The sequence below is a fragment of the Artemia sp. Qi Xiang Cuo genome, chromosome 10 (assembly GCF_049724085.1).
Source record: "Artemia sp. Qi Xiang Cuo chromosome 10, ASM4972408v1, whole genome shotgun sequence".
Lineage (NCBI taxonomy): Eukaryota > Metazoa > Arthropoda > Branchiopoda > Anostraca > Artemiidae > Artemia > Artemia sp. Qi Xiang Cuo.
In genome coordinates this window covers 60766854-60838942 of record NC_142803.1, presented here as the reverse complement: position 1 = coordinate 60838942, position 72089 = coordinate 60766854, and the positions used below count along the sequence as shown (strand labels likewise).

The window sequence follows — 72089 nt, the reverse complement described above, 5'->3', positions numbered from 1 at the left end:
GACAGCAGAGGTTTACAGAGTGGTGATAGCAAAGGTTTATAGAGTGGTGGCAAGTGATTAAAACTAGTGGAGCATATATCACTAATGGAAAACCTCCAAGTGATATTTGAGTGACCGTTATAAGTACTTACGACATCTTACGCTAAATACTGACAGCATATTGAAGAGCTATTTCGCCTGCTACCAAAATTGCTTGTGATATTGAGCCGCGAATACTGCAAAAGACTGATTAATAAGACATCGAAACGTTACGAGCTATTGAACTTTCTCCCATTCAAAGCGCCTTCTTGAAAAACACTTTCGTTTAAATGAACATTTTGAAATAAGCTGTTATACAATGCCTAGTATGGATTTCCTTGCGATAGCTTCTACCTACTAATTCAAATTTCTACAAATGAGAGTCTCCGGTTGATTTCTACCTCCACTTAGCCATTCTACGCTTGGTGGGTTTTTTTTACCTGATTTTATACAGTCGACGTGTGATCTACATCTGACGGTTTCCAACCAAAATTTAACATTTTGAATTCGATAATCGAAAATTAATTTTCGATTGTGACTACATTTGACGCTAGTGATTTAATTGAGACCAACTGCAATTGGATTTGGAACAGACTATCTTTCGTAAGTGATTTACCACGGTTAAACAGCCCAGTAGATTTTATTAGACCCTTGTTGTTAGTAGTGAAGTTTATGGCCCAAAATCTAGCGTCCGTAAAAAAAAAAAAAAAAAAAAAAAAAAAAAAAAAAAAGGCGTTTAAAACCAATATTTAAATTTTTAGAGTAATTGCTTTTTCAAATTTTGATATCAATATGTCAGTTACTATTTCTATATTTGATCCGGCGGAATCTGGATATAACAAAAAGGTTGCTTTTGATTTTGTAAAATAGTGGATGGCATATTTCCATTTCTTTTATTTGACTCCCCTCAATTATAAATTTGTCAAGTTTAAAACGTGGATTACTTGTAGCATATGCCCCTGGCAAAATAGTAGGCAAAATGGTTGCAGACTATGTAGGCGTGGCTCAACTTAAGGATGAAAGAGCATATCTATTCTATAGAAGGATGCAAAAATTAGGAAGGTCATGTAGGGTGTCCTTATAAGCAAGGGAAGATGGTGTAGTCCTTGGAAGATTTGCTCTTAATTTATTCAAGGAGGGGATCAGACCGTCCTACAAACGGTGTTTGTTAGAGAATAGTGCAGAATTTTTTTTGTTTAGGTGGTGCGTACAAGGTTGCAAAGCAATATGAACAGATAGAACAGATAGTGGGGTAAGGAGACACGTCTTCTTTTTCCGATGAATTTATTTCTGCGCTGACGAGGGTGAAATTTGGACTCAATGGTAATGAAAAGGCACTGTGAGATGGCACTGATGCCTCGCAGGGTGGTTTGGCTACCCAGGAAAAGGGATCTAGTGTTGAGGTCCCGTGGGATGGTACTGATGCCTCGCAGGGCGGTTTAGCTACCCATGGAAAGGGAGCTGGTTTTGAGGTCCCGTGGGATGGTACTGATGCCTCACGGGATGGGTTTTTTTTTGCACTGCGAGATGGTGCTGATACCCAGGAAAAGAGAGCTGGTTTTAAGGTCCCGTGGGATGAGAAAAAGATGGTGGATAAGGGAGCTGGTTTTGAGGTTCCATGGGATGAGAAAAAAAAGGTGGAAAGGGGGCTGATTTTGAGGTCCAGTGGGATGAGGTTGATGCCTCCCGGATGGTTTTAATGCGTAGCGCTAATAGTTATGTAGAGATATCAACAGTAGTACTGCCATTTGTCGAACCACAAGTTAGTAGAGCAAAACCGAATAGGTCAAAACCGAGGCGTTCCATAGCCATAAAACCCCGAGGATTTTATTGGTAATAATATCTTTACGTCGTTGCAGCATGGTAGGCCAATCAAACTGCAATGGTTGACACATCTATTCCATTATTTATAAGTTTATGCAATTTCATTTATTTGTCGCCGGTATTTTCAGGATTAATTAGCCTTTCTCGGTCAATCCTTTTGCCCTAATCCGAAGTTTATACATAATCCCAACTTTCCTTGTCCTCATCAAATTCAGGGGTATGGGGAACAAGTCTATTTTAAAGTGAAGAGAGAAAAATGAAGTGTTAAAATATCCAGGTTCCGACTACTGTTATTAGTGTGGTTCGTTTATACTATGTAAGTTTTTACTTATGCAAGTATTGTGTGGTGTTTATATTATGTAATTCTTTACTAGTTTATGCTGAAGAATGTTAGTAGGTGAGAAGTGAATAATTTGGGAAGGGTATTGAATGTTTTGAATTCAATTAAAGTTTGATGGTTTAATGAGAAGGGGATAAGCCAAATTTGGGAAATTTAACTTAAAACAGAGGGGAGAATCTGTAAAGTATTTGGAACATAAATTCGAGAAGGCTTTTTATGGTGTCTCGTTTCTTGGAGATTTGGCCATGTATATGTCAACGAGAACAGTCCAGGGGGGGGCTTTTGGGACTAAGACTAGTCGTGGGAAAGGGTCCGTTCCCAGGCATGGTTGAACAACCAATAGCTGGAACTTCCGTTCCAGGAAATTTATATTCTTGGCTCATTTCTAAAGGCAGTCCATCGTTCGCCTCCGTCGCAGCTAGTTGTTCTTGTGTTACCTTATTTTCTCTATGTGTATTCTCACGTTATTTAATAAAGACCATATACCAAAGTTTATCGTCTATCCTTGGAATTTACGTAAACCATTACATCTGCCAATATAAAAAGAGCATATAGAAAGAACTAAACAGAGGTTTACACCGTGATGTAAATAAGACCATAAGTGAAGGAGAGAAAATACTACAACAAATATCAGGAATTATTGCAACATAAAGAGGAGGAACTAATAAAATGCCTATTATATTTAGAAGTTATCCTTTTCGGGATAGGCGCAAAGCTTTGTACTTAAAAAATTACAAAAGTCACGTTTTCAACAGGTCTTACAAATAATACTTCATTAGGGATAAATCGCTTTAATAGGCAGTGAAAAACAATGACAAAAACAAATCCGGATATTTCGGTCACACATTAAACAACACCGTCATCAGCAAATACCCGGCATTTTGTTAGTCATCGTTATTCACTTTCCATTAAAAGGATTTATTCCTATTTCAACCGTCATTTTTAAGACCTGAAGAAAATGTGAATTCGTTGTTTTTTTGTCTTTTTTTTAATCAAATGGGACTCTCTGTGTACTTCTAGCTATATGTTTAAAACAACTAGTCCCAAAAACAAACAAAAAAACTTTTGACTTAATCTTCACAAAATGAATTCTGTATTCTTGTTTGAATCTAGTTTCCAGTAAATTCATCTTCTACACTTAAAAAGTTCTGGTAGGCAGTTGAGATAAAAAAAACAATCCTTATTTCAAATTCAACTTGAAATCAAATTAATAGACAGATTTATCTCTTAATTTTATAAGAGAAGTATAAGTAATAATAAAATTGTGCTGGTATGATCGCTTGTATCAACGTTACCATGGTATGACCGATTCTATCAACATAGGATTGTGGATAACAGAAAAAAATAATAATAATAAATAAATAAATAAAAGAAAATTCAAAAAAGAAAACAAAAAAAAATTAAAAAAAGCAAATCCATTATTCAAAATATTAAATATGTTCATAAAAATGTTTTGATAATTGAAACAGAATGAGGAAATGTGTGGTGGTGTTGCTAAAAATGTATCGTTCCTTGAAACAAGACTGAAATAAGCGTATGCATTATTCAAAATATCAATTGTTTTCTTCAAAATATTTTGTTTCTTGAAATAATCGGAAAAATGTGTGATAATGTTGCATAAAATCTACTGCTTCTTGAAATAAGATGTCAAATGAGTCATTGCATTATAAAAAGATATCAAATATTTTCTTCCAAATGCTTTTTTTTCTGCTCAAAACAAGATAGAGAAACATGAGATGGTATTCTTTAAAATGTATTGTTCCTTGAAATAAGATGGAAATAAGCAAATACATAAATCAAAATACGAAACATTTTCTACAAAATGTTTTGCTGCTTGATTTAAGATAAGAAAAACATGTGATGGTGTTGTACAAAATGTGTTATTACTTGAAATTAAGATGGAAATATGCAAATGCATAATTCAAAATACGAAATATTTCTGTAAAATATTTTACTGCTTGATGTAAGATGAGGAAAATATGTGATAATATTGCTCAAAATGTTTTCTTCCTTGAAATAATATTAGAAATAAGCAAAGCTCGTAAGCGCTTTAATTCAGAGCTTGAAGTTGGTATGAAGAATTTAGTTGACTCAAAAGATATAATTTAAGATCAAAATTAAACATTGCTAAGAACCTCCTGTTGGGGATCACTTTATTGTTCACCATATATATAAAAATGGAATACCTTAGCAAATGATATAAATTATCTGTTTTCAGTAAAGTTTCGGGTAGGCAGACATAATTGTCAAATTTGAAGGAAAAGCAATTTGGTGTTTTAGATCAGGGCTTGAAGCTGGTAATCAGAATCTAGTTGTCTCAAAAGATATCAAAATTAAACATTGCTAAGAAACTCCTGTTTGGGATTAGTTTACTTTTTATTTGGAACTCTGCCAGCTAATATTAAGAACTGAATGATTATCCATCGTTCGAAAGAAAAGCAATTTGGTTCTTTCAGATCAGTACCTCAAGCTGTTTTGCAAAATCTAGTTGACTTAAAAAATATTACATAAGATCAATATTAAACGTTGCTAAAAAAAAACATCCTGTTTCGAATCAGTTTACTGTTCACGGCCTATGTAAAATTGAGATAGAAATGCTAGAATTTTCTTTGTCCGGTGCAATTTTGGGTCGTCCCCTATTGCTGCCATCGATTCATTTATAGTCACAGATGGTAAAACGTTTTGACTACCGTAAGTGCTGCCATCTATACTACTACAGTTATAGATGACAGCATAACTGATTTTGAGCTGGGTTCAGTTAGCATGAATGATTCCTACGGTAACTGAACCCAAGCAAACCTAACTTTAAAGTAGTAACCCTAATTTAACCTAGCTTAAAATCAGTTATGCTGCCATCTATACCTATAGCAGAATAGATGGCAGTACTTTATCTAGTCAAGACGTTGCCATCTAAGAATTAAAATAAATCGATAACAGTAGTAGGGGACGAACCAAAAATGCACTAGAAAGAAAGACATTACTATCACATATCAAATTGCTATCATTATTTGGTGGAGTTACAATTAAGGAGTAAACTGATCCCAAACAGAAGTTTCTAAGTAATGTTTAATTTTGATCGATACTTAATATCTTTTGTGTTAACTAAATTCTGTATATCATCTTCAAGCCCTAATCTAAGGCACCAAATTACGTTTCTTTCAAACATGAAAAGTACGTGTGCCAACCCGAAATTGTATTAGAAACAATAAACTGAACTAAAGCCCCAAATTGCTTTTTAAACAAGACTACTACGTGTGCCTACCTGAAATTGTAATGGAAACATTAAATTGCTATAATTTGCTATAGTTCTCCATTTTTAAATAGATAGTGAACAATAAACTGATCACCAACAGGATGTTTTTTGCAATGTTTAATTTTAATCTTACCTAATATCTTTTAAGTCAACTAAATTCTGCATACCATCTTCAAGCCCTGATCTAAAGCACCAAACTACTTTTATTTCAACCATGAAAAGTACTTGTAACTACCCGAAATTGTATTGGAAACACTAAACTAAACTAAAGCCCCAAATTGCTTTTCTTTCAAACATGATTATTACGTGTGCCTACCCGAAATTATATTGGAAACAATAAATGACAATCATTTGCTATAGTTCTAAATTTTCACATTGACGGTGAACAATAAACTGATCCCCAACGGAATGTTTTAGCATTGTTTAATTTTGATCTTACCTAATATCTTTTGGGTCAACTAGATTCTGTACACTAACTTCAAGGCCTGAATTAAGGCGCATCATAGCTTTGGTTATTTCCAATCGTATTTCAAGGAAGAATACATTTTGAGCAATACCATTACATACTTTCCTCATCTTATTTCAAGCAGCAAAACACTAGAAAATATTTCGTATTTTGAATAATACATTTACTTATTTCCATCTAATTACAAGAAACAATGCATTTTGAACAATACTATCGCATTTTTCCCTATGTTATTTTAAGCAGCAAAAAAAACATTTTTGTAGAAATATATTTGATATTTTTAAATAATGCAATTGCTTATTTTCACTCTTATTTCAAGAAACCTTACATTTTCAGCAACACCATCAATTATTTCCTCATTTTATTTCAAACATCAAAACATTTTGATGAAAATATTTCACATTCTGAAATTTTTTTTTTTATTACTTTTTTTCTGTCATCACCAATCCTACGTTGATAGAATCAGTCACGCCATGGCTACATTGATACAAGCGATCTTTCTCAAGATTAAATAAAAAAAAACAAGTTTTTTAAACTGAAAGTAAGGAGCGACATTAAAACTTAAAACGAACAGAAATTATTCTGTATATGAAAGGGGCTGTCCCCTCCTCAACGCCTCGCTCTTTACGCTAAAGTTTGACTCTGTCTCACAACTTTATTTTTTAAAACAATAAAAAACTTTAGCGTAAAGAGCGAGGCGTTGAGGAGGGGACATCCCCTTTCATATACAGAATAATTTCTGTTCGTTTTAAGTTTTAATGTCGCTCCTTACTTTCAGTTTAAAAAACTTGTTTTTTTTATTTAATTTCTGATCGTTTTTTGGTTAATGCAGCTTTTATTTTGGCTCACCGTCATTGAATAAGTAAACAAATATGCATAAAATTTTACTTTTATTTTCCTAAATGGCTGTCACTAAATTTGCTTCTGACGTAATTTACAAATTAACTTACGTAACGAACTTCTATATTCGTATATTTTTCTTCTGGCAAAAAATGCAAGTTGCAGATTTTTGCAGATATGAGCTTGAAACCTATGTAATAGGGTTTTCTTATACGCTGAATCAGACGGTGTGATTTTCATTAAAATTCTTTCACTTGTAGGGGATGTTTCCCCCCTCTTTAAAAAATCGAGTAAATTTTCTCAGGCTCGTAACCTTTGATGAGTGAAAAAAACTTAATAAAATTTATATATATAGAATCAGCATTACAAGTCCATTTTTTTGATACATTTATTGACATCAAAATTCCGTTTTTAAAAGTTTCGATTACTATTGAACCGTATCGCTTGTTTTTTTTATTGTTTTTTTTTTATTGCGTATATGTTATTACGTATATGAGGGGGTTCTCCCCTTAGTCCCTTTATTCCGTATATGAAAGGGGCTGTCCCCTGCTCAACGCCTCGTTCTTTACGCTTAAGTTTGACTTTCTCACAACTCTATTTTTTTTAAAAAATAAAAAACTTTAGCGTAGAGCCAGGCGTTGAGGAGGGGACAGCCCCTTTCATATACGGAATAATTTCTGTTCGTTTTAAGTTTGTACGTCGTTCCTTACTTTCAGTTAAAAACACTTTTTTTTATTTAAATGAAAGGGGCTGTCCCCTCCTCAACGCCTCGCTCTTTACGCTAAAGTTTTTCATTGTTTAAAAAAAAATTGAGTTGTGAGAAAGTCAAACTTTAGCGTAAAGAGCGAGGCGTTGAGGAGGGGACAGCCCCTTTCATATAAGGAATAATTTCTGTTCGTTGTAAGTTTTAATGTCGCTCCTTACTTTCAGTTAAAAAAACTTGTTTTTTTATTTAATTTTTGAACGTTTTTGAATTAATGCATGTTTTGATTCTGGCTCACCGTACATGAATAATTAAAACAAAATTTGAATATTAATTTTACTTTTATTTGGTTAAATGGCTTTCTCGAAACATGTTTAATTTTATTTACGAACGTTTTTATTAGTAATAAATATACGTAACTTACGAATTAACTTACGTAACGACTTTCTATATTCATATATTTTTAATACGTATATTAAGGGGTTCGCCCCCTCGTCAATACCTTGCTCTTGAAGCTAAAGTTCGAATTTTTTTTCCAATTTTTTAAAAATGACCCCTTAATCACAAATGTCGTTAATAGAATAAATAGCTCTTATGAAGTACTAAATAATCTTTGGCTTAAGGAGCGAGGTATTGACTAGGGGGTGTACCCAATCATATACGTAATGTTTTCTATCGTTTTAAGTTTTGATGTTGCTCCTTACTTTCAGTTGAAAAGCTTGTTTTTTTTATATTTAATTTCTGATGTTTTTCTTAAATAATGCTGGGAAATCCTGCGCCCCCTTCATAGCAATATCCCTTCCCCCATGAAAACTTCTTTCATGGAAAGATCCTCCCACATAACCCCCGACCCACCCAACCCCCCCCCCCCATACCCCACTACCAGAAAAAATCCCCCCTGAGAACGTCTGTATACTTCCCAATAACCAATACTATATGTTTATAATGGGTAAAGTTCATAAATTTTAACGCTCCCCCCGGGGACTTCGCGGGATTAAGTCATCCTAAAAAACATAGTTATCATATTTCTGACCAAGCGTAAGAAAGTGGCTGTCTCAAAATTTTGATCGGGTGACTTGGGATAAAAATGGGCGTGAGAGGGGGCCTAGTTGCCCTCCTTTTCTTTCACTGAAATCGAGTACTAGAATTGTTCAAATAAGCCCTCTCGCGATATTCTAGAACAACTGGATCGACACGATCAGCCCTGGAAAAAAAAACAACAAAAAACAATTAAACACGCATCCGTGATCTTTCTTCTGGCAAAAAATACAAAATTCCACATTTTTGCATATAGGTGCTTGAAACCACTATACTAGTGTTCTCTAATACGATGAATCTGCTGCTGGGAATTTAATTAAAGTTCTACAATTTTTAGGGGGTCTTTCCCCCTTTATTCTAAAATCAGTCAAATTTTCTCAGGCGCGTAACTTTTGATGGGTAAGATTAAACTTGATAAAACTAATATATTTGAAATCAGAATTAAAATTTGATTCTTTTGATGTATCTATTGGTATCAAATTTCCATTTTTTAGAGTTTCGGGTACCTTTGAGCCGGGTCGCTCCTTACTTACAGTTCATTACCACGAACTGTTTGATAATGTAGATACAAGCGATTACATAATGCCTAAGTGGTCAAGTAAAGATACAAGATATAAGTGGTCAAGTAAAGTTCAACAGTATATCATAAATTCTAATGGCCCATTTGAATTCAAATAAACCGGTTGATCAAAAATGAGCTTCGGAGAAGCTTTGAAACCTTACATTTTCAGAAACACCATCACATTTCCTCATCTTATTTCAAACATCAAAACATTTTGATGAAAATATTTCATATTCTGAACAATTTCCTTCTTATTTTTTACTTTTTTTTATTACTATTTTTTTCTTTCATCACGAATCCTACGTTGATAGAATCAGTCACCCCATGGCAACATTGATACAAGCGATCTTTCCAAAAATTAATTTTTAAAAAAAATCCAAAAAATAAGTTTTTCAAAGAAAAGTAAAGTACTCCATTAAACCAAAAATGAGGAAAAAAAAAAAATCAAATAAACTACCAAGCTTGAAACTACCAAAAATCAGCATCGATAAGTAAATGAAACCCAAAACAAACAGAAATTACAATCAATAACCGAGTCAAACTCAAAACAAGCAGAAATTAACATGAGTAGGGCTCAAAACCCCTATGCCTTCCCAAGGCCAGAAAATAATTTGCCCTTTACTGAAAAAATATAAATTATTTTACTTTTATAACTTTAATAAATTAAATAATATTATTATTTTGATTACTAAATATCAGTATATTTATATTAAACTGACAATGCACATTCATTTGTATTTTTGCAAATTATGTTCTGGCCTTGGGAAGGCATAGGGGTTTTGAGCCCTACTCATGTTAATTTCTGCTCGTTTTGAGTTTGACTCGGCTATTTATTCGTTTTATACTGACATGGTCATTTCAGGGAAAAAGAAAATAATTCTTTAAATATTTTCGTTTTCTTTAAGACTTTACAGTTTAGCCTGCTATTTGTATGCTGGAGAAAAATTTTCGGCAGTTTTTAACAAAATATACCCTTTAAAAAATCTGGACACAAATAGTAGTGATTAATTTAGTTTCATAACTCCTCTAGTTAACCTGAAACTTTACACCATTTGCAAAAAAAAAATCTGTTTACTCTCTTTGATAGCTTGTATACACTTACGCTATTTTGATTTGAGTAAATTGTAAGAGCCGAAGTAGCCCAGAAAGTTTGAAGATAATACCCTCAGTCGTTCTTGGGATACTGCTGAGATGCCTTTTTGGGAATTAGCATTAACACAGTGCATTGTGATTTAATCTTAAGGCAACATTTAGTTTTTAAACATACCGGGCAAATGAGAGGGTGGGCGTGAGAGGGGGCCTAGTTAACCTCCAATCACTTTCGACTATTAAAAAGGGCATTAGCCCTTTCTATTTTCAATCGAATGAGTCCTTTTCGAAGTTCCTAAGACAACTCCTTCGATACGAAGTGCCCTGGTCTAAGCAAAAAAAAAAGAAAAAAATAATAATACATTGTGCCCACATTGATCTCAACTATAAAAAGGTCAAGCCTTCCGATCACTTTCGGCTATTAAAAAGGGCACTAGCCCTTTCAATTTCCAATCGAATGAGCCCTTTTTGAGTTTCTATGACAACGCCTTCTATAAACACCTTATAAGTCCCCAGGGCATGAATTAAAATCCTTGCCCTGAGGGCTGTGGGGGGTTGTCATCCTCAAAGACCTAATTTCCAGAACTTTGAACTACGTTAAACAAAATGGCTATCTCAAAATTCTGATTGCTTGTGTTTGGGGAAATGGTGGACGGGAGAGGGGTGTTAGCTGCTCTCCAATCACTTTCAACTATTAAAAAAAGGCACTAGCCTTTTCAATTTCCAATTAAATGAGCCCTTTTGAAGTTTCTACAACAACGCTTTCAATAAAAACCTTATATGCCCCCAGGGCATAACTTACAACCCTTTGCCTGAGGGCTTTATGGAGAGGGGTTGTCATCCTCAAAGACCTAATTTCTAGAATTTTCAACTACGTTGTAGGAAATTGATATCTCAAAAGTTTTATTAGATGTGTTTGGGGAAATTGTGGGTGTGAGAGGGGGTTAGTTACCCTCCAATCACTTCCGACTATTAAAAAGGGCACTAGCCCTTTCAATTTCCAATCGAATGATACCTTTTTTAACTTTCTACGACAACACTTTCTATTAAAACCTAATATGCTCAAAGGTATATCTTACAACCATGGCCCTGAGGGCTGTGAGGGGGCTCTCATCCTCATAAATCTCACTTTTGAATCTTTGAACTACGATCAACAAAATAGTTACCTCAAAAGTTGAATGGATGTGGTTGAGAGAAGTATGGGTGTGAGAGGGGGGTTACTTGCCATCCAACCACTTTCAACTATTAAAAAGGGGACTAGCCGTTTCAATTTCCAATCGAATGAATCCTTTTTGAAGTTTCTACGAAAACGCTTTCTATAAAAAAAACATATATGCCCCCAGGGCATAACATATAACCCTTATCCTAAGGGCTGTGGGAGGGGTGTTGTCATCCTGAAAAATATAATTTCCAGAGTTTTTAACTACGTCGAACAAAATGGCTATCTCAAAATTTTAATTGGATGTGTTTGGGGAAATGGTGGGTGTGAGAGGGGTGTTAGTTATCCTCCAACCACTTTCTACAATTAAAAGGGGCACAATCCCTTAGATATTCCCAATCAAATGAGCCCTTTGTGAAGTTTCTACAACATCACTATCTATAAAAACCTTATATGCCCCCAGGGCATAACTTACAACCCTAACCTTGGGGGTTGTGGGGGGAGTGTCATCCACTTAGATATAATTTCCGGACTTTTCAACTACTTTGAACAAAATGGCTATCTCAAGATTTTGATTGGATGTGTTTGGATAAATGGTGAGCGTGGAAGGGGTGTTAGTTGCCTTCCAATCACTTTCAACTATTAGAAAGGCACTAGCCACTTCAATTTCCAATCAAATGAGCCCTTGTTTAAGATTCTTCGACAACACTTTCTATAAAAACCTTATATACCCCCGGGGCATAATTTACAAACCGTGCCCTGAGGGCTGTAAGGGGGTTGTCATCCTGAAAGACCTAATTTCCGGAACTTTCAACTACGTTGAACCGAGTGGCTATCTCAAAATTTTTATTGGATGTATTTGGGGAAAAGGTGAGCGTGGGAGGGGTATAAGTTGCCCTCCAATCACTTTCGACTATTCAAAAGGGCACTAGCCCTTTGAATTTAAAATCGAATGAGCCCTTTTTTAAATTTTTACGACAAAGCTTTCAATAAAAACCATATATATTTCGTCTATTGAATTTCCAATCGAACAAGCCTCTTTTGAAGTTTCTACGACAACGCTTAAGACTATAAAAACCTTATATGCTCCCAGGGCATAACTTACGACCCTTGCCTTGAGGGCTGTGGGGGAGTGTCCTCCTCAAAAACGTAACTTCTATCCGGAAATCAGCTTCGCTGAACAAAATGGCTATCTTAAAATTTTGATTGGATGTGTTTGGGGGAAAGGTGGGCGTGGAAGGGGTGTTAGTTGCCTTCCAATCACTTTCGACTATTAAAAAGGGCACAAGTCACTCCGATTTCCAATCGACTGAGCCCTTTTCGAAGTTTCTACGACAATGCTTTCAATGGAAACCTTATATGCCCCCAGGGCAAAACTTACGACCCTTGCTCTGAGGGATGGGGGGGGGGGGGGCGTCATCCTCAAAGACCGAATTCCCAAAACTTTCAACTACGTTGAAGAAAATTGCTATCTCAAAATTTCGATTGGATGTGTTTTGGGAAGAGGTGGGCGTGAGAGGGAGGTTTGTTGCCGTCAAACCACTTTCGACCATTAAAAAGGGCACTAGCCCTTTGAATTTCCAATCGAATGAGCCCTTTTTCGAGTTTCTACAACAAAGCTTTCAATAAAAACCTAATATGACCCCAGGGCATAAATTACAATCCTTACCCTGAGGGCTGTAAGGGGAGTTCTCTTAGATATACTTTCCAGACCTTTCAACTATTTTGAACAAAATGGCTATCTAAAAATTTTGATTGGATGTGTTTAGATAAATGGTGGGCGTGGAAGGGGTGTTAGTTGCCTTCCAATCACATTCAACTATTAAAAAGGGCACTAGCCGTTTCAATTTCCAATCAAATGAACCCTTTTTGAAGTTTCTACGACAATGCTTTCTATAAAAAAAAAACTTATATGCCCCTAGGGCATAACTTAAAACCCTTGCCCTGAGGACTGTGGGGGAGTTGTAATCCTCAAAGACCTAATTTCCAGAACTTTCAACTACATTGAACAAAATGGCTGTCTTAAATTTTTGATTAGATGTGTTTGGGGAAATGGTGGGCTAGATAGGGGTGTTAGTTGCCCTCCAATCACTTTCGACTATTAAAAAGGGCACAAGCCACTCCAATTTCGGATCGCATAAGCCCTTTTCGAAGTTGCCTATGACTATGTTGATATAAGCAATTACATAATGCCTAAATGGTCAAGTAAAGATACAAGATGTAAGGGGTCAAGTAAAGTTCAACCCTATATCATAAATTCTACTAGCCCATTTAAATTCAAATAAACCGGTTTACCCAAAAACAGCTGCGTAGCAATTTGAAATTGGATCTTGCGTACTATCTTTTGAGTCAACTAGATTCTGCATACCAGCTTCAAGCCCTGATCTAAAGCGCCAAGTTGCTTATCTTTCAGACATGACAATTACGTGTGTCTACCCGAAATTGTACTGCAAACACTAGTTTACTATCATTAGCTACAGTTTACCATTTTTACATAGACATATTTGACATTTTTTTTTACATTTCATATATTTCCTCATCTTACTTCAAGCAGCAAAACATTTTGATAAAAAAATTAAGATTTTGAACAATGCATTCGTTTTTAATTTATGTTTAAATCTTTTTTTTCATTTTCAATTTTTTTTTTTTTTTAATGTCTAAATTTTTTTCTTATTTGCTTTAGTTGTCCATTTTCACAGACGGTGAACAATAAACTAATCCCCAACCGAAGATTCTTAACAATGTTTAATTTTCATCTTATGCAATATCTTTTGAGTCAACTAAATTCTGCATATCAGCTTCAGGCACTGATCTAAAACACCAAATTACTTTTCTTTCAAACATGACAATTACGCGTGCCTACCCCAAAATTGTAGAGGAAACAATACACTGATCTAAAGTACCAAATTACTTTTCATTGAAACATGACAATTACGTATGCCTACCCGAAATTGTACTAGAAACAATAAATTGCTATCATTTCCTAGAGTATTCCATTTTTACATAGATGGTGAACAATAAACTGACCCTGAACAGGATGTTTTTAGCAATGTTTAATTTTGATCTTACGTAATAAGATCAAAATCTAGTTGATTTATATCGTAATCTAGCTGTCTTTTGAGACAACTATATTCTGCACACCAACTTCAAGTCCTGAATTAAAACACTTAATAGGTTTGCTTATTTTCAATCTTATTTCAAGCAAGAATATATGTTGAGCAACACCATCACATATTTTACTTACTTTATTTCAAGCTTCAAAACATTTTGTAGAAAATATTTCGTATTTGAATTTTTCCATCTTATTTTCGTCTATTTTTCAAGTAACAATACAATCGAACAACATCATCACATATTTTCCTCATCATATTTCAAGCCGCAAAACATTTTGTAAAACATATTTTGCATTTTGAATAATGCATTTGCTTGTTTCCATCTTATTTCTAGAAACTATACATTTTCAGTGACACCATCGCATACTTCCTTATCTTATTTTAAGAAGCAAAAATAAAACATTTATAAGAAAATATTTGATATTTTTAATATCAAATGTAATATTTATTTTAGCACACATCATAAGAAAAAAGGGGTAGCACACTTGTCACTTTTTGAATCATTAAAATTCTATTCTCCTTATAAAATACATTTAAAATCCCGCCTTATATTCACTCAGCGAAGGAAACTGATGATAAATGTAAACCAGTTTTATTCGACCCTGATGTATCATGGCAGCAGGTGCAAAGAGAATAGGACTGTTGCAGAATTGATGCCCTTAGGGTGTGCAGTTTTTAGGGCAGTGCTTGTATCCACAATATAATTACTACAAATATACACTATAGCCTACCTGACAAAAAGGAAAAAGTCAATCATAGACGGTGCACGTGAACTTTATGGTATAAAAATGTTTGGTCAGATCGTGGGCGCATTTTTATGCGCCAGCAAGGCGATATGAACTAAAAAAGAGTCAAGTTACTTTTGACAAATTGTGAAATGTTAATTGATTGGTTGTTTGTTAATTGTATTAGATATAGTTTTTTTTCGTTATTTTCATTTACCCCCCCCCCCCCCACCGGGTACAGTAATGCATTGGAGCTTAAGCAGTATATGTATATATATATATATATATATATATATATATATATATATATATATATATATATATATATATATATATATATATATATTTCAGGAACTGTATTAACGGTTTAAGGAAGTTACCAAATTTATCTGAATCAATTATTATCAATATGTTCAATAATATAAAATGTATACATCTTTTACTTTTGATATGATTGTTGTGATTTTATTTTTTTTTTGTTGTTGTTTATAGCCTCTTAGTTATTTATTTATTTTATTTTGTGTGTATGCTGTGGCGCAGGTATGATACAAAATCTCCTTAAGTTTTATGAATTTTTCTAACTCAGGCTCTGGGGATGTTCACTCCCTTGATGGGCGTTTACTTCATTTGCAAAGTAACCCATTTGATGTTTTAAGTATTATTAATAATTCTATTGGTCAAATTAAAAGAAACTCCATAAATATTTCCCAATCCGTTACTAATAAATATGTTTCTGATTTAAAGTGGGCTACTAGACGAAATGATCGTTTTTCGGTCCTTCAACTCAATACTCAGGGTCTATGTTCATCGATTGATCAGGTGAGGTACATAGTTTATGATGAGCGACCCGATGTTAATGGATTATGTGAGACTTTCCTTAATTCTAGTAATGAAATGCTTTTAGATGTACCCGGTTACAAAATGGAGTGACTAAATCGCAGAAGGATGGCAAAGGGTGGTCTAGTAATATATACTTTCTGATCTTCTTCCCTATACTGTTCGAAGCGATCTGTCAAGGAATGATGAAGGGGTTTTTTGAATCCCAGTTTATTGAAATCAAGTTACAAAATAAGGTTTTGATATTTTGTGATGTTTATAGATCTCCCAGTGGATCAGTCCCTTCTTTTCTTCAGGTCCTTGCTGAAGTCTTGGATTTAATAGACAGACGTAAATGTGAACCTGTAATAATGGGAGACTTTAACTTAAATCTAATTGACATGGTTTCCTCTACTACGGTGGATTTTCTCTCAGATATGCTTGCTGCTGGGGTTCTACCAGCAACCTTTATTCCCACACGTTTAACTAATACGTCAACGTCTTTAATTGATAACATTTTTTCGTCTCTTAATTTGGTTCGGAATTCTGTTGTAGTGAGTGATGTTTCAGACCATTTTCCTGTACTTTCCAGTTTTAACCTTGAAAAAACACTGAGTAGGGATAATCCGTCATCTGCTTCAGCTTCTTTTAGGTTTACTCTGAATGAATTGATCCGCCTTAGATCCCATTTAGCTGAGAAGACATGGAATATTTTTGGTGAGGATAATGGTTTTTGTTCATAGTTCAATTCCTTTTATAAGTCAGTGAAGGAGTCTATTTTTGACATATATGCTCTGTCCTCCTTTAAGTCAAGGTCAAAAATATCTATTCCTCTTAACCCATGGATGACCCCTGGTCATCCATGGGTCATTCTAAAGAGTTGGAGAATAAAAAATAATCTTTGAAAAGCTTATAAGTCAGCAAAGCTATCTTTGAATGCTGCATGTCTTCAGCAATTCAAACTCTTCAGGAATGTTTTTAATTATTTGTGCCGGAAGGCCAAATTCCTTTACTATTCCAAAAAATCTCGGATTGTGGGAAAAATATTCGAAAACTTGGCAAGTGATCAATTCCGTCCTCAAAAGTTCTTCTCCGGCTTCTTCTATCCCTCCAAGTCTTGTAGTTGGTGATGTGGTTGTTGAGGGTTTTCCATCTGTTCAAGAAGCATTTACATCATATTTTGCCAATATTGGGAAAACCACTGCTTCTTCAGTCAGGTCTTCACAGTCACAACCAGATTACAAATTTTATCTTGGTCCGCCTTGTCTCAAATCAATGTTGTTGTATCCTGCTTCTGATGTTGAAGTAGCCAGGATTGTAAATAGTTTGAAAGGTTCTTCGTCGTCTGGCCCTGACTGTATTCCAGCTATGGTAGTTTAAGTTCATTCTTCCTTCAATTATTTCTCCACTGACGAAGGTTGCAAATCTTTCTTTTGAAAATGGGATTTTCCCCAATTCTCTTAAACGAGCTAGAGTAATTGTTTTATATAAAGATGGAGCAAGAAATGATCCAGTCAATTATCGTCCTATATCTTTGCTGACTGTTTTTAGCAAAAATTTTGAAAAGACCATGCTCTCCCGTTTGCTTGCTTTCTAGAGGCTAAAAGATTTTTTCATGATTTTTAGTTTGGCTTCCGAGCTAAACATTCTACTGAGCATGCGTGTATAACTCTTTTAAATTTTCTCCACATCGCGGTTGACTCTGGTTTGATTCCTGCTGCTACATTCCTAGATATCCGTAAGGCTTTTGACTCTTTAACTCATGAGATTCTGCTGTAAATCTATCACAAAATGGTGTAAGAGGACAGGCTCATGCTTGGTTTGATTCCTATTCGTCAGGTAGAACGATTTCCGTAGATTCCCTTCCCTGCTTTTCGTCTGAAGTTGAGTTTGGTGTTCCTCAAGGCTCTGTTCTTGGACCACTTCTGTCTTTTATTTATGTTAATGACCTTATATTTGCGGTTAAGAAACAAAAACCTATAGTTTGATGTCGCCTATATCATCCTTAATCTTTCAATGGTAAAAAAATCCATCGTTTTCGCTACATGTGGACATTCTCGTTGCTTTCGCTGATGACAGTACCATTGGTACTGTTGTAGGAACTGAGTCTGAGATGCTTCCCAAATTAGTTGACCTTTTTGAGAGAGTCGTTCTTTGGTTTGATTCAAATTGCCTTGCCCTAAATGTTACTAAGTCAAGTTTTTTAATTTTTTCCCGTATTTCTGTGGCGTACCCTGAGTTATCTAAAATCCAGCTTTCAAGGGGTTCTCTCAGTAGACCTATGGATCGATATGACCAAATTCTTGGTGTTCTTCTCGATGAAAACCTTAACTCAGGCATCATATTGGACTAATTAATATAAAGATCTCAAGGAGTCTTGGAATTTTAAGGAAGCTAAAACACATTTTTCCTGGGTCAGTTTTAAAAATTCTGTTCCGTTGCTTAGTTCAGTCCTACGTCTCTTATTGCCCTTGTCAACTTTCTCTTCATTTTCTAAATCACTTTCTAAGTTATATGATAAGACAAGAAGGGTTATACAGGAAACAAATTGTTCTACAATTAACCCAACCAGCCCATTACTTGATTTGCAGGCTCTCTACATTCTTTCGTGCGCGTCTTTCACTTTTCATCAACTTAATAGTAACGTTCCCACAGCCCTTCAAACTACTCCTTCTTTCGTCACTGGTAGGTCTTCGCACCATCTTCGCAATTCAAGGAGTATTAATTTTATTTACTCCATCGGTGAGTAAATAAAATCGGTGAGATCTGACTTTAATCCATTATCTACTTGTCATATCGTTTGGAATAGCCTACCTGAATCAGCTCAAGAATGTCACTCGTTTGGTAGTTTCAAAAGTATTTTAAGAATTTTTGTATTGTCTTGATTTTTCATGTTTATACCTATTTTCTTTTAATTTTATCATTGTTAAGTGGGGGTTGGGGACGGGTGACCCTAGCCTGCGTTGGAAATTTTAGTTGTGAGGGGTATTGAGTTTCTTTAAAAATTTTTATGGCTTGGTTTCAAATATATATTCGGAATTTGTTTTAATTCATTGGATTGTCCTTCGTCTTCTTTTTTTTGGGGGGGGGGGAGGGAGCCTCTTAAAATCGCTTTTAGTTTGGGTCTTTTTTTCTTTTTTTTTTGTGTGTGTGTATGTGTGTGTTTGTGTTTGTGTGTGTTTGTGTTTGTTTGTGTGTGTGTTCGTGTGTGTGTGTGTGTTTTTATGTGTGTGTTTGTGCGTGTGTTTGTGTGTGCATACTTTAACTTTATTATTCAGTTTACCTTGTTCTAGGTCCATTTAGGAATAATGGTCCAATCCATTTAGAGGTCAAATAGAAAAAAAAAACTTTTGGTTCTTCTGTATTAGCCAGTATACGCTCGAGAAGTTTGCTCTCTTGGACTTGCGAGAACCGGTTTTTATCTGTCTGTATTCAGAGACAATTAGCTTACGCTCAGCAGAAAAACTACGATGTAGTTATATTTTAATTAAATATTTGATACAAAGTTGTTATGTTGGTTGGGTTAGGTATTTCATATAATACGTTCTGGGCGGCCCGCTTTACATAATTCTTTGTTGTAGTATCCATAATTTTGTTAATAAAGTATAATGTTTTCATCATATTTTGGTATATTTCATCAGGATAATCCTAACTTCACTTCTCGAGTGTGCACTGGGCAATACGGAAGTACCCAACTTTTTTCAAGCGGAGCGGGCATCCCCAATTATGTAAACATGGGTGCCCGTAAGGGGGGAGCAGGGGGTGCCAGCGCCCTCGAGCCATTTACATTTTACGTTTTAAAAGGAAAATCGTGTGTTTGTGCAAAAATGTGCTCTCTCATGAGAATAATAAAGTCCATACGGATATCCGAACCGGTTTTTTTCATTAGTTTCTTTCAGCTTAGCGTGAGACAAGACAAAGAGAAGTGACAGAAAAGATGGAAAATATATATTTTGGGCTATATATTTTCACATTAAGGGGAGCGGGGTAGATTATTTGAACAGTGTGAAGTTAGAAAACAATTCTTACAATAAAATTGTTTAGAAACAATTCTAAAAATTTCACCAAATGTCGCTTCAATCTCTTTGCTTCTCCTACTACAGTCAATAGATCAGACGGTCAACTCTTTTACACTCACTATCATAGTATTAAGTTTTCTGTGTGTAATTTCTTTTTCTCTAGTGTGTAATTCAGGGAATTTTATCCGATTTACATTCAATAGCGTCCAGTTTTGACGCTACTGATGATTTTTTTTACCCTTCCTAGATTCTCCACCCCACTCCCCCTGTTTTGAAAAAAAAACTTTAAAGGGCGTTTTCATTGAAAAATCTATTTATTTGCTATTTCTGTTGAAATTATGCAAAGAAATGAAGTTTTTGTTTCCAAAATATTAAAAAATATACAGGTTTCTAGCATGTCTAGCCTATCGGGTATAGGTACCCCCCTGGAAATCCCCCCAAACTCCCCTTGATAATTCAAAGGCTGGTTAGAAGGAGAACTGAAAGTTCTAGTCACCTGCTTAAATCAGAGGCATTCCTATAGCGTTACCAATTGTAAAGAGTCATAAGGGCTAAATATATTAATATTTATTTATTTTTTAAGCTACTACACCGACTTTAAATCCAAAAGTTTAAATAATATGTATTTTAACTAGAACTATCTACTTTAATGGGCATGTGTTTTACACTGGGGGGGGGGGGGGGTTGAACGCCGGCTCCCTAGTTTATCTTTATTGCAGTGCACACGGTATGTTCATGTAGTCCATATTTACAGATTTTTCTTTGTTTGTTTAGCGGTCTTCTCCTAGATAGATTGCTGATAATTTAGCGGTTCTAGTAGTTTAGCCTTCTTGTATTTTTAGCGGTAAAAGAGAATATCCTGAACGACCAAACATTCAAAGAATGACGTGGGTTGGCCTCCTTCTTTGTATCCACTTTGATTGCACCGGAACAAAATTCTTTTGACAGCATCGGAACCAAAATTCTCTATTAGATATCTCCCTCTTTTAATTTTTGATTGATTTGTCGTTTTTTATTTATTAGCTAGTTTGACTAGTATTCGGATTCTCCCTCCTTTTCAGGCTGTAGAGCCTTTGTGGGGATCAGTGAATTATGTTTTTCTGATGATATTTGTATTATTTTTTTAATTATTGTAATACATTTTATATTACTAAAATATATTTTACATTATTGTAAAATATGATATAACGGAAATAGAACTTTTTTTGTTGCTATCTGTTTGCTATTTAGTAGGCTAGAAAAAAAATACCTGCATAGGGGGAGAGGGTATTATAAAAATTGTAAACTTCAGAGAAGAGATTTCAGTTTTTGAGATTTTTTTTTTCTGTCGTTATCTAACTAAAGACCGTTGATAACGATGAACCATGTTTTTCCCGTCGGAAAAAAAACATAAAATATATTAGTGTTGGGCGATATTCAATATCAATATATCGGAGCAAACATCCATGTTGAATATAGCAACGTCAAATATCGATATTGAAAACGAAACTTGAAAATTGTTGACTGTTTTAGACTTTTTCTGCTATCCACAGGTAAACGTCCTGCAGAAAAAAATCCAGTATAGAATATTGTTTAGAAAATGGCCGAGAAGAACAATGATGTATTTAATCCATTGAGTCATACATGCTAATGCACAGCATACATTTCTGTATCCATAAGTTGGCATAGCCTGTTCTCAAGCTGAAAATACATTTAGTGAGGGTGGACTTGTTGCCGAGGACCTCCTAAGGGCTTGGCTGTATAAAACGCCTTCTAGGCTTATAGGCCTTGTTCAGATCACACCTGTCACGATTTCGACCTATCTGGATTCGCGTCTATTTTCCCTGACAATCTTCTCCAAGTTGAGAGTAAAATAGATAGATATGGTTTTGGCCTTTCTGGCTGCTGAGTCGGTATCAACAGATGCAAGTACCGTGACAGTCCCCGTGATTCACCTACGACAGAATCAAGCTAGTTTGTGGGGACTACATAGCAAAGTTTCAGTAGTCACTGCAATGAATGCTTCACCAGTAGCCGAATCTATAAAGGCTCTGTAGATTTTAAATAGGGAGTCTTTACTCCCAAGAAATACGATTCCATTCAAGTTGTGGAGGTCTTGTAATACTGGTCTCAGAAATATATATACGAAGTAATCTTGAAATTAATGTCTATGCCCGCCACCAGTGTCCCTTCTGAGAGGGTTTTCCAAGGCTGATCAGTTAATCGAACAGTTTGTGTAACGATCTGTAAGTAAGGAGCATCTCGGCCCAATAGCCAACAAAACTCTAGAAATTGTAATTTTGATAACAATATACACGTCAAAAGAGATGGCATTTTATGCTGATTCTAAATATGCAAAATTCATTAAGTTTAATTTCGTGAAAGGGGAGAAACACCCCCAAAAAGTCAAGGAATCTTCATAAAAAGCGCACCATCAGATTTAGCATGACATGGAACCCTACTGAAAAGGTTTCAACCTTCGATCTGCAACAATATGGAAATTTTTTTTTTTTTTTTTTTTTTTTTTTTTTTTTTTTTTTTTTTTTTGTCTGAAGAAAGGTCACTGATCCGTGTTTATTTATCTTATTTATTTTTCGAAAAGGCAATCGTATCAAACCAATGTTCCAAGAATATCGGGAGAGGGCTCGTTTGAACGAATTTTAAAGGTTCTCGTATACTTTTAAAGAGACCAAAAGTATTAGAGGGCAGCAAGCCCCCCTCCAACGCCCTCTTTTAGCCGAAGTCGTCATAAAAAAAATTTGAGATATTTATTTTGTTCACCTTAGCTGAAAGATCAAATAAGTGTGCCTCCGGACAGGGTCGCATCCACAGGATTACAAAAAGATTTTTTTGGGGGGGGGGGACAAAAATACTTTAAAAATGCAAAAAAACTTGTTTATATTCATTTTTGTTAAGTTTTTACAGGTTGGGCAAATATTTGGTGGGGTGGGAGTCAAACCCAGCACCCCCCCCCCTGTTTACGGCTTTACCTCTGGAGTTGACATGGCCCCCATAACGTGGGAAGGGCTGTAAGTTATGACTTTTACCTATTGTTTACGTATAGTATTATTTATTTGTTAGTAAACAGACATTTTTGGGGGAGGGGGACGTTTCTGCGGGGGGATTTTCCATGATTTCAATTTTCCATGGGCAGGGAAGTTTCCGGGGACGTACATACAAGGGAGAATTTGTCAGAACTCCTATACGAAATTTGTCCTACTTTCTCTTTGCCGATTCAGTTTTTCATATAGAGATGTTCTGGGGAAATTTTAATAACTTCCCCCCCCCCCATACACACACAGTACCTGGGGGAACAGCTATAAGTTATGGATTTTGCCAACTGTTTACTCACAGTTTTTGTTATTTGGAAGTAAAGAGAAATTTTTTAGGGAGGGGGATTTTTTCACGGGGAGAATTTGCCAGAGCACCTACATAAAATTTATCTTACTTTCTCTTTGCGGATCCAATTTTATATCTAAAGATGTTCCGGGGAAACTGTCTAGGATAAGTTTCCCGAGAGGTTAAAAGTGTCTAGGCGATTTTTTCGAGGGAGTGATTTCCCATGGAAAAAGTTCTCCATGAGGAAGTTTTCTGAAGGAGAAACTCTTCTTGACGGAATTTTCAGCAGGAGAAATTTTCCGCGGACGAAATTCTTCATGGGAGGACTTTCCACGGTATAGACTTTCTATTTGGAGGATGAGATTTCCAGAAAAATTTCCGGTTGAGTGATTTTTCCGTCATGATTTGAAAAAAAGGCAAGAAATTAAATGAAAAGCAAAACAGTTTTTTTTTCAAATAAAAGTAGGACGAAGAGAATTTTTTGGGCGAAATTATCCGCAAGACAATTTCTGGGTGGAATTTTTTAGCAGGGACGGATTTGTCGTGGGGGAGGAATATTTTACGCAGGAGGAACTTTCAATAAAGGATTTTTTGGGGAGAGGGGAGAACTTTCCACGGAGGAGAAAGGCAGATTTAGCGGCATTATTTGACAACGATCAGAAATTAAATTAGAAAAAAAAAGTTTTTTTCAACTGAATCTAGGGAGGAGCTTCGAAACTTAAAACGAAAAGAAATCCTGCGGCATGTGAGGAGATATCCCCTCCTCAATACCCCACTCTATACGTAAAGTTTGACTTTTAATGAGAAGTTTTTTCAAAGTACAATAAAAAAATATGAAGGGCATACCTCTCATATACGGGATAGGCCTAATTTATGTTCGTTCTAAGTTTTACTGCTGAACCTTACTTTCAGTTGAAAAAAAATGTTTTTTCATATAATCAATGAAAGAAAGAAGCAATTCTTAAGGGAAAACAATGACATGTTGCTGATTATGAATAGCCAAAAGTAGCCAGTAAGTTATCTTTCTTTATCCTGAGCCCGAGTAATTTCAAATCTGGATTTCTATGATATTCGTTTATGTAATCGAAGTTTGTTTTTACTGTTTCGATTTTAAACTATTCAAAGTTTAAAAAAAAATGAGCAAATACACTTTAATTACAATTTTTATTTAACTATGACAAAGCCAAGAGTAAATCTAAATAAAAAACTGATCATTAATATCGAAATCGATTATAGAATATCGAAAGTAAAAATATTGATATATCGTTTAATCAAATTATTGCGCAACACAAAACCAACCCGTCGGCAGCAGTTTTGTTACCTTCACACTAAGACTCTTAAATGAGAATAAATTTTATTGGTTGGCGTCAACTCGCCCTTTATTTTGCTTTTGACCAATAAATAGTCAGGATGAAATGTAAAAAGATGGATTTCAACACTTCCTAGCGGAATTAATCAGTCGAGAGGTAAGACATAAAATACTTTAAAGTATTACATATTGTTGTAGCTGTTCAATTTGTTGGAGCAAATGGATTTATTGAACAGAGTTTAGTTCTGTTGTCTTAATTAAATAATTAAAATAAACTACTATATAAGATATTAATAAGGTTCATTACAATAAGACATGCATCCCTGTCTTTTTGTCTTCACTAAGGTTTTCTTTATCCTGAATTTATAAATTAGGCATTTAAGTGGAATATATTTTAAAGCAGATCCAGTCTAATAATCCAGGCCCAGTTTAATGGTGATAAAATTAAATAAAGGACACATTTTGGTTTATTAATCTAGGTCAGTATAAAAAAATAACCCTTGGTTAGGATTGAGGTGTTGCGCATAGATAAAAACTAATCCTTAAAATATCCTTTGATATTTTATCAAAAACTAATCCTTTGATCTCCTAATAAAGTAAAAACTGGAAGTCAATTCGGAACCCACAAATTTCCACTTGATACCCTAAGCTATTTCAAAAATAACCTCATGCCGCACATTGTATTTTGATTTACCTCACTAGATACAGCTGAATATAATGTTTCTCATGTGCAAATTTCGGGTGATTAAATTTCAACTTCATAAATGTTAAGGTGGGGCGAGGGGGCTTTTTATTTTATCATTGTGGTAGAAATAAGAAAACTTAAAATTCTTTATAGTCCACATGTTCTCCAAAGTTTTCCCTTTCAGGCAAACTTTTAATTGAAGGTATTCCACAGATTCACCAAGGATAAATAGTTCAATCGTTGAATCACAACCGAGAGTTTCAATTTTAGTTTTCAATTTTTCACAAAAAATTTTCAATTTTAACACAAAAACTTTTCAATTTCAGATTGAGAGTTTTTAACTAAAAAGAGTTTTCAATTTTAAAACAAAAAGTGGACAGCAAAAGCTTCAGGAGAAGAGTTGAGAGCCTTTTTGTTCTTTTCCCGTCCATGGTATGCTACACATCGTGGCTCAAAACCGGACCATTTAACATGGCTTTGGGGCAGTTTTTATTAGAACTTGAAAACTACACATTAACAATAACCTCTGGTTTGTATGACCTTCCACAACTGTAGAATGCATTCTACAGTGTTTTGATAAAACAAAACGTCACGCGAATTCTTCCAGTAAACGTACTTGGGTATTCCTATGATTCGGTGCTTAAAAATTCCCGAATAATATTTTAAATTTAAAAATCAAGTAATGAAAAAGAAAAGGTTCAGAAGAATATATATAGAGCTTCTTTATTCCAGATGCCATCTTAAATGCTTAAACACTGAGCTTCTTAACTTTTCTTTCACTTAATTTTTATTAAAACTGCACATTTTCGATGGGTTTTGGCATTAAGCCCTTTCCCAGACCGAAAAATCTGTGGAAAACACCCCCTCCCCCGTGGCTGGTTAGTCTAGAACTCTCAATTTCTGATAGAAAGAGCACCCTCCGAAGTTTCTGCGACCAGGAGGTGGAGATTTGGATGAGGAAGAGACAGCCCCCCTCCTATACAAAATAATTCTGCTCTTTTTGGGCTTTAATGTTACTCTTTCCTGTCATAATAAAAGCGTGGACCAGAAACACTCCCAAAAATCAAGAGGGATTTAACATCAATTTCACATATTTCATGCGTTTTCTACGGGTTTTTTGTACCCCTTCCTCCTCCAAAAAAAGTACTAGCTCTGGCCCTGGGGATTACACGTACATTCCTATCTCAACCCTCCACTCGTCTACCATTTAGAACTAATTCTGTTTTATCTGAATAGACCAATAAGAGTTGGAAAGTTTTGTCGTTAAAATGCACCCTTTGAGACATCTCCCTTTCTCCCTAACTACAGAACAATCAGAAAACCCAATTGTAGAGGTTTAGAGCCCTTCTATGCAAAGGTTTGGATTTGTAAAACAACAGGAAATTTACCAAAGACAGTGAAATTTGTTTATATCTTAAAAATAGTTTTGCTAGGTATTTTCCGGGGTGGGGGGGTTGTGTTTTCCGGGTGGGGGGATAAACACTGGTTCCCGCTTGAAATACAATTAAAATATGCACTGAATTTTTACTTGAACACAGATTGAAACTACAAACTTATAATATCCTCTGGTTTGCATGACATTTCACAACTACAGGATGCTTTCTTTTTCTATTGTTGATAAATTGAATTATCAGGAGGATTCTTTGTTTCAAACTAGTCACCTAAAAGATTTCCTTTGGGGCTGTGATTAGTTCCAACTAGAAGTGTAACTTTTTTCACAAGCTTGACTCTATGGTGTATTAGTAAATTATGCTCTGTGCTGAATGTGTGTACACACCACGCTAGGATGGCTTTTCTCCAGCATGCGTTCTTTGGTGGCTAAATAAATTGCCTCTAGTGGTGAAACTTTTTTCACATGTTTGACACCCGAAAGGTTTCTCTCCCGTATGAGTTCTTCGGTGTCTGGATAAATCAGAACTGGAAATGAATCTTTTTTCACATGTTTGACACCCGAAATTTTTCTCTCCCGTATGAGTTCGTCGGTGTCTGGATAAATCAGAACTGGATGTGAATCTTTTTTCGCATGTTTGACACCCGAAAGGTTTCTCTCCCGTGTGAGCTGTTAGGTGTTTAGATAAACCAGAACTAGAAGCGAAGTTCTTTTCACAAATTTGACACTCGAAAGGCTTCTCCCCTGTGTGTATTTTTTGGTGGCGAAGTAAATTGCCTTTAAAGGTGAAGCTTTTCTCACATAGTTGACATTCAAAAGGCATTTCCCCAGTATGTGTTTTTTGGTGTTGAGATAAATTGCAATTGGAAGTGAAAGCTTTTTCACATAATTGACACTCGAAAGGCTTCTCCTCTATGTGTATTCTTTGGTGCCGAAATAAATTTCCTCTAGAGGTGAAGTGTTTCTCACATAGTTGACAGGCAAAAGGTTTCTCTCCCGTATAAGTTCTTCGGTGGTAAGGTAAATCAGAGCTAAAAGTGAATACTTTTTCACATGATGTCTCAGCAGTGTCTAGGATAAAAATAAAACCAGTGAAACTCAACAAACTTTTTTGAGATTTGACTAGCAAAATTATGCTTGAAATAAGATTAACATTCAGAGTATATTATAAATTATCTTTGAGCAATAAGTTTATACTAAAGGATTTGAGACTTTTATAGTATTATATTTTTTTCAGGTGATATAAGTTGTTTTAAAGCAGATTCAAGTTTGTTAAACCTATGGTAGTCTAAACGTCATTTTATCATGATCTTGGACTAAAATTGCCAGAATTTCACCTGATTTATTATTCATAAGAGAGATACTTAAAGTTGAAAAGATAAAGGTACAAGTTATTTTATTTCTCTTGTCGCGTCACAGAAAGCTTAATGATTTCTCCCCGTTGCAATTAATTTTGTAATAAAAATATCTGAGGCGAATAAAATTTTTATAAATACATCAAATTCATTTTCAATAAAAAACTTGTTGTCCAGGATTGGGCAAATAAAAACTATGAATAATTAAATAAACTAATTTAAATGATCAAAAATTCAATTAAAATAGAAATAATTAACTGTCAACTCTACCATAAATTATGGCTAATAAATACATCAATACTGAGTTCCAACTTTTTTTTTCTGTAAAACAACAAACCAAAAACAGTATAAATCACGTATCTTTCATTAGATTCCATTGTTTAGGGGAACAGAAAAACAGCTAATTTGTCCGCTACTCTGAGAAAATAATATCACCTTTTACTATATGTATGATTAATCAAAATATGGAAAAAAGCTACATAGGAGATGTCTTTAACCTGAAAACCTAATTTTTTATATATAAGGTTTCACGAGGTTTACTTTGATACGTAACTAAATACAGAAAGAAACAGTTTGCTTATTTAAAGCCAAAATAGAAATACAGTATCGACTTCTACTTTGACACCTCACCAAAGCGCGAAAAGATAACTGAATCACGTGACAATTTTCTAACGATGGTGACTTTGACCCGTGGAATCAGATTGTGTTACTGATAATGTTGAAGTCAAGCCCGGTTACACCAAGTGAAAGTACTGAAAAAATTAATCAACAATCCTAGATTTCTATTATTAAAAATCTACTCCTGGAGATAAGTTGACACCATTCAAGTTACCATCATGTGCGATTTAAAAGATGGCATTAAATAGGGTTTGACGTTAATGCCTTCTAAACACAGTGTTGACGCAAAAATATGCAAAAAACATGTTTTGTCATTTGATAACTTATAAAAGTTGTTGATTAAATGCACAAAAATAATTCATAAATGGAAATTAAAAGCACCATAAGGACTTAATCAAACACAACCTACTGTATACACTAGGGAGGACTCCCCATTGACATAACGTCACTTTTTACACTATTGGTTCATTGTGGTTTACAATAGCTTTTTATTCACTTTGTCCTGGTTCGATGCCTTGGCCGGGAAATGCGTGGTTGGAGCAAATCATCCTAAGTTTCCAATGTTTTCACCCAAATTTCAATTTGATAAAGGTTTGACTCAAACATACCACATATGAAAAATGGTTCTAGGCGTTTACCCCCCCCCCCCGTGGAAAATAAGTCGTTCCAAAATTTATAATTTTTTTTGTGTTTTTTTTATTATTTCCGCAGGGGAAAGTAATTTTGGTACTCGTGTATTATGCGCCACTCACTCAAGTTTACTCTGTGTAAAATTCGAGAACAAACCGGTTTTTTCGTTAGTTTCCTCGTTACTTTAGAAATAAATTTGGGCTATTGATTTGCACATTAGGGGGGGGGGGTGTGTAAAGAATAGTGACTCAACATACAAAATGTGTTTGGAACAATTATTCTGCATATTAGATGGATAGATAAATAAATGTATTTTAAAGCCAAATATACGGCTATGAACACAGTAAAATAACAAATGAAAGGCACAAATAACATAAACTTTGGTCAGCGATAATAATAAAACACTTAAATGAAACAAGAAATACTGGGAAAACGGTCATTGAAAAAAAAACAAAAAAACATTGGAAAAACAGTTAAAGAAAACATTACATTTACTTTATGCTGGTTTTTTTTTTTTTTTTTTTTTTTTTTTTTTTTTTTTTTTTTTTTTTTTAGTTAACAAAATTTTCAGATACTTCGCTATTCTTCTGTAAGTCTTTAGTGGCCATATACCTAGATAGAATTATTTTCTGACTTCAAACTGCCCAAATACTTTACCCCCCGGTAAATACTCCTCCCCCGTGAAAAAGAAGGCTTTCCAAATTTGAGAATTTCATTTGAGTTTTATTTTTTTATTTTCGTAGGGAGAAGGAGTTTATTGACAGAATATATGGGATATATCTAATTTGGGCTATATATTTTCACATGAGGGGGGAGAGGGGTAAAGTATTTGGATATTTTGAAGTCAGAAAACAATTCTTATTTTATAATATGCAGAATAATTGTACCTAATTTAACCCCCCCCCTAATGTGAAAATATATAGCCAAAATTTGTTTCTAAAGTAACGAAGAAACCAGTTTGTTCTCAAGTTTTATACATCGTAATCTCGAGTCAGTGGTGAATAACACACAAGTATCGGATTTTTTCATGGAGAGAGAACTTTAACGTAAAGAGCGAGGTCTTAAGGAGGAGGCAACCCCTTTCATCTATGTAATAATTTCTGTTCGTTTTAAGGTTTGATGTTGTTCCTCACTTTCAGTAGAAAAACTTGTTTTTTTTATTTAATGACTTACTGACAGTATTTGCTAATGGGAAACATATGTTTTTTAAAGAAAAGTAAAGAGCTTCATTAAACCAAAAATGAGCAGAAATAATGTCAAATAATCTTCAAAGTAAAAACTATGCAGTATAATAGAAAAAAATTAAAAAAATATAAAATAATTTTTATATGAAAAAGACTGTCAATAAAAAACGAACGGAAATTAATATAAAAAAAATTCCACAAAACTAATTTGTCAAAGAATAGTAAAGAGCCTTGTTAAGCCAAAAATAAGTAGAAATAAATTCAAATAATTTTCTAAGCGTAAAACTACCACAAATCACCATAAATAAATAAATTAAACCCAAAACGAACAGAAATTACATTAAATAAGCGATTCAAACTCAAAATAGAAACAATTAGCATGAGTAGGGCTGACAACCCCCACACCTCTTCATGACCAGAGAATAATTTGCACTTTACTGAAAACAAAATACATTTTAAATGTTTTCACTTTCTTGACTTTAACAAATAAAGAAGTATTAAGACTATTAGGAATAGATGTGAGAATATGTATATCAAATTGACAATAGGCCTACACGGTAATTTTTTTTTTTTTTAAGTAAAGCGCAAATTATTTTCTGGTCTGAAGAAGACATGGTGTTGTCAGCCCTACTCCTTTTAATATTTGCTCGTTTTGAGTTTGACTAGGCTATCTGTTGTAATTTCTGTTAGTTTTGGGTTTCATTTATATGTTAATGATGATTTGGGGTAGTTTTACACTTGGAAGATAACAAAAACAAACTCCTAGAATTTGACAACGCTTTTGTCCGTAAAAAATTTAAACAATTTAGAATTTGTTGGTTCCCAAAGCCGACTGTCTTTTCAAGGGATAGTCAAACCTTCTTAAACTTTTTGGTACCATATGTTTAAGCTTGATTTTGATGATTGTTCGCCTGAATTTTTTTTTCTTCTTCATTTTTTTTTTGTTTTTTAATTTTTTTAATTTGGCACCTGCTACTGCCAAAATTTGCAGAAGTTCATATAGAGGTCTTTTAAACATGGATTTACGTTTTTTTTTTTTTTTTTTTTTTCAAAGTTTTTAAGATACTTCTGGTGTGTAAATTCCTCTTTTTCCAGTTCCTTGGCGCTTTTCAACGAAACAAAAAAAATTCAAATAAAAGTTTCAAATTTAGAAACATTATTTTCAAAAGGGGGGAGGGTATTTTCCGCGGGGATTACTCTCCGTGGGGGGGTATTTTTCGTGGGGGACATTTTCCAGGAGGGGGGGGGGGATTTTCCGCATTCGGGTATTTTCCGAGGGGTTAAACACCTTTCCCCATTCACTTTACTCATTTATGTTGTATTACTGTGTTCATGGCCATACATTTGGCTTTAAAATACACTTATCTATCTATCTATCTAATATGCAGAATAATTGTACCAAACAAATTTTGCATGCAGACCCGCTATAATTTACCCCCCCCCCCCTTATATACAAATCTATGGCCCACATTTGTTTCTAAAGTAACAAAGAAACTAACGAAAAAACCAGTGTGTTCTCGAATTTTACACAGCGTAAACTAGAGTGAGTGGCGCATAATGCAAAAGTACCGAAATTCCTTCCCCCTACGAAAATTAACAGAGTAAAGCTCAAATAAAATTGTCAAATTTGGAAAGCCTCATTTACCACGGGGGTTGGGGATTTTCTGCGGGGGGTATTTTCCACGGGTTATTTTCCGGGGGGTATTTTCCACGGGGAATTATTTTACGGGGGGGGGGAGGTATTTTCAGAGGGGGTTATTTTCCACGGGGAGTATTTTCCGGAGGGGGGAGGAATCACCGGGAGGAAGGGTCAGCCACCAAGAAACATATCCTTGCTATTGGACTACTTCTTTTTTATTGTTAGGTTCTTGACCTAGAAACATTTCTATTGAAAATAGTCTTGTGAACACGGATCTCTGATTGATAACCTAACAAAGATAAGAAAAGCTGTTTTATATAAGTAGAAAAAAAAAAGCATTTTATAAGTAGAAAAAAGCAAAAACAAGCCCACTTAGCTTGTTGGTTATAGTAATTTTTGTTAAGATATCCTTAGGTAAGCAACACTTCAAAATGGGACTGAACTAGCATCTTTCAATCATTACTGGTAATTCTATGAAAAGGAAACAACCAAGTGATTTCCCTATGTGAACTGAAGCTAATTTCTCCTATAGAAAGCGAAATTCCCTGAAAGTTTTTGTGAAAATGCTCTTGAAAGTGACACTTCTTTCAGTAGCTATGTAAAACCTAATGTCAATAGTCCATTCTACTGGGGAACAAACAAAAACATTTTTATTTATTTAAGCAGCAACTTTTCCTGGCTGGAGAAATAAAATTTTTGAATCGGATTTCACAACAAAATCAGCGGTTCAAAGACAAGCGACATCAAACCACAAACAAAATGACGCGCAACGAAATCAGCGGTTAGAAGAGAAGTAACAGTGAGAATCACAGCAAATCGCAAACGAAAAAAATACACAACAAAATCTGCGGCTAGAGGACATTAGCAACGAGTATGATCAATCGAATAGGAAGCATTCCGGAAGTAATCGAAACCACAATAGAATAAAGGAACGCGTTATATTAGCGCCGCTCTAAAATGAAGGATGCCATTGCAAATGAATAGCTTAGCTTAGTACGAAATTGGTGTCCAAATGTACAGAAATAAAGCTCAAGATATTTGAAAACATACCATTGTCATTTCTAAAATCTAACTCTAACAGTTTGATAGGGTCAAAATCAGGCTCAAGTTTCGTAGATGTGCATGGACGAATAGAAGATAAATTGCCTTCATGTCCAGATACTGAAATAGGTGGCGAAAGTCCAAGAACATTTTTAGTGTCACTTGTGAATGGATGTCCAACTTCTGCAAAAAAAAAAAAAAAAAAATACAAGCAAATTTTTACAAGCATAGTCAGGTAAAGCACGGCCGCCCAGTTTTACGCAATTTCGGAATCAAATACAGCTTTCATCTACACTTAAGATATGTTTAAAAAATTAGAAACCAAAGATACTTTTAAAAAATAAAGAGACGTATATATATATATATATATATATATATATATATATATATATATATATATATATATATATATATATATATATATATATATATATATATATATATATATATATATATATATATATATATATATATATATATATATATATATATATATATATATATATATATATATATATATATATATATATGTGTGTATATAGTATATATGTGTGTGTATCGTGTGTATATGATATATATATATATATATGTGTGTGTATATATATATATGTATATATGTGTATGTATGTGTGTATGTGTGTGTGTGTATATGTATATATATATATATATATATATATATATATATATATATATATATATATATATATATATATATATATATATATATATATATATATATATATATATATATATATATATATATATATATATATATATATATATATATATATATATATATATATATATATATATATATATATATATATATATATATATTATATATACATTTATTTATATTTATATATCACAGTTATGTGAAAAAATTGAAGATTTGAATGCATGGAGAAGTTTATATTAAATTGCTTAAAGAGCAAGAAACTGGTGATTGCAAAAATATTTGCATATATCAAGGAGGCACACTTGTGCCTCTATAAAGAGGCGACCCACCACAATGTTAAGCGATTTCAGGTCCTAGAGGTCGCAGAGAGACGGCGGTAATCGCATTTTGTAGCCCAAGCTCAAACTAAGAAACTTGCAAAATTTCATCCTCCTCCGACTTTATCTTCATGGGGTAAACTGGGCCGGAAGTTTGGACCCTCCCACCACAGCCCCCCTTTAACGTTGTCCGATTGGGCTGAAATTTAGAGGTTAAGCTTTACTAGGGCCCGAGAGCTTATCCTCGAAATTTCAGCTCAATCCGATCACTCCTTCCCTGTATTAAAAAACCAAATATAGCCACATAAAATTCATCATCATTTCTTTTTTTTCCTTAGCAATGCCTAAAGGCCACAGTTGGCAACGGATGCAGTTGAATGAGGGCTCATTCAAAGCAGAATTTGACCTGTTAGGGCCTTGTGATATTTTCAGACCGAAAATATTATCCCCCGACATTACATTTATAAAAAACCTTAGTATTTTTCAAATAATACAGATAAACAGGTTAGACATGCTTTGTTATGAAAATATCTGCGCGTCAATTTTCATAACAAAGCATTTGTAACCTGTTTATGTGTATTATTTGAAAAAAAAAATACGTTTTCTAAAGAGTTAAAGAGGCTGAGTTACAAGGTCAACCCTTAAAACGTACAGGGATTAGGAGGCACAGTTGGGGGGCTGTTAAAGAGGCTGTGTCACAAGTTCGAACCTTAAAACGTACAGGGATTAGGAGGCAGCCTGTACGACGTGATTTGAGTATTCAGGAATTAAAAGCCTTAACACAAGAATGTTCAAGAGCGGGGGTTTGGGGGCGGCAGCCCCCCAACTTCAACTCCTGACACGATGAGCTAACAGTTAGTCAAGCAATAATAAGTAATAAACTGTACAAAAACGTGCAGAAATTATTTGAAAAAAACTACGTTTTCTAAAGAGTTAAAGAGGCTGAGTTACAAGGTCGAACCTGAAGACGTACAGGATTAGGAGGCACAGTTGGGGGGCTGCCGCCCCCAAACCCCCGCTTTCACAGCCTTTAAATAAAAAAAAAAACTTTAAACTGAAAGTAAGGAGCGACATTAAATCTTAAAACGAACAGAAATTATTCCGTATATGAAAGAGGCTGTGCCCTCCTCAACGCCTCGCTCTTTACGCTAAAGTTTGACTTTCTCACAACTCTTTTTTAAACAATCAAAACTTTACGCTAAACTTTACGCTCTTTACGCTAAAGTTTGACTTTCTCACAACTCTTTTTTTAAACAATAAAAACTTTAGCGTAAAGAGCGAGGCGTTGAGGAGGGCACAGCCTCTTTCATATACGGAATAATTTCTGTTAGTTTTAAGATTTAATGTCGCTCCTTACTTTCAGTTTAAATTTTTTTTTTTTTATTTAAAGGCCGCGAAAGCGGGAGGTTTGGGGGTCGGCAGCCCCCCAATTGTGCCTCCTAATCCCAGTACGTTTTAAGGTTCGACCTTGTAACTCAGCCTCTTTAACTCTTTAGAAAACGTAGTTTTTTTCAAATAATTTTGACAAGGGATTACAAAAATTCAAAAGCCTCAGAAAAGAAAACCAACAGTTTGAAGCTTAGTTGAAATCGTTGTTAGAAATCGGACTTGCTGTAATAATCAAGTATCTTTATGATGAAAATAAATCGGTATGAAAAGACATCAAATTACGTAAAGAGCAGAATATTTTAACAAAGGATTACAAAAATTCAAAAACCTAAAAAAGGAAAACCAAAAGTTTGAAGCTTAGTAGTAATCGTTGTTAGAAAAACATCATTACCAAATTTCTTTTCTTATAAGTATAAACAATGTCTTTTTAAGGCATGAAAATAAGTTGAAAAATTTCTTAAGTTCAATTCAGAATCGCTCAAGTTATTAAGTAAACTGCCAAATATTTATGGTGCCTGAATAAAAAATTTTATGTTTTAATTCAAACTAGAAAAATACCTGAAAATTTTTAAATTATTTAATTTTTTTGTTAGACAAAATGAACTCGCTACGTGATTAAGCTTACAGGTTTGAAAAGACATTAAATTGCGTAAAGAACAAAAAATTGGTAGTTGCAAAAATATTTGTTTATATATTAACAAGGAATTACAACGATTCAAAAACCTTAAAAAAGAAAACCAAAAGTTTAAAGCTTACTTTAGTAATCAAATACCTTTGAAAAGACTGAAGTATGAAAACATAGCAAATAATCTGCGGCTAGAAGACAAGCGACAATAAGAATCCATATCACTGTATATAAATTTAACAGTACAATCAAACTCATTCATTTTTGGCTACTGCATTATCGGCGCGTACAAAAAGTCTCTCACATTTAATCTGCCATCAGCGGTCCAGTGTATCCCTGGAACACGTATTTTGGCAGAAACTTTCTCAAAATGCCTTCGAAACCAACTCGAGACTTTCAAACCAACTTGCAATCATAGGCAGCGCAACAGCGCTGCGTAAGTAAAGAACGATGTTGGCACAATGTATTATTTATTAATTTTTTTCGTTTTTTTTTAGAACAAGGTGCTTCTTATTGAAGGAGTTGAAGTGGAAATTTCAAAAAGGGCTGACTGGAAATTGAAAAGGCTAATGCCCTTTTTAATAGTCGAACGTGATTGAAGGGCAACTAACACCCCTCACACGCCCACCATTACCCCAAACACATGTAATCAAATGTTTGAGACAGCCATTTTGTTCAGCGCTGTTGAAATTTCCAGAAATTATGTCTTTGAAGACGGCAACCCCCCCCCCCCACAGCCCTCAGGGCAAGGGTTGTAAGTTATGCACTTGGAGCATATAAGGTTTTTATAGAAAGCATTGCCGTAGAAACTTCAAAAAGGGCTCATTCGATTGAAAATTGCGAAGACTAGTGCTCTTTTTATTAGTCGAGATTGATCAGAGGGAAATTCCCCCCCCCCTCCGCAAGCCCATCATTTCCCCAAACACTTCCGATCAAAATTTTAAGATAGCCTTGTAGTTCAACGTAGTTGAAAGATCCGGAGATTATGTCTTTGAGCGTGACAAACCCCTCACTCCAGCCCTCGGGGCAAGGGTTGTCAGTTATGTCCTGGGGGCATATAAGGTTTTTTATAGAAACTGAGCCCGCATAAACTTCGGAAGGGGCTCATTGGATTGGTAATCAGAAGCTCTAGTACAATTTTTTAAAATCAAAGTGATCGGGAGACAGCTACCCCACCTCCCACACACACACACACACACGTCGTATTGTCCCGAAATGCATCTAATATAAATTTTGAGACAGCCATTTTATTCAAAATAGTCCAAATATAATATAACAAGGCTTTTGGGGTTGAAATAATACCCCAGGCTTGGTGTAAACTATGCCCTCGGGGCATTTTTATGGAAGGGATTACAGTTAAACTAAACCATGAATTTGAGAATAAATCCCGATCCCTTCAACATGACCTGAAAGTTTCCATTCAATGCCCTCAGCAGTTCCTTAGATAATTTTGATACGTCCATTTGACAACAAGTCTAAATATAGTATATTCTGATTTTATTCAAAATTCTCCTAGCATTTTCTGAAATTTTCACCTGAATACCCCAAGCCTTTTGGCAGACCTAGGATCAAGGATGCTCTCTTTTCGCAATAACCAACCTTATGCAAACAACAAGCAACTTCCATGACTTACAACCCCTCCCCTTTCGGCTGTGTGTGTTTGATTTCTTGTCCCTTTTCTTTGCTAGCTTGTCGATCAAAGCCGTTTGGCATCACAGAGAACTTGCAAAGCTGCCAATTGGCTGAAATGGTAATTTATTTGAGCTAATTTCAGCGTTTTCTACTTTAGTTTTGGATATGATAAAGGGTATATTTTTTTTTTACTAATAATACACAATATTCAATAAGTACCAACACAAGATAGATAGTTACAAGTTACAAAGTTTATTATTTGGAGAGGTACCTGGTTTCTTTAAAGCCATAGAAGCCATTTCATAGAATCCAAATTCAGGGTCTTCAGCAGGCTCTAAAAGAGACAAGGTGGTCTTGAGGGTATGACCAGGATTAGACAGTTTATTCGAGTCTTTTGTTCCAAAGGTCTCATATTCAGCTTCGACTCCTGAAAAAAAAGCAATCTTACAAAATTGATTTGACTGTTTCAAAACAAAAAAAAACAAATTTAATCTCTTCTGAAAATATCAATAGGACAAGTTGCTTTAAAAAAATAAATCTGGATAAAATCATCACTGCAAACAACAGCGGCAAGTCACAGATACTTCAGAAAAGTATATGAGCTGGGAATTAGTAATCATTAAGCCGAAACAACTGGCGTTCAAAAGTAGCTTTTAATTTACTTCAACGCTGTCCTTAGCATACCATGAAAATCTGACCTTAATACCCTTGACTGTTCTTAATTTTGAATAAATGCCCTTTCAACACACTAAATGCATACAGTTTAATTTCGTTTAGTTCAACCTCTCCTGATAGTTTTAAATTTTACCCTAATAAATTCCGAAAATTTTGCATCCCCTTCAAACTTTGTACAACGACCACTTCCATACATAAAGACCTAATTTTCAGAACTTTCAACTACGTTGAACAAAATGGCTATCTCAAAATTTTGATTGGATGTGTTTGGCGAATAGGGTGGCGTGAAAGGGGGGTTAGTTACCCTCCAATCACTTTCGACTATTAAAAAGGGCACTAGCCCTTCGAATTTCCAATCGAATGACCCTTTTTTGAAGTTTCTACGGCAATGCTTTCTATAAAAAAAAAACTTAAATGCCCCCAGGGCATAACTTTCTACCCTTGCCCTGAGGGCTGTGGGGGAGTGTCCTCCTCAAAAACATAATTTTTATTAGGAAATCAACTATGCTAAACAAAATGGCTATCTCAAAATTCTGATTGGATGTGTTTTTGGAAATGGTGGGCATGAAAGGGGTGTCTGCTGCCTTCCAATCACTTTTGACTATTAAAAAGGGCACAAGCCACTCCAATTTCCAATTGAATGAGCCCTTTTTGAAGTTTCTACGACAACTTCATCGATACGAAGTGCCCTGCTCTAAAGTAAAAAAATAATAAATAACACATTGTGCAAACATCATTCTTATATGCCCCTAGGGTATAACTTGAAACCCTTACCCTGAGGGCAGTGGGGGAAGTTTCCTCCTCAAAAACATAATTTCTATTTGGAAATCAACTACACTGAACAAAATGGCTATCTCAAAATTTTGATTGGATGTGTTTGGGGAAATGGTGGGCGTGAAGGGGTGTTAGCTGCCTTCCAATCACTTTCGACTATTAAAAAGGGCACTAGCCATTCCAATTTCCAATCTAATGGGCCCTTTTCGAAGTTTTTTCGACAACTTCTTCGATGCGAAGTGCCGTGGTATGGAAGAAGAAAACAAAAAATAAATAATACATTATACTAACATCGTTCTTTACTTAGGCTGCACGACTGCGCTGCCTATGATGGGCTCGATTATATCAGACATCCATTTTAACCAAACCAACGAATTGGAATAACAACACTGAAGAACTTTTACGACGGAAGAATTAACTCCTACTTTAACTAAGCAATGAAGCGTTTGCAAATGTACAATGTTGTCAAAAGCGCCCAAAATATCAACCAAGTAAAAATTAAGTGGCGTTTTTTTGAATTTTTGCCAAGACTAGCAACTGACCATGTATATGATGGGCTTAAGAACAACCAAAACCAGCTCTGAACCCAATTTGATAATCAGAAAAATCACATTTGGTCAAAATTTCAGGCAATATGGCATACTTGTACAGCTTGCTCATGAAGCAGGACATTGTAATTGGTTGATAACTGGAACTCTGATCTTTGTCCTTTCCCTTTTTCAAAACTGATGTTATTATTCCCGAAAGAAAACTTTCTGAAACTAACGACTGGGCTAAACCCATCTGGAATAGGAGCTGAATGTGTGTTCACAATAATGGACACTTAATGGTGAAGTGATTGTAACACAGACCATCTATATCAGAACCACTTGATTTCTTAACCCTTGTTAAAGCCCAATAGATATCACCACTAGATATTGACAATATATGGACTTGCTGAAGAACTTGAGCAATAGTATTATGCAATAAACATGGACTGGATAGAATGATTAAAGTAAGAAAAAACACGAGTAAAATGAGCAACAAAATCACTGATTTTGATACTCGAAACGGTAGCACTTGCACCTATCAATAACATTGGACCAAGACTTCCAATCCAAGGGGACATCCAAAGCATTCAGGCGGACTGAGTTTGCAAGGATGCCAAGTCAGCCAAAATAGCATTGAATATACAATAGATGGCGTTATCAACCATGAAATCTTCTGTTATCTTTCTTCTGGCAAAAATTACAAAATACCATATATTTGTAGATAGGAGCTTTAAACCTCTATAGAGGGTAGCCTTGTCTCTATCAGGCTTTTAAATAGGTGATTCTCCCAATAAAACTTCTTTTTTTTAAAGTAGTTTTCTAGAAAAAATTGCAAAAAAATTTAAATTATGTGCACTATTTACCAGAAACATATACTACCTTGATTAATATCAGCAGACTCAGAGAGGTCACTGGAATCCATGTTTTACCAAACAAGTCAAAAACACTGAGCTACTTTTCCAGGCAATTTAAAATTTTCAGACTCAGAATAAATAGCAGAACTGAATGTTATATTGAAACCTGGAAAACAGTTAGAAGAACTATAATATAATAAGTGCAGGATTCTAAAAAGAGGAAGGAACATACAAAAACCAACATACCATAAAAAAAACTATCTAGAACTTAACAGAATGAAACAAAAAGGACACATTAGCAAAGAAAACAGACTTACTGTAAAGTACAAAATTATGCTTCCTTTGAAAAACGAGACAGTTGTAAAGCATAAAAATTAAAACAGCATAAAAGGGCAGAACACCTTTCAAGAGATTACACTAGCAAGATATCTATTGGTAAAAATTTTAAGGAACATATATTGCTTTGCTAGATATGACATTCAGTTTTGGGTTATAACAGAAGATACTTCAAACGGAATTTTCCAGAACTAATAGAACCCATTAAATTCTTTCTTTTTTTTCAAAACAATAATTGCTACCACACAACCCTGTCCTTATGAATCTGACAGATAGATGTAAGTTAGATCTCAAATTTCGAATTAGGAGGGGGGGGGCAAAGGTAAATCAAAACAGTATGTTTACTCAGTCATTGAAATAAGAAGCACAGAATTATTCTCACTTGTAAGACTTGACAAGCCTTGTGAAATTATTATACCTTAACTTAATCTAAGAAGTCAAACTCCAAGTCAAAACCAAGCATTAAATTTGAAAGAACTTACTCAACAATGTTCATTCAAATAACATGGAGTCCAATTCTAAATCAGAACCAAGCAAATTTAAAGTTGCCCAATAACGTGTTGATGTACATTAATAGATATTTTATTCTGTTCCAATTTAATTTTAATAACATGGAGTTGTGTTCCCTGTCAGAATTAAGGGAATTCATATGTCCAACCTGCAGCCCATGGGCTACCCTGCAGCCTGCCTGAGATTTTGTGCAGCATGCTAGTGATTTTTACTTCAAGTAGTATTTTATAGCAGAATGGTTGAAAATTAAAAACATTTAAAAATACTTTAATTCATCTCAATTTTTTTTCTAAATTTCTATGGCACCTAAACAGCTTTTATACACAATACACTAATATTTGTTTCTTTCCATGACAAGATCCATGACAAATTTTTAAAGTTTGTTTTTCAATAACCAGGAAAGTACAAATAGACAAGCTAGAAAAACTTAAATTTGAGTTTGCTACTAGGGTTACACACACTCCTAGAGTGTCACCAGGTCCAGCAGTCATCAGTTAATTTCTAGTGGGTCATATAATTTAGCTAAGATGAAAGTGAGGTACTTATTGGTTAGCTGGAACACACACGAGAAGTGAAGTTTGGTTAATGCTAATGAAATAAAACAAAATACGATAAAAATATAATAGTTTAGAAACAAATTTGGGCTATATATTTGCACATTAGGGGGATAGAGGGTAAAGCATAGCAAATATTATATTTGTAACCTAACCTAGGTACTTTTTCTGCCCCTTCAACCTAAAAAAAAACTAAAGTTTAAATATTTTTCAAGGAGTGAGCAATACCTCACTAGCAGAGGAAACCTGTTTTTCATTAGGATCTTTGAGACTCTATATCCAGTTCATGTCAAGTGTGCTCCGGCTATCTGATAAGTACCAAAAGTGAAAATGTCATTTCATGCCTTTTTTTTATACTCTTTCAGAATTCAAGAATTGCTTCTGGGGATTATTACATCTTGAGCCATTAAAGGGGCCCAAAAGGTGTTTTATATGAATTATGACAAAGCATCAAATCATGTTTTCACTTTCATCCTATTTAAATCATATAGCCTACTGCAAATTTACCATGAACATTACCCCGGCCCCACCCCCCGAATGTGCAAATATATGCCCTGCATTGTTGACAGCAAAGTTTCAAATTGCAAAATTCAGCACTATTTTTGTTGCTGGTATTAAAAATACACATAGTAAAATTGAAATAGTAGGAAAACTGTTTATATTTGAGTTGCCTAATAAATGAGGTTTAAATTCTTATAATCAAGTATTTTTGGAACATTTTACTCCTGAACAACTTATTTATAAACTAGTAATATGCTTTTAGGTAAATTTCTAGGTGGCACTATAATTTAGCTAAGATAAAAGTGAAAATGTTATTTGATGCCTTTCTATGCTCTTTCATAATTCAATGATTTCTTCTGGGGCTAACTGCATATTGAGCCTTTAAAGGGACCCCAAAGGTATTTTATATGAATTAAGAAAGAGCATAAAAAAGCATAAAATGATGTTTTTACTTTCATCCTAGCTAAATTATATGGCCCACTGCAAAGTTACAATGAAATTTACCCACCCAATCGCAATGTCAATCGCAAAGTTTTGAATCTCAAAATTCAGTGCTATTTTTGTTAATGGCATTTGAAAACCTTGAAACAGTAAGAAAACGGTTTATATTTGAGTTGCCTAATAAATGAGGTTTGAATGGTTATAAATGAGTAGTTTTGGAATATATCACTTTTGAACAACTTATTTATAAACTAGTGATATGTTTTTAACCACTTTTCAATAACTTAACTAGTGTTGATAACTTCTTTGTGTGGTTATGAAAATGAAATACCTTTGGGGCCCCTTTAAGGGCTTAAGATACAACTAGCCCCAGAAGCAATTATTGAATTGCAAAAGAGCATAAAAAAGGCATCAAATGACACTTTCACTTTTATCTTAGCTTAATGTCAGTGCCATCTAAATTTAACCTGTTTATAACCACTTTTCAGCAACTTAACAAGTGTTGATAACTTCTTTGTGCAGTTACAAAAATGAAATACCTTTGGGGCCCTATTAAGAGCTCAAGATACAACTAGCCCCAGAAATAATTCTTGGAATTATGAAAGAGCATTAAAAAAGGCATCAAATGATGTTTTCACTTTCATCCTAGCTAAATTATAGTGCAACCTAGAAATTTACCACTAAATTATATGACCCACTAGAAATTTACACAGTCATCAATTTAAGTCAACAGACATTTGACCAAATGTACTTAGACATTCTTTCAAAAGGATGAAAATTTTCTCCCCCCCCCCCCAACATATACCTGTAGAATATATCATCTCCAATGTAGAGTCAGCTATAGCCTATAACTCTAAAAAAGAAAACAAGCAAGATTGATCCACAATGCCTACCCTATTGATTAAGGAAACTGATGGTAAACTGAGGGTGCTGACCTTTGATGACCTTCAAAAATCTGTATGTTATAAAAGTAAAACCTTAAAAAATAGATCTTCTGCTTAAATGAAGTACAGCAAAATTGTTTTCAGCTTCACAACTTTGCTCAATCCCAATTTATAAAGTTTTAAATTATGCAAATACATTTCCTAAATTTTGGAAAAAACAATGATATGGCTTAAAATTTGGTAGCTTTTTACCAAATCATATTATTGTCTTAAAAATAAAGTGAATATACTACTCAATGACTTTTTTTTATGCTCTTTCCAACTATAATTATCATTTTTGTCAGAAATGAATTTTACCCCCAACTAGGATTAGCCTATTATTCATATTTTAAAGTAAGAATTGTTTTCTCAACATGTCTCCTTATCAGGAGTCACAATTCTAAATTTAGGTAAAATTCTACTTTAGTTACTTTTGGCTATCTTGGAAAGGGGTTAGGTTATGAAAATGAAACTTTCAGGGATGGATGTACATGCTAAGGTTTGTCCCGGGAAGTTTCTTTGAAGTACCTACCTCCACTCATCCCCCCCCCCTGTATATAATGGTAAATTTCTGCACATTACTAGTTGTTTTTAACTCATATTTCATCCTATATTACTATCATAAATATAAATCACTGCTTACCTTACACAACTTCTGCTTTTAACCTTGTTCATTAAAATATATTCCAAAATCCTATTTAAATCCTAAGCCATTTAATTTTCAACCCATGCCGACTTTCTTTATGATATATGAAACCAGGTTTGTTGTGATGTCACACTTGCCTTATCAGAAACCCTTACCCTTAAGGGTAGCAGGCACATGCCAAACAACTCTGTTGATAAGACCATTTAAACTGTATTAATTAAGGAAAGGATTTGACAAGAGAGACCAGTAAAAATAACCTAATCCTTTTTAGAGGACAAATTATGTCATGGGAAGATGTTTTTGAAATTCCCTTTCCACCCAAACTTAAAATTTTCTAAAATTCTACTTTAGAAGCTTTTAAAATATTTCTAAAGTACTAAAAGATAGAGTGCTAAAAACATCAGAATCGACTTCAGAGGACATATTATATCACGGGAAGAGGTTTTTGAAATCACCCTTCCCCCCAAACTCAAAATTTTCTAAAATCCTACTTTAGAAGCTTTTAAAATATTTCTAAAGTAATAAAAGATACAGTGCTAAAAACATCAGAATCGACTTCAGAGGACACGTTATATCATGGGAAGACGTTTTTGAAATCCCCCCGCCCCCCAAACTCAAAATTTTTCAAAATTATACTTTAGAAGCTTGTATAATATTTTAAATAGTTCTAAAGCGCTACGACATAGAGCGATACAGACAACAGAATCAAATTTAGATGACAATTTATGTCATGGGAAGATGTTTTTGAAATTCCCCTTCCACCCGAACTTAAAATTTTCTAAAATTATACTTTAGAAGCTTATAAAATATTTCTAAAGTACTAATATATAGAGTTATAAAAACATCAGAATCGACTTCAGAGGACAAATATTTTTACGGGAAGATGTTTTTGAAATCCCCCTTCCCCCCAAACTCAAAATTTTCCAAAATTCTACTTTTGAAGCTTTTTATATATTTCCAAAGCACTAATAGATAGAGCGCTACAAATATCGGAATCAATTTCAGGTGACAAATTATGTTACGGGAAGATGTTTTTGAAATCCCCCTTCCCCCAAACTCAAAATTTTCCAAAATTTTACTTTTAAAGTTTTTTTTAATTATTTCTAAAGCGCTAAGAAATAGAGCGCTACAGAAATCAGAATCACATTGAGAGTAAAAATTATGTTATGTTAATATGTTTTTTTAACCTCCCTTCTCCCCAAAATCAAAACTTTCTAAAATTCTACTTTAGGATCTTTTTAAATATTTCTAAAGCACTAAGACATAGAGTGCTAAAAACATCAGAATCAACTTCAGAGGACACGTTATATCACGGGAAGAGATTTTTAAAATCCCCCTTCCCCCCAAACTCAAAATTTTCCAAAATTCTACTTTAGAAGCTTTTAAAATATTTCTAAAGCACTAATAGATAGAGTGCTAAAAACATCAGAATCTACTTCAGAGGATAAATTATGTTATGGGAAGATGTTTTGTAAATCCCCCTTCCCCCCAAACTCAAAATTTTCCAAATTTATACTTTAGAAGCTTTTTTAAATATATATAAAGTGCTAAGACATAGAGCACTACAAACTTCAGAATCAACTTTAGAGGACAAATTATGTTATGGGAAGATTTTTTTTAAATCCCCCTTCCCCCCAAACTAAAAATTTTCCAAAATTCTACTTTTGAAGGTTTTAAAATATTTATAAAGCCCAAATAGATAGTGTTAAAAACATCAGAATCGACTTCAGAGGACACGGTATATCACGGGAAGAGGTTTTGAAAATCCCCCTTCCCCCCAAACTCAAAATTTTCTAAAATTCTACTATAGAAGCTTTTTTAATATATCCAAAGCTCTAAGACATAGAGCGCTACAAACATCAGAATCATCTTTAGAGGACAAATTATGTTATGGGAAGATGTTTTAGAAATCCCCCTTCCCCCCAAACTCAAAGTTTTCAAAAATTCTACTCTAGAAGCTTTTAAAATATTTCTAAAGCACTAATAGATAGAGTGCTAAAAACATCAGAATCGAATTCAGAGGACAAATATTGTTTCGGGAAGATGTTTTTGAAATCCCCCTTCCCCCCAAACTCAAAATTTTCCAAAATTCTACTTTAGAATCTTTTATAATATTTCCAAAGCACTAATAGATAGAGCGCTACAAATATCGGAATCGACTTCAGAGGACAAATCATGTTATGGGAAGATGTTTTTGAAATCCCCCTTCCCCCAAACTCAAAATTTTCCAAAATTCTACATTACAAGTTTTTTTAAATATTTCTAAAGCGCTAAGACATAGAGCCCTACAAACATCATAATCAACTGTAGAGGATAAATTATTTTATGGGAAGATTTTTTTGAAATCCCCCTTCCCCCCAAACTCAAAATTTTCTAAAATTCTACTTTAGGAGATTTTTAAATATTTCTAAAGCACTAAGACATAGAGCGCTAAAAACATCAGAATTGACTTCAGAGAACACCTTATATCACGGGAAGATGTTTTTAAAATCCCCCTTCCCCCCAAACTCAAAATTTTCCAAATTTCTACTTTAGAAGCTTTTTTAAATATTTCTAAAGCGCTAAGACATGAACGCTACAAACCTCAAAATCATCTTTAGAGGACAAATTATATTATGGGAAGATGTTTTTGAAATCCCCCTACCCCCCAAACACAAAATTTACAAAAATTATAATTTAGAAGATTTTTAAATATTTCAAAAGATCAAAGAGATAGTGCTAAAAACACCATAATCGACTTCAGAAGACACAGTTTTTTAAGGGAAGACGTTTTTTAAATCCCCCTTCCCCCCAAACTCAAAATTTTCAAAAATTATACTTTAGAAGATTTTTTAATATTTCCAAAGCACTAATAGATAGAGCGCTTCAAATATCGGAATCGACTTCAGAGGACAAATTATGTTATGGGAAGATGTTTTTGAAATCCCCCTTCCCCCCAAACTCAAAATTCTACTTTCAAAGTTTTTTTAAATATTTCTAAAGCGCTAAGACATAGAGCACTACAAACACCAGAATCAACTGTAGAGGACAAATTATGTTATGGGAAGATATTTTTGAAATCCCCCTTCTCCCCAAACTCAAAATTTTCTAAAATTCTACTTTAGGAGCTTTTTAAATGTTTCTAAATCGCTAAGACCTATAGCACTACAAACATCAGAATCGACTTCAGAGGACACGTTATATCACGGGAAGAGGTTTTTAAACTCCTCCGTCCCCCCAAACTCAAAACTTTCAAAATTTTTACTTTAGAAGCTTTTTTAAATATTTCTAAAGCGCTAAGACATAGAACGCTACAAACATCAGAATCATCTTTAGAGGACAAATTATAGATTTTTTTGAAATCCCCCTTCCCCCCAAACTCAAAATTTTCTAAAATTCTACTCTAGAAGCTTTTAAAATATTTCTAAAGCACTTATAGATAGAGTGCTAAAAACATCAGACTCAACTTCAGAGGTCACATATTTTGACGGGAAGATGTTTTTGAAATCCCCCTTCCCCCCACACTCAAACTTTTCCAAAATTCTACTTTAGAAGCTTTTTAAATATTTCAAAAGCACTAAGAGAAAGAGTGCTACAAATATAGGAATCGACTTCAGAAGACAAATTATGTTATGGGAAGATGTTTTTGAAATCCCCCTTCCCCCAAACTCAAAATTTTCCAAAATTCTACTTTACAAGTTTTTTTAAATATTTCTAAAGCTCTAAGACATAGAGCACTACAAACATCAGAATCAACTGTAGAGGACAAATTATGTTATGGGAAAATTTTTTTGAAATCCCCCTTCCCCCCAAACTCAAAATTTTCAAAAATTATACTTTAGAAGCTTTTAAAATATTTCCAAAGCACTAATAGATAGAGCGCTACAAATATCAGAATCGACTTCAGAGGACACATTATGTTATGGGAAGATGTTTTTGAAATCCCCTTCCCCCAAACACAAAATTTTCCAAAATTTTACTTTCAAAGTTATTTTAATTATTTCTAAAGCGCTAAGACATAGAGCGCTACAAACATCAGAATCAAATGTAGAGGATAAATTATGTTATGGGAAGATATTTTTGAAACCCCCCTTCTCCTCAAAATAAAAATTTTCCAAAATTCTACTTTAGAAGCTTTTTAAATATTTCCAAAGCACTAAGACATAGAGCGCTACAAACATCAGAATCGACTTCAGAGGAGACGATATATCAAAGGAATATTTTTTGTAAATCCCCCTTCCCCCCAAACTCAAAATTTTCCAAAATTCTACTTTAGAAGCTTTTAAAATATTTCTAAAGCACTAATAGATAGAGTGCTAAAAACATCAGAATCGACTTCAGAGGACAAATTATGTTACGGGAAGATGTTTTTTAAAATCCCCCTTCCCCCCAAACTCAAAATTTTTCAAATTTTTACTTTAGAAGCTTTTTTAAATATTTCTAAAGCACTAATAGATAGAGTGCTAAAAACATCAGAATCGACTTCAGAGGACAAATTATGTTACGGGAAGATGTTTTTTAAAATCCCCCTTCCCCCCAAACTCAAAATTTTCCAAATTTCTACTTTAGAAGCTTTTTTAAATATATCTAAAGTGCTAAGACATAGAGCGCTACAAACTTCAGAATCATCTTTAGAGGACAAATTATGTTATGGGAAGATGTTTTTGAAATCCCCTTTCCCCCCAAACTCAAAATTTTACAAAATTTTACTTTTGAAGCTTTTAAAATATTTCTAAAGCACTAATAGATAGTGTTAAAAACATCAGAATCGACTTCAGAGGACACGGTATATCACGGGAAGAGGTTTTGAAAATCCCCCTTCCCCCCAAACTCCAAATTTTCTAAAATTCTACTTTAGGAGCTTTTTTAATATTTCTAAAGCGCTAAGAGATAGAGCGCTACAAACATCAGAATCCTCTTTAGAGGACAATTTATGTTAAGGGAAGATGTTTTATAAATCCCCCTTCCCCCCAAACTCAAAATTTTGTAAAATTATGCTCTAGAAGCTTTTAAAATATTAACAAAGCACTAACAGATAGAGAGCTAAAAACATCAGAATCGAATTCAGAGGACAAATATTTTTTAGGTAATATGTTTTTGAAATCCCCCTTCCCCCCAAACTCAAAATTTTCCAAAATTCTACTTTAGAATCTTTTATAATATTTCCAAAGCACTAATAGATAGGGTACTAAAAATATTGGAATCGACTTCAGGTGACATTATTTTAGGGTAATATTTTTTTGAATGCCCCCTTCCCCCAATCTCAAAATTTTCCAAAATTTTATTTTCGAAGTTTTTTTAAATATTTATAAAGTTCTAAGACATAGAGCGCTACAAACATCAGAATCAACTGTAGAGGATAAATTATGTTATGGAAAAATGTTTTTGAAATCCCCCTTCCCCCCAAACTCAAAATTTTCTAAAATTCTACTTTAGGAGCTTTTTAAATATTTCTAAAGCACTAAGACATAGAGCGCTAAAAACATCAGAATCGACTTCAGAGAACACGTTATATCACCGGAAGATGTTTTTAAACTCCCCCTTCCCCCCAAACTCAAAATTTTCAAAATTTTTACTTTAGAAGCTTTTTTAAATATTTCTAAAGCGCTAAGACATGAACGCTACAAACATCAGAATCATCTTTAGAGGACAAATTATATTATGGGAAGATGTTTTTGAAATCCCCCTTCCCCCCAAACACAAAATTTTCTAAAATTCTACTTTAGAAGCTTTTAAAATATTTCTAAAGCACTAATAGATAGTGCTAAAAACATCAGAATCGACTTCAGAAGTCAACTATTGTTAAGGGAAGATATTGTTGAAATCCCCCTTACCTCCAAACTCAAAATTTTCAAAAATTATACTTTAGAATATTTTTAAATATGTCAAAAGCACTAATAGATAGAGCGCTAAACATATCGGAATCGACTTCAGGGGACAAATTATTTTATGGGAAGATGTTTTTGAAATCCCCCTTCCCTCCAAACTCAAAATTTTCAAAAATTTTACTTTTGAAGTTTTTTTAAATATTTCTAAAGCGCTAAGACATAGAGCATTACAAACATCAGAATCAACTGTAGAGGATAAATTATGTTATGGGAAGATGTTTTTGAAATCCCCCTTCCCCCCAAACTCAAAATTTTCTAAAATTCTACTTTAGGAGCTTTTTAAATATTTCTAAAGCACTAAGACATAGAGCACTAAAAACATCAGAATCGACTTCAGAGAACACGTTATATCACGGGAAGAGGTTTTTAAAATCCCCCTTCCCCCCAAACTCAAAATTTTCCAAATTTTTACTTTAGAAGCTTTTTTAAATATTTCTAAAGCGCTAAGACATAGAACGCTACAAACATCAGAATCATCTTTAGAGGATAAATTAAAGATTTGTTTGAAATCCCCCTTCCCCCTAAACACCAAGTTGTATAAAATTCTACTCTAGGAGCTTATTACATATTAATAAGGCGCTAATAAATTGAGTGCTAAAAACATCAGAATCAACTTAAGAGGACAAATATTTTGTGGGGACGATGTTGTTAAAATCCCCCGTTCCCCCAAACTCAAAATTTTCCAAAATTCTACTTTAGAATCTTTTTAAATATTTCCAAAGCACTAATAGATAGAGTGCTACAAATATCGAAATCGACTTCAGAGGAAAAATTATGTTATGGGAAGATGTTTTTGAAATCCCCCTTCCCCCAAACTCAAAATTTTCCAAAATTTTACTTTCGAAGTGTTTTTAAATATTTCTAAAGCGCTAAGACATAGAGCACTACACACATCAGAATCAACTGCAGAGTATGAATTTTTCTATGTTTAGTGGCTATTTACATCCCCCGTTTCCTCAACTTCAAAATTTTCTTAAACTCTAATATATGATATATTACAATATTTACAAAGTATAAAAGACGATTGCGTTCACTTACACAGACTTGAAGTCTGAGGACATAGTACATCATGGAAAGAGGTATTTAAAATCCCCTTTCCCCCAAACTCAAAATTTTCCAAAATTTTACTTTAGAAGCTTTTTTAAATATATCTAAAGCGCTAAGACATAGAGTGCTACAAACCTCAGACTCGTTTTTAGAGGACAAATTATATGGGAAGATGTTTTTGAAATCCCCCTTCCCCTCAAACTCTAAAAATTTTCAAAAATTCTACTTTAGAAGCTTTTAAAATATTTCTAAAGCACTAATAGATAGAGTGCTAAAAACATCAGAATCGACTTCAGAGGACATGTTATATCACGGGAAGAGGTTTTGAAAATCCCCCTTCCCCCCAAACTCGAAATTTTCTAAAATTCTACTTTAGTAGCTTTTTAAATATCTCTAAAGCGCTAAGACATAGAGCGCTACAAACATCAGAATCAACTTCAGAGGACAAATTATATTATGGGAAGATATTTTTGAAATCCCCCTTCCCCCCAAACTCAAAATTTTCTAAAATTCTACTTTAGGAGCTTTTTAAATATTTCTAAAGCGCTAACAGATAGAGGGCTAAAAACATCAGAATCTACTTCAGAGGACAAATTTTGTTACGGGAAGATGTTTTTAAAATCCCCCTTCCCCCCAAACTCAAAATTCTACTGTATAAGCTTTTTAAATATTTCTAAAGCACTAATAGATAGAGTGCTAAAAACATCAGAATCGACTAGGATATTTACATCTGTTAAGAAGTGACTATTTCAAATGCAGGAAAAACGCATACTAAGTTGACCTATCTTTCCAATATATTTATACCCTAATTCACTGTTATCTTTGTTTGACTATTCCCCCTGTTTAACAATAAAACGATTAATTAAAGCTGCAATTGATATTACGAGTTACAGCTTCAGTCTGTAAATGACAATTATTGAGATATGTCTTGCAACTTTTGTGAAATAAATTTCTGTGGTGGTATCGTTCAATTTTCTACTGTTGAGGCAGTCTTAGAGTTGTATTATAACCATGGCATGTTATTGAGAAGCAGGAATTGCGATATTTGTTGCCAGATTTGCGTAAAATATAGAAATTTGTTCCGTTGCCAGAAGTCTAGGCTTATACCTATCCGAGGTGGCCATGAATATTCTCAGGTAGTGTAATTTTTCAAAATCAATCTATGACAAAACATGGATGGCTTGTTCACACCTTTCTGAGCTAGAAAATTTCCGTTTTTGGATGATTTGGCTTCAAATACCGCCTCCAAGGGAGGATTTCATGATCAACAATGTTACTTGTTGTAAACAAACCTTTGTGGATTGGAGCCAGTTCTGCAGAGAGGTTTGTATGTACATATGTCATTCAAACTTCGCTCCTTTGGGAGGAGAAGGAGTCATTGTTGAGATAGATGAAGCCCAATTTGGGAAGCGTAAATATAATAGTGGTTGGATTGTCAAGGGTAAATGGGTATTTGGTGGAATAGAGCGAGGAACTGGTAATTCATTCATGGTTTCTGTGCCAGATAGAAGTAGTGCCACGTTGTTGGGAATTATCCAAAACCGAATCCTGCCAGGGACATCAATTATCAGCGACTGTTGGAGGGCCTACGATTGCCTGGCTAGCCAGGGCTATCAGCATTTACACGTCAACCACAGCATAAATTTTGTTGACCCTGCAACAGGTGCTCACACACAAAACATCGAAAGACACTGGCGTAACGTTCGAGACAATATAACCCAGATATGGCAGAAGAGAAGAACATATGGAAGGATATCTGGCAGAGCACTATTTCAAAAAAAAATATTCAATCTCCTCGAGAATGCACCATTTCATGAAATATATATCGGAGCTTTATAACCCCAACTAATTTGTTTTTTATGGGTATTATTTACTAATTAATGTTTAAAACGTTGTAACAGAAAATTTGGCAATTTACGGTATCTAACCCCATTTGATCTTAAAGCAATTCAAATATTTTTGTCCAAATAGTTTAGTGTAGCAATCTTCATTCTTGAAGCTACGAGACGTTATTAAAGTGTAAATAGGGAGGGGGAGAGAGGGGCAGAAGTAAATATCTGACTATAGAATAATTTGTACTTGTTCATTATAAATAACCCATCACAATACATCGAAATATGTTAAGTTTGGTTACTGATAATTAAATAAAATAAAATAGGATTAAAATATAATAGTTTAGAAACAAGTTTGGGCTATATTTTTGTACATTAGGGGGTGGAGGGTAAATAATATCATATATTAAATATTTAACCTAACCCAGGTACCTTTTTCCCTCCCTAAACCCAAAAAAACAACAGTTTAAATATTGTAAACGCAATAAGAAATCACTCTTTGCGATCCATTTGTCTAACAAATACCCATTTGTCTGGTTTCCTGGTACAGTCTATAGCAGTGGGTTATTTATATTGCACAAGTACCAAATAATCTATATTCGTCTTGATTATTTTTTTTGGAAACCCCTTAACATTTTGAGTTGAGTAACCACATAAAACATATTCAAATACCTTGATCCTATTATATTGAAAAATTTTGCTTTTCTTTTTTACATCTGTGAATTAAAATATTTAAAAAAGTTGGAACTTATATAAAAATTTTCTTTCGAGGGTGCAAAGGTTATTTGGAAGGAGATTTGATAGCGGGGGGAGGCGGTGGGCGGGCGCGGTGGTCAGCAACCTGCTTGCAGTGCCCCTGCTTATACTAATCTAAGCTGACCATTTTGTTGCAATGTGTTGCACCGGAATAATACTCTAAAATCTGGTTGATAAATGGCCTGTCTAACAAATTTGTCTGAGTTTCGTAAAAGGGGGAAACAACCCCTAAAAGTAAAAGATTTTAATAAAACTCATACCATCAAATTTGTGGTTCTTGGCAAATACCTGCCGGAAAATCCCCCTGGAAAATACCTCCCTGCAGAAAATACCCCCCACGGGAAATACCCTCACGGAAAATCCCCCCTCCCCCCAAAAAAATACCCCCATGGAAAATAAGGCTTTTCAAATTTCAAATTATCAACCAGATTTTAGAGTATGAAGGGGGAATGGGATGAATGGTAAGGGGGATTTCTAAAACTTTGAATAACCGTTAAAAATTTGTGAGTTATAGCAATGGAACCTTGCAAAATAGATCTTCTGTTTAAATAAAGTACAACAAAATTGTTTTCAGCTTCAAAACTTTGCTCAATCCCAACTTATAAGGTTTTAAATATATGCAAATACATTTCCTAAATTTTGGGAATAAAACATTGATATGGCTTAAAATTCTGCTCAAATAACTGAAATTGCATTTTCAGAACTAAAGCCAGATAAAAAGAAACTGATAAGTGAAAATTAAGGTAAAATGTTGTTTTGTAAAAATTTCAATGAGTAATGGGCATTGCAAAAACATCTTCTCATGACATAAAAAACATCTTCCTGTAACATAAACTTTCCTCTAAAGTTGATTCTAATGTTTGTAGCGCTCTATGTCTTGGTACTTTAGCAATATTTAAAAAGCTTCTAAAGTAAAATTTTTAGTTTGGGGGGGAAGCGGGATTTCAAAAACATCTTCCCATAACATAATTTATCCTCTAAAGTTGATTCTGATGTATGTAGCGCTCTATGTCTTAGCGCTTTAGAAATATTTAAAAAAACTTCTAAAGTAGAATTTTTGAAAATTTTGAGTTTGGGGGAAGGGGGATTTCAAAAAGATCTTCCCGTAACAATATTTGTCCTCTGAAGTCGATTCTGATGTTTTTATCACTCTATCTATTATTGCTTTATAAATATTTAAAAAGCTTGTAAAGTAGAATTTTTGAAAACTTTGAGTTTGGGGGGAAGGGGGATTTCAAAAAAATCTTCCCATAATATAATTTGTCCTCTAAAGATGATTCTGATGTTTGTAGCGCTCTATGTCTTAGCGCTTTAGAAATATTTAAAAAGCTCCTAAAGTAGAATTTTAGAAAATTTCGAGTTTGGAGGGAAGGGGGATTTTAAAAACCTCTTCCCGTGATATAACGTGTCCTCTGAAGTCGATTCTGATGTTTTTAACACTCTATCTATTAGTGCTTTAGAAATATTTTAAAAGCCTCTAAAGTAGAATTTTTGAAAATTTTGAGTTTGGGGGGAAGGGTGATTTCAAAAACATCTTCCCATGACATAAGTTGTCCTCTAAAGTTGATTCTGATGTTTGCAGCGCTCTATCTATTAGTGCTTTAGAAATATTTAAAAAAGCTTCTAAAGTAAAAATTTGGAAAATTTTGAGTTTGGGGGGGAGATGGATTTTAAAAACCTCTTCCCGTGATATAACGTGTCCTCTGAAGTCGATTCTGATGTTTTTAGCGCTCTATGTCTTAGTGCTTTAGAAATATTTAAAAAGCTACTAAAGGAGAATTTTAGGAAATTTTGAGTTTTGGGGGAAGGGGGATTTAAAAAACATCTTCCAGTAACAAAATTTTTCCTCTCAAGTCAATTCAGATGTTTTTATCACTCTATCTTTTAGTGATTTAGAAATAAGTAAAAAGCTCCTAAAGTAGAATTTTGGAAAATTTTGAGTGTGAGGGGAAGGGGGATTTGAAACTCCTCTTTCCATTATATAATATGTCCTCTGAAGTTGATTCTGATGTTTTTAGAACTCAATGTATTAGAGCTTTAGAAATATTTAAAAAGCTCCTAAAGTAGAATTTTAGAAAATTTTGAGTTTGGGGGGAAGGGGGATTTTAAAAGCCTCTTCCCGTGATATAACGTGTCCTATGAAGTCGATTTTGATGTGTTTAGCACTCTATGTCTTAGTGCTTTAGAAATATTTAAAAAGCTCCTAAAGTAGAATTTTAGAAAATTTTAAGTTTGGGGGGAAGGGGGATTTTAAAATCCTCTTCCCGTGATATAACGTGTCCTCTGAAGTCGATTCTGACGTTTTTAGCACTGTATCTTTTAGTACTTAAGAAATATTTTAAAAGCTTCTAAAGTAGAATTTTAGAAAATTTTGAGTTTGGGGGGAAGGGTGATTTCAAAAACCTCTTCCCGTGATATAACATGTCCTCTGAAGTCGATTCTGATGTTTTTAGCACTCTATGTTTTAGCGCTTTAGAAATATTTAAAAAGCTCCTAAAGTAGAATTTTAGAAAATTTTGAGTTTGGGGGGAAGGGGGATTTTAAAATCATCTTCCCTATTCCCGTGATATAACGTGTCCTATGAAGTCGATTCTGATGTGTTTAGCACTCTATGTCTTAGCGCTTTAGAAATATTTAAAAAGCTCCTAAAGTAGAATTTTAGAAAATTTTGAGTTTGGGGGGAAGGGTGATTTATAAATCATCTTCCTGTGAGATACATTGTCCTCTTAAGTCGATTATGATGTTTTTAGCACTCTATGTTTTAATACTTTAGAAATATTTTAAAAGCTTCTAAAGTAGAATTTTAGAAAATTTTGAGTTTGGGGGGAAGGGTGATTTCAAAAACCTCGTCCCGTTATATAAAGCGTCCTCTGAATTAAATTCTGATGTTGGTAGAGATTTATTTCTTATTGCTTGAGAGATATTTTAAAAGCTTCTAATGTAGAATTGTGGAAAATTTTGAGTTTGGGGGGAAGGGGGATTCCAAAAACATTTTCCCATGACATAATTTGTCGTCTAAATTTGATTCTGATGTCTGTAGCGCTCTATGTCGTAGCGCTTTAGAAATATTTAAAATATTTTAAAAGCTTCTAAAGTAGAATTTTGAAAAATTTTGAGTTTGGGGGGAGGGGGGATATTAAAAACGTCGTCCTATGATATAACGTGTCCTCTGAAGTCGATTCTGATGTTTTTAGCACTGTATCTGTTAGTACTTTAGAAATATTTTAAAAGCTTCTAAAGTAGAATTTTAGAAAATTTTGAGTTTGGGGGGAAGGGTGATTTCAAAAACCTTTCCCGTGATATAACGTGTCCTCTGATGTAGATTCTGATTTCTGTAGCGCTCTATGTATGAGCGATTTAGAAATATTTAAAAAGCTCCTACAGTAGAAATTTGTAAAATTTCGATTGGGGGAGAAATGGGAATTTCAAAAACATCTTCCAATGATAAAAATCATACTTTAAAATCGATTGTGATGAGTGTAACTCTCTAGGTATTAGCTCTTTAAAAATATTTAAAAAAGCTTCGAAAGTAAAATTTTGAGTTTGGGGGGAGGGGATTTTAAAAACCTCTTCCCGAGATATAACGTGTCCTCTGAAGTCGATTCTGATATTTTTAACACTCTATCTATTAGTGCTTTGAGTTTGGGGGGAAGGGGTATTTCAAAAACATCTTCCCATAATATAATTTATCCTCTAAAGTTGATTCTGATGTTTGTAGCGCTCTATGTCTTAGCACTTTAGAAATATGTAAAAAAGCTTCAAAAGTGAAATTTTGGAAAATTTTGAGTGTGGGGGGAGGGGGATTTTAAAAACCTCTTCCTGAGATATAACGTGTCCTCTGAAGTCGATTCTGATGTTTTTAACACTCTATCTATTAGTGCTTTAGAAATATTTTAAAAGCTTCTAAAGTAGAATTTTGGAAAATTTTGAGTTTGGGGGAAGGGGGATTTCAAAAACATCTTCCCATAATATAATCTGTCCTCTAAAGTTGATTCTGATGTTTGTAGCGCTCTATGTCTTAGCACTTTAGAAATATTTAAAAAAGCTTCTAAAGTAAAAATTTGGAAAATTTTGAGTTTGGGGGGAAGGGGTATTTTAAAAACCTCTTCCAGTTATCTTACGTTTCATCTTATGTCTTTTACTATTTTTGTAGAGCTATTTCTCCTAGCGATATAGAATTATTTTAAAAGCTACTAAAGCAGAATTTTAGAAAATTTTGAGTTGGGGGGAAGGGGGATTTGAAAAACATATTCCGATAAAATAATTTGTCCTTTTAAGTCGATTCCGATATTTTTAGCGCTATAGCTATTAGTGCTTTGTAAATATTTAAAAAGCTTCTAAAGTAGAATTTTTGAAAATTTTGAGTTTGGGGGGAAGGGGGATTTCAAAAACATCTTCCCATAATATAATTTGTCCTCTAAAGATGATTCTGATGTTTGTAGCACTCTATGTCTTAGCACTTTAGAAATAATTCATAAAGCTCCTAAAGTAGAATTTTAGAAAATTTCAAGTTTGGGGGGAAGGGGGATTTTCAAAACCTCTTCCCATGATATACCGTGTCCTCTGAAGTCGATTCTGATGTTTTTAACACTCTATCTATTAGTGCTTTAGAAATATTTAAAAAAGCTTCTAAAGTAAAAATTTGGAAAATTTGGAGTTTGGGGGGAAGATGGATTTTAAAAACCTCTTCCCGTGATATAACGTGTCCTCTGAAGTTGATTCTGATGTTTTTAGCGCTCTATGTCTTAGTGTTTTAGAAATATTTAAAAAGCTCCTAAAGTATAATTTTAGAAAATTTTGAGTTTGGGGGGAAGGGGAATTCCAAAAATATCTTCCCGTAAAATTAATTGTCCTCTGAAGTCAATTCTAATTTTTTTAGCACTCTATCTCTTAGAGCTTTAGAAATATTTAAAAAGCTTCTAATGTAGAATTTTTGAAAATTTCTAGTTTGGGGGGAAGGGGGATTTTAAAAACCTCTTCCCTTAATATACCGTGTCCTCTAAAGTCGATTTTGATGTTTTTATCACTATCTTTTAGCGCTTTAGAAATATTTAAAAAGCTCCTAAAGTAGAATTTTAGAAAATTTTGAGTTTGGGGGGAAGGGGGATTTTAAAAGCCTCTTCCCGTGATATAACGTGTCCTATGAAGTCGATTCTGATGTGTTTAGCACTCTATGTCTTAGCACTTTAGAAATATTTAAAAAGCTCCTAAGGTAGAATTTTAGAAAATTTTGAGTTTGGGGGAAGGGGGATTTTAAAAACCTCTTCCCGTGATATAACGTGTCCTCTTAAATCTATTCTTATGTTTTTAGATCTCTTTCTATTATTACTTTATAAATATTTCAAAAGCGTCTAAATTATAATTTTACAAAATTTTGAGTTTGGGGGGAAGGGGGATTTTAAAAACCTCTTCCCTTGATATAACGTGTCCTCTGAAGTAGATTCTGATGTTTTTAGCACTCTATGTCTTAGCGCTTTAGAAATATTTAAAAAGCTCCTAAAGTAGAATTTTAGAAAATTTTGAGTTTGGAGGGAAGGGGGATTTCAAAATCATCTTCCCTCTTCCCGTGATATAACGTGTCCTATGAAGTCGATTCTGTTGTTTTTAGCACTCTATCTATTAGCACTTTAGAAATATTAGAAAAGCTCCTAAGTTAGAATTTTAGAAAATTTTGAGTTTGGGGGGAAGGGTGATTTCAAAAACCTCTTCCTGTGATATAATGTGTCCTCTGATGTTGATTCTGATGTTTTTAGCACTCTATCTTTTAGTACTTTAGAAATATTTCAAAAACTTCTAAAGTAGAATTTTAAAAAATTTTGAGTTTGGGGGAAGGGTGATTTCAAAAACCTCTTCCCGTTATATAACGTGTCCTCTGAAGTCGATTCTGATGTTTGTAGCGCTCTATCTCTTAGTGCTTTAGAAATTTTGAAAAGCTTCTAAAGTAGAATTTTGGAAAATTTTGAGTTTGGGGGGAAGGGGGATATCAAAAACATCTTCCCATGACATAAATTGTCCTCTAAAGTTGATTCTGATGTCTGTAGCGCTCTATGTCATAGCGCTTTAGAAATATTTAAAATATTTTAAAAGCTTCTAAAGTAGAATTTTGAAAAATTTTGAGTTTGGGGGGAGGGGGGATTTCAAAAACGTCTTCCCATGATATAACGTGTCCTCTGAAGTTGATTCTGATGTTTTTAGCACTGTATCTTTTATTACTTTAGAAATATTTTAAAAGCTTCTAAAGTAGGATTTTAGAAAATTTTGAGTTTGGGGGGAAGGGTGATTTCAAAAACCTCTTCCCGTGATATAATATGTCCTCTGAAGTTGATTCTGATGTTTTAGCACTCTATCTTTTAGTACTTTAGAAATATTTTAAAAGCTTCTAAAGTAGAATTTCAGAAAATTTTAAGTTTGGGTGGAAGGGTACTTTCAAAAACATCTTTCCATGACATAATTTGTCCTCTAAAAACGATTAGGTTATTTTTACTGGTCTCTCTTGTCAAATCCTTTCCTTAATTAATACAGTTTAAATGATCTTATCAACAGAGTGGTTTGGCATGTGCCTGCTACCCTTGAGGGTAAGGGTTTCTGATAAGGCAAGTGTGACATCACAACAAACCTGGTTTCATATACCATAAAGAAAGTTGGCATGGGTTAAAAATTAAAGTGCTTAGGATTTAAATAGGATTTTGGAATATATTTTAATGAACAAGGTTAAAAGCAGAAGTTGTGTAAGGTAAGCAGTGATTTATATTTATGATAGTAATATAGGATGAAATATGAGTTAAAAACAACTAGTAATGTGCAGTAATTTACCAATATATAGAGGGGGGGATGAGGGGAGGTAGGTACTTCAAAGTACCTTCCCGGGACAAACCTTAGCATGTACATCCATCCCAGAAAGTTTCATTTTCCTAACCCAACCCCTTTCCAAGATAGCCAAAAGTAACTAAAGTAGAATTTTACCCAAAATTTATACTGTCAATAACATGATTTGGTTAAAATTTACCTAAAATTCTACTCAAATGGCAGGAATTGCATTTTTCAGAACTAAAGCCAGAGAAAAAGAAACAGATAACTGAAATTAAGGTAAAATGTTGTTTTGTCAAAATTTCAATAAATATAACCTGTCATGTAGGCAAATTCCAAGATCCTCTAAAAGGAAAAGAAGTGAAGGAAGGTGGGCTATTTCAAAATACCTTCCCATGACACACTTTAGCCTGTAGACCCATCCCTGAGAGTTTCATTTTCCTAACCTAACCCCTTTCCAAGATAGCCAAAAGTAGAAGTTTACCCATGTTTCTTTTGGAGCTGTCCATCACCATAAATTTACTCCATACACCCTATAAAAAGACCATGGAATTTACAAAGAAAGGTATTTCTTCTGTTTGACCCAGACAGAAAGGATGCCGTCAGTGTTTCCACTTTGCGATTTCAATTTTCCCTACTTTTATATCAATTTTTGGCTGCCTAAAGCAGCCAGATCGAAATGTGGCCGTCTGACATGCTTATGATGGCGTTGGCCATAAAGCAAGCTTCAAGTGATTTATTTTTGCTATTATATTCTGCTCTATCTCTATTGTTGAAGCTAAACAGAAATAAAAAGTAAAAACTGGAAGCATGTTTTGCAAATGAGCTCTTAAAACTGCAAGAAGAGATGAAGAAGAGCCTCTATACTAGATCTGTTTGGATTCTTCCCCAGTCTCATGACTGGTAACTAGTGTTCTCCAAGGAAAAAGTGAATCCGAGTTTTACTAATTTTTTAGGATGGATAGAGAGACTTTTTATTGGGTATTGTCAAAAGTTGAACAGAAAATATTAACCCAGGACACTCAATTGAGAACAGCAATTCCCACCGACAAAAAATTTGCTGTTGCACATGTATGTGCTAGCCACAAACGCATATTGTAAAACTATTGGGTCACTTTTTGGCATAGGTCGAGCCACAGTTGACCATTGCTTCCATTTATTCCTAAGTTCTGCCAAAGAACTGCTTGTTCCAGAGCTGATTAAATGGCCTGCTACAACAACTGAATTTGTTAAGTTAGAATCAGAATTTAACGAGCTTTGGGGATTTCCGTTAACTGTTGGTGCCATTGATGGCTGCCACATGCCTATCCATCTTCCAGCACAGTTTGCTACAGACTACTATAATTACAAAGGCTGGTATAGTGTAAGTGTTTTGGTTGTTTCTAATACCAAATATAATTGTTTGTACGCTAAGGCCGGTATCCTTGGTAGTTGCAGTGATGTTGGAGCTTTCAAAAGGACAAATCTTCATGAAAAAGCAGCCCAAAACAAACTTTTCCCCAGCCTGTTTCGAAAAATTGATGGTGTAAATATACCGCTGCACTTTTTGGGTGATGGGGCATTTCGACTTGAGTCCTGGATGTTGAAGCCATATAACCATTCGAGCACTTTTGTCCTTTACTCTACATAATGTAGCATTGGTAGTATTTAACATTTCATGTTAGTCCAAAAAACAGTTAGTTTTATCCATACTATATCACAATTCAAAAATTCTATGTACAGTATGTAAACAGTATTTCTACAAACAGTAACTCTTTGTAAGCATTATGTATCATACTGTTGTAAAATTTAAAATTGACGATTTTTTTTATTTTTGGGAAAAGGACTGAAACTAATTGTTACCATTTTTGAATCATTTTCAATTGAGGTTTTTTTCAATAAGAAGTTTTTTGAAAATACTTCTTTTGATTTCCGGATTTCGACTTGATAGCTCCTCTGCAATGGCCATATGAGTTTGAACTTTAGCTTCTATTTTCTGTAGGTCATCAAATTTGTCCTTCCAGATATCAATAAGTGAGAAAGTCTTCATTTGACCATTTTGGAGAGTTTTTAGAAGCCTATTTGTCTTTTTCGGTGAATCCCATGGCTTCTTTTTCAAATTTAGTGCTAACTAGAGTTGCCAGAAAACAGAACAACCCATCTTTACTATCCATTTCTGGCATGCCATCCCATTTATCGGCGTCTTTTTGTGCCATACCCAGAAACGGAAAACTGGGACGGTAGTAGCGGTCTACATTACCCAGTTTTCCAGTTTTCCAGAAAATGCCGAATATAGACGCGGCTATAGATAGAACTACAAATTTAGTTTCAAATTGCAATTTCTAGCCAATCAAGAGAGCTTATTCCGGCAAAACTTTCAAAATTGTAATCCCTATTTTTACTTTCATGAGATAATGGATGAGATAAGCAAAACAATTGCCTTAGTGTGCATCACTATTATGTATAGTGTTGCATATTTGCCTAAAATTAAAAAAACAATTAATGAGAAAACGAAAATTAAATTTCAGTTTAAAAATGTAAACATAAATAATGAAAATAGTGGAAATTGACACATTCTGATTGACTGTAATCGAAAACCCTAGACATTGAGTTCTAGAGTCTAGAACTCAAAGTCTGGCCAAGCGCCGTGTCTAGCGTGTCTAGCTAAGCGCCGAATTTTACTTGTGAACGGTTATTGCCTAGACATTGAATTCTGGCTAGACACGTGTGTAGACATAGGATTCTAGCTAGACAAGTGTCTAGACATAGGATTCTAGCTAGACACGCTTGTGAACACCGCTTAAGACTCCCTGTCTCTAGGTCTGATTTCTCCCTATATCTCTCCCTAGAAAAGAGGGATATTTTGCCTTGCATTTCCATACAGTCTATGCAAAAAAAATATAGCGCAGCCTCAAATTGTTATTTTTTACTTCAGATAATGATATATATACCATTTTTTACCCTACCAAGAACACATAAAAAGTTTAATGAAGCGTCATATCCAGCACTTCATCGCACGTAGCGTTTGCCTCCGTCTTGAAGCCAGCAGCCGCTTTCGGTATGCTGACAGTTTATGACGTTTTATATTCGTTTTAAACCAGTAATTGACTCGAATAAATGAGAATAGTGTGACATTCCCGACACTATTCCGGATGTCTCTTTAAATTAATTTCAGGAGACTGAACAAACACTTAGCTGGTACATTGCTAAAAGGTAAAGAGAAGATCAGTGATAAGCACTTTTGCAACTCCGGGTACTTGATTTTGGCACTGTGGGTCTTCAGACTAAATATCTTCATCCAGTACTGCTAAACTGACAGGCCATGAACTTAGTTATATCCCAAATGAAGCTCAGTGACATCAGTCACTGCCTGTGAACTTCAGTCTACAGTCTTGGACCTTCAGTTTCCGTTTTATGGAGGCAACACATAGAACAGGAAATCTCGCTTAGGAAACACGTAGAACAGGAAATCTCTCAAATAGCGGCCTTAGAGATATTGGCTTCAAATTTCTTGGATTCCTTGGTTCAACCAAAACCAAAATGTCATAAATTTCGTCTTCAAACTTGAAACGGTCTTGGATCTGCTTCATTAGGACTATATAATATTTTTGACATGACTACTAAAAGAGGCCAATTTCATTACTTGGCTCTTGAGCATGCACGAGTTCTTACATTGAATCGATTGTAGCTATTCCCTCATATATTTGGTTTAAAGGCAGATACTCTCTTGAAAGGTAAAGATTCAGTTCGTTAAACAAAACAACACTGCAAATATAGTCCAGTTTCATGAAATTAGACACAACATCATTCACTTGCTTTAAGAGAGTGAAGAAGTGGAAGCTGAAATTGAAAAACTGTGTTTAATTCGTTGGAGAGGCCGAGAGAGCAGTCTATGAATTCAAGGTATGGCTTTGTCAACTTGCTTTGTAATGTTGGCAAGGCAAGGCCATTGGTTGCAGTTGGGCAGTCAAACCTGGTTTCTATGAAATATTGAGTAAAAGTAACCTGATGCTGAATAAGCCTCTTTATGCAGGCCTGAAGGGACAACCAACAGGTCTGTCCTTGTCAAGAATTGAGAGTGCTTTGCATTGAAAGAACTCCTGGAATTCAACATATTTATCCCGCCTGGAAGAAATTTAGGAAAAATGGGCATAGATGTTTCGTGGCAGAATTTCTGGTGTCTTGGAAAGCAACAGGCATGCACGGGATGAACATAAGTGAACAAGATGGCATGAGCATTTCACATCCAAGATATGGAGCACCGCGGCTTTCATTGGTATTGAAGCAGAACTAATGGCTCCAAACATGTTGTTAGTAGTATTAGCACAAAATCCAACAATATTTTGTCAGGGAAATGAGTTTTTTTCAATTGCTTGTTTGATTCAGATACTACACTTAACCATGTCCAATACTTCGACATGAAGTTTTTTATCTTTCTTACTGAAAAATACTACAATGATAGCTAGTTGCTTATCAACAGTACAATCAGTGGTCTCATTCATTAGCACAGAGAAAAAAGTAGTTTTGAGGAGCAGTAGTCTGAGTAGTTGTGTAGTACCAAAGAAAAATTCTGTCGCAAAATGTTTGTAACTTCCTGTTTACCCAAAGTAACCCCTGCTAGAACCTGGTCTTTTGGAAATAGTTTGTTAGGAGAGGGATCAAGCTGTCTGCAAGACGTAATGGCAGATTATGTTTTGCTTGCTTGCTTCTATATACTGTATGATCAGAGCAACCTGATCAACTCTGATTTTCCACAACATTCATACTTCAAAGAGAACCAACAGTTTGGTACATAAGTATTTTTCTTTGACTTCTTTGACACTCTTTTATCTATCCAATTTTTAGATATTGGTAACTGAAGCCACTTCTCAGAAAACTTTTGGTTGAATTTTTTCTTTTGGGAATTGTTAAAATACTTACTTTACCCCAGGTTTCCCTTGAAATCTTTACTTTACCCCAGACTTCCCTTCATTCCCTTCATCTCTTTCAAAATTTGTGTCTCTAAAAGAAGTGATTTATCCCTAAAATAAAGTAATCTCTCTAGAAGTGGAAACTCTGGTTGCCACCGGGTGAAAAAATGTCGTACATTATCCTTATTATCCTAAACAAATTGTCCTTAGCATATTTCCATCCCCAGACCTATTTTCGGGGACTGCGTGGGTCATATTAAATCTAAAGGTATAGTTTTGAAACCTTTCAACTCTGCTAAACAAAATAGCTATCTTAAAATTCTGATCGAACAATTTTTGAGGAAATAAGGAACGTGGGAGGAGTGGTAGTAGCCGTCTGATCATTTTGGTCAAATAAAAGGGACGACATAATTTTTAATTTCCATTCAAATGAGCCCTCTCCCGCTGTTCTAGGTCCGTGGATTCGATACAATAACCCCTGGGGAAAGAAACAAGTTAACATGCATCCGTGATTTTTCTTCTGGTAAATAATATAAAATTCAACACTTTTGCAGAGAGGGGCTTCAAACCTTTACAGTGTGGTTCTCTGATACGCCCAATCTAATTGTTTGATTTTAACTGTAGATCTTAGGCTTTTAGTGGGTGTTTTCTTCCTCTTTCAAGAATCTGGCAAATTTTCAGTTTCTTAGCCTCTTGTGGGTAAAACTATGTGGGTAAAAATATATTAAGAATCAACATAGTGATTCGATGATATATCGCTTGATATCAAAATTCCATTTCTAGTGTCTCGATTACTAGCCTTGTTGCTCCATTCTTATAGTTCGTTACTGCAAATTGTTTGATATGTTAGCAAATACACCCAAAAACTTAAAGAATAGGACGTTATATGCGCTTATTAGGTGTTTCAATTATAAATAAGAGAATTTGGAGAATTATTCGAATTTTGATTAGATATTAGAAGTAAAGATTAAAATCATTGGACAATTCCCAGAGTAGGTATCCCCCTTTAGTCCCAACCAAATTCAATCATCAAACGATAATCGATTTAAACTATCTAGTTATATTACAAGTCCTATTATAAAAAGCACTAAGTCCTATTTTATTTTTAATGATTCCTTTTTTCATTTAGAAAATTATATTTAATGTATACCTACCTTCTTATTTTCCCTCCTTATTTTTACCTCTTTCTTTTTATCTGGATGATAACGCTTTGAGGTCTATATCGATATCATCATATAATAAAATTGGAAGTTTCAAAGGCGGTATATTTGCATAAATGCTAATCTGGAACATATTACTGCTATTAAGAACTGTAGAAAATTACTACCTTGTGTTTTTCGTTAATCAGCTACTTCTAAGTTTTATTCGATTAAATCATGAAACTAAAAACTATATCGTAAAAAATCAATAGGTTTAGGAAAAGATCACTAGGCTATTTTTAGAACAAAAATCACTATAACTAGGGTCAAAACAGGGTTGCCTCCGAACATGAAAACATCATCATTTTCTCTTAAAAAAAGTCACCAAAAGGCGAATTGGGGGTGGACAACCTTATTCTTACCAAATAGGTCCATATCTGTTAAGTGATTTTTATACATATGTATCTCTGCGTTATACCAATGCATTTGCACGCTTATTTTTATGTGAATAAAGAAAATCATCTTCCATGCCGAAAGATTTTAAAATGCCACATTCAGATGGATTTGTTATCAAAACTAATCACAGTTTCCATTTTAAGTGTCCTCTTCCAGAAATTGGAGATTTTCATACTTCAAAGACAAGGATAAAATGTGATTATTTTGACCCAACACTTCAAAAATGATTGGAACTTACAAAATTTTTGCCTTTGGCATCAACTACAGTCCAAATTTTAGGCATATATATCCACTTAATACATAATATTTTGTGACAAGTGTCACCCTTTTGTTTTCAGCCATGTAAATATTTGAAGAATAAGTGTTCATCCTATCCCTTCACTTAGGTTTAGGTAAAAGGATTGGCTTTGAGATAACTCAAATGGAAGACTCATTAAGCCCATTTTATTTACGAAAATTGAAAACAAAGGAAGATTTTTCTTACCAATGACTATTCACTAGCTGTATTACCGCTTAAAGGGCGGTTGGAACAAGAATACCAAATAAATAAGATTTGGTAAATATTCACATAAAACTTTTCGAGAGTTATCATTCCTACATTCTCTTATTTGTTTTTGGCTAGAAAACCTGTCTCGACTTTAAATTAGAGGGATATTGAAATAAAAAAAAATATTATAATATTATTACTTTCTGTTTAAAATTTTTTGAAATTTTTACCGTCTACTTGAATAAAAGAAATTATTGAAGATAAGTTTAGAAACATTAAAATACTGAATTATTTAGTTGAAAATATCAAGAGATCTTATAATATGAACTTGAGAATGTCTGCAGAAAGTTGAAGCTTTTTTTTTTCTTACTTAACTCCGTGGTTTAAAAGTATATGAGGCTCTAAAATTCTGTTAGAGTATTTTAGGCTGCAACAAGAACTGCTCAATAGAAGTGACGAAAGAAATCATCAGCAAACGGCAGCTACAATTGCCTCAGTAAAAAAAAGACGACAAAAAAGAAGCTTCAAACGAGGCTAGAGACCAACAGAGAACAATTCCTCTATCAAATTTTTTTGCTGAAATCCAAGTTGAAGAAGCTTCAGAACTGGGAAAGCTGTTTTTTTTTTATTTCTTTTTTTCTGAAAGTCCTAACAAGCATACTGTCACATCTTACAGCATAAGCTATGCCACCAAATATAGTTAAAGTTTATAGGTTGGATACAATTTCTTAACTATATTGTCAAATCTTAATAGGTCAAAAAATGGCATAGATACACAAGCACAGTTTATTTTGTTAATATGCGCCATTGGCATCTGCACCACAACACACTCAAATTTGCTGTTGAAACAACCCAACACTTAACATAAAAAAAACTCAAATGGTTCAATACAAATATTTTATGTCTGTTTTATGCATACGTATAAAAGGAATAAAGATTTATGTAAAAAGAAAATTTCCATCTTTGACTACAAACCAATAGTAAACATTTAACTAAAGAATAAATGATATCAAAGTAAAAAATTTGTTGCCTCCCCTTAAATGGGGGGTTTACAGGCACTCTCCTGAAACAGTAGGAAAGTGGAACAGCTTCGAAGAGCAAATTTTGGAATGAGTAGTAAAACGTCTATTCTTAGAAAAAATAATATTTTTCAAAGAAAAGTTTATGTGCCCCACTTAGTATTAATATTCAATTCATGGGTTTCGAGTGATTAAATTGTGCGCTGAACTAAATTAGGATTGTCACTAACAGGGCCGTATCAAGAACTTTCGTTCGAGGGGGGGGGAGAGAGATTAAAAATTTAAAAAACGCACCAAAAATTTGTTTATATGTATTTTGTTACGTTTTTAAGAGTTGGATAAACATTTTTTTTGGTGCGTGAATGTTCGAACCCCTTGAACCTCCCTTTGGATACGTCTTTGATTACAAACATATGGTCTAAAATTCAAAAGGAATGTCGCGTGATTCTTGTTATTTATATGATTTAAACTTAGCCATCAATCTTAACAAAATCTCAGACTCACTAACTTTGAACGGTAATTCTCAAAAATAGTTTCTATATTTAAAGATTAAACAATATATTTGAGTATATTAGAAGAATAAAAACAAATTCAGTATGAACATACAGTTAAAATAAATACACAAAATAAATTCATAAAAGGGTATAAACGTTTAAAATAAATACATCATAAAAAGGTAGTATAAAAATATATTCGCTTTTCTAAAAATTTCCTTTGAGTAGGCCAACAAACCGAAAAGTTGGCAAAAAAAACAACAAAAGGAACAAATTGATTATGCAAGCTGCTAAACTTCTTGCCAATAGTGTAAAATGTGAAGGAATGCTTGAATTTATACAATAACTCAGTGTATGAAGTTTAGGTTGTTAGTCAATTGCAGCCTTTGACAGAGTCGAATGATCTGAAACAGAGCTGGTTGGAACAAATAGTGGATGTATGCACATTCTTTGAATGTAATCCAAAACCTTTGACTGTAATTATGTTTAGTCTGGATAGCACGGTCTTTTGACTCCAATCAACCAAAATGAATTCAGAATTCTTTTAATAGGTGATTTTTCTCTTTTTTGTTCAACAGATTTTAAGATTATATCCGGGTTGCAGCAGTAGCTAGCACCCTAGTAAGAGACGATCACGTCTAATGTTAAGAAATATAAAAACCCGTAACTCCTAAAAAAAGAGTGGGATCAAAACAAAAAGTACACCACTAAAACCACCTTGTTCGAAACCACTACAGATGAAATTTTCCGTCCCTTGGCTTGAACAGCAAGGGAAATATATTCGCTTGAAAATCAAGATAAGTGGCTGCTACTACAGCATTCTGCCTAAACGGCATCTTTTTTCTTTATTTTTCTCCAGATAGCTTGGCACTGGAACATCGTAGAGAGTTGTTCAATGGCTTATTTTAAAGGTAATTATTGGGGTTAAAAACCTTTTGTAATTAAAACAAATAGTTTTTAAAATATAATTAATTTTTCTATGAAAAACTGCATATTTCATGTTATTATATTAAAAGACGATGATTAGAACACCAAACCATTGCATGTATTGGACTTAGCTGCATGATTCTTTGAGTTTCGTCTCATACTATTCCAATTACTTGGAAAAGTATTCGGAACATTTTGAAATAAAAAAGCCTTAGGATTTTTCCTTTTTGTAATCAGGGTTTTTTTCAAATTGTTCGTGGTAAAAAAAAAACTATACAGTAAAAGCGACTCGTCTCAATAGTAACTGAAACTCCAAAAAACTGAATTTTTACATTTTTATGATGATCTTAAATATGCAATGACCATATATGATGTAATGAGTGATTACGTTAAAATTTAAAAAATCAATTTTTATTTCATTTAATTTTTAGTTCAGAATCGATAAAGTTATTATAATAAAGAACGATATCTCACCTATACCAACATGCATACGCAACTTAACTATAGCTAAGATTACAGTATCTATATTATGACAAACCAAAAGGTGTGAGAAAAACTGCAAAACTTCGTATACTCCAAAAATATTTAGGATGATTTAGTACCAATTTTACCTTATGAAAAGAAACTAGATACGTTCCTAAAACTATTTAAATGATTTTTATATTATCTTAATGTTTAAACAACGTGGTACAAATTTACCATTATTAAATACCAAAATTATTTATAATTACGAGTTTTATGGTTTTTACATTAAGGAACGAACTGCAGCGCATAGTAACTGAAGTAATAGAAGGAATCAATATATAGATGATTATTTTAATTATATTCCTTAAGAAATCATCAGAAGTATAAATTTCCCATACCGGGAATTGAAGTTTTACATTAAAAAACGATATGTGCCCATAGTAACTGAAGTATTAGAAGGAATTATTAGATAGAGGATGATGCAATACATATTTATCTTTAAATAAGATGGTATAAAACACCTTAATTTTAATTATTTTTAAAGTTAAGGTTGGAGTCTTAAACTATAACTACCGCTGCAGTTATATTAAAGAACAAACTGTTGCCCGAAGTAAATGATAAATTTTTTACATAAGGATCGATATAGTTCATCATAAATGGTGCCAGTGCAGAGATTCACATGCATAAGTTATTAATAGAAGTTTTGTTAGACTTTTAATTGACAAACATAATATAAAGGATCAGTCTAGTTTTACAGTAAGGAATGAACCCTAGTATATTTTAACTGAAATCAAACAGTTCGTGGTAAGGAACTGTATAGTAAGAGCGACTCGTCTCAATAGTAACCGAAACGCTAAATAACGGAATTTTAGTATCAATAGATACATCAATAGGAATCGGATTTTTATAAGTTTCATCAAGTTTAATTATGCCCATCAAAAGTTACGAACCTGAAAAAACTTGCCTGATTTTCGAAAAAAGGAATAAACACCGCCTAAAAGTCATAGAATCTTAATGAAAATTACATCATCAGATTCAGCGTATCAGAAAACCTTACTGTAGAGGTTTCAAGCTCCTATCTGCAAAAACATGGAATTTTGTATTTTTTGTCAGAAGAAAGATCACGGATGCGTGTTTATTTGCCCTTTTTTTCTTTTTACCAGAATCATCGACCCAGTGATCCTAGAATGTTGCAAGAGGACTCATTCAAACGGATATTAAAAGTTCTAGTGTCTTTTTGAATCAAAAAATAATTTTTTTTTAACATCACTTTTTACAAAAAGACGGCATTTTTGATGTTTTTTCATATCTGGGTTGCAGCGGTGGCTAGCAACCTAGTAAGAGACAATCACGTCCAATGTTAAGAAATACAAACCCATTAGTC

General features: G+C 34.0%; 2 protein-coding genes across 3 annotated transcripts in view; both read right to left on the bottom strand.

Annotated features, from left to right (window-relative positions):
• The window catches only part of LOC148947981 (uncharacterized), a 17684-nt gene extending 1221 nt beyond the window's left edge, over window positions 1-16463 (bottom strand). Inside the window, exon 1 of the mRNA XM_089096058.1 lies at window positions 16310-16463. Coding sequence (XP_088952184.1) covers window positions 16310-16463 — 154 coding nt within the window. The remainder of the gene's footprint in view (window positions 1-16309) is intronic.
• Window positions 16464-25984: 9521 nt separating this feature from the next.
• On the bottom strand, window positions 25985-61387 carry LOC148947980 (uncharacterized). 2 transcript variants are annotated; one of them, XM_089095163.1, is made up of 5 exons: window positions 61314-61387; window positions 40635-40775; window positions 38048-38203; window positions 33144-33317; window positions 25985-27738 (listed from the first exon to the last, which is right to left on the bottom strand). In XM_089095163.1, exons 2-5 carry the CDS (start codon window positions 40675-40677, stop codon window positions 27059-27061), a joined length of 1053 nt encoding a protein of 350 aa, XP_088951289.1. In that variant the 5' UTR covers window positions 40678-40775; window positions 61314-61387; the 3' UTR covers window positions 25985-27058. The 2 variants fall into 2 exon arrangements, with proteins under 2 accessions (XP_088951289.1, XP_088951290.1); XM_089095164.1 differs by having other exon boundaries at window positions 27439-27698.
• Window positions 61388-72089: the final 10702 nt, after the last annotated feature.

Bases quoted from the DNA above. Each gene is read 5' to 3' on its own strand.
- LOC148947980 (XM_089095163.1), bottom strand. From the start codon at position 40,677: ATGGATTCCAGTGACCTCTCTGAGTCTGCTGATATTAATCAAG. The intron at 38,204-40,634 runs GTAGTATATGTT...CTTTTTTTTCAG, and splicing joins GTCTGCTGATATTAATCAAG to GAGTCGAAGCTGAATATGAG. The intron at 33,318-38,047 runs GTACCTCTCCAA...TTTTTTTTGCAG, and splicing joins TATGGCTTTAAAGAAACCAG to AAGTTGGACATCCATTCACA.